The sequence below is a fragment of the Centruroides vittatus genome, unplaced genomic scaffold (genome assembly GCF_030686945.1).
Source record: "Centruroides vittatus isolate TY-2023 unplaced genomic scaffold, ASM3068694v2 contig_2672, whole genome shotgun sequence".
Classification (NCBI taxonomy): Eukaryota; Metazoa; Arthropoda; class Arachnida; order Scorpiones; family Buthidae; genus Centruroides; species Centruroides vittatus.
This window is the reverse complement of record NW_027121702.1, coordinates 91-72,179: the sequence shown is the minus strand read 5'-3', so window position 1 is coordinate 72,179 and position 72,089 is coordinate 91. Positions and strand designations below refer to the sequence as shown.

Here is a 72,089-nt window from a genome sequence, read left to right as displayed (position 1 = left end):
TGCCGGGAAACGATAGATAAATCTTAGCGAATTCTGTCAGGCTTGGATACTGTTTTGCGTTTGCTAACCACCACTTGTAAAGGTCTGCCATCCGATCTAGACGAACAGTTTTTATATAAAAATAAATCTCATTTGCCATAGCACTTTTCTTCTCCACATCCTCATCATTTTGCATATTTTCTGTAGCGACTTCCTCAAAGCAGTTCCAGAAACTGTCATGTATTTCAATGGTTTTATCATTTTCATTGATATTTCTTTTCTTACAAAGTGGAGAAGAATCGTCATTGGTACTAGTAGACTCATCACAACTAATTTTCAGAGCTTCTAAAAGAATTTTTTGTTTTGCTCTTTGCATTTGAACTAAACCAGGAAACTGGTTTTGAAATGCAGGTCAAGAAAAGTGGCAACCAGATATTTGTCATTCTCATCAAAGTTGAACTGTGTTTCAAGCTCAATTTGTAGTGAAGATCTCATTCTCAATAAATTTGGTGTTCTATCTGCAGTCTCTTCCTTCCCCAGGTATTTCAACAATGTGACAACATGTGGAATCACTTCAGAGATGCAGGAAATACCTGAGCTGGTTATTTTCGTAGTTTCTTTGAATGGTTTGAGCAGTTTGATACATTGTTCCATTAGCTCCCACTGAGAAGGTGTTAAATTGTTTAAAGATTCATGATCAGTTATGTACAAAGAAACAGCTCACTTTTGTTTTAATAATCGCTCCATTAAATAATATGTAGAATTCCAACGTGTGCTTACATCTTGTACTAGTTGGTGGTTTGGCAAGTTAAGTTCTTGGTGACTGCATTTCAGCTTTTTTTGTGCTATACCAGAGTGGTTAAAATGGGTAACAATTCATCTTGCAGCAACTACCATCTGTGTTATTTCCGTTTGAGACTTTAGTGATTCCTCGACAGCTCGTTGCATTGAATGAATAAAACAATTGGCAGAATCATATTCTGCCTCTCGTATACCTTTTATCATATTATCTCCACTGTCATGGACAAGTAAACGGATCTTGCTATGAAGAATATTCCATCTTTCTGCAATAGCATTGAGTTCTTTTGTGATATTGGTACCTGTATGTGAGCCAGCAAACAGCTTCATCGCTAAAACGCCATGTTCAAGGATAAACTCTGGCGATATCCAATGCACAGTGAAACTCAAGAAACTCTGGTTATTGTGCTGACATGTCCACATATCAGATGTCACTGATACTGCTGTTGCTCGCGAAATACTAGCTTCACTTTTAGAGCAAATTTTATTATATATTTCAGGAATAATTTTCTTGGTCATGTAAGTGCGACCAGGTATTTTGTAATGAGGTACTGCCTTTTCTATAAGCTTTTTAAAGCCGACTCGTTCAACAAGTGATGATGGTTCATTGTCTAAGGCAATCATTTCACCGATTAAATAATGATATTTTATTGATTTCAGATCATTAATATCCCATAACAATTTCCTTTCAGTTGTTTCCTTCAGAGTTAACTGTTTCTTTTCTGACGTACCTGGTACTGCCAGTATCTTGGAATCGGTAGAAGTAAGAGTACCATCGTTTTTGCTGCCACTTGCCGAGGGAGTAACAGTTAATGTAGCATACTGCTCAGTATGTTTGCTTTTAAGGTGGTTTTTTAAAGAAGTTGTGGCTGTAAACAAAAAAGCAAACAATAATTAAACAATGAAAAATCTGACATCAAAGAAGGGAATTTCCAAACAGTACTAGCTTAAACTTGTATTATTCTGGCTTCACTTAAGCCTCTGAATTTCAAAGATAATAAATAAAATCTATATTTAAAAATAGGACTTATTTATATCAAGTTTATCAACGAAATACTGTGTGTGAAATAAAGTACTGGCAAAAAAATAAAAAATTACAAGCACTAAATACTAAATATTACTAAAATTGTTTCACTTAATTAATACGTAATAAGATTTTACTTACTTGCTTTTTTTCCTTTTTCACCACACGAGGTCTTGTTACACAGCAAAAACACACCAGTTTATTATCTTCACTACAAATCTCATAATATTCCCAAATAAGTGATTTTTTATTAAATGGTGAAATTTTGTAAAGCTTTTGATGAAGAAACAGTGATATATTTTAGTAATAAAGACTGTTAGTAACACAATTTGATGTAACAATGAACAAATAATGCGTGTTGTGATACAATCTACTTGCAAATGAAACAAATGTGCCTGTGGCATCGCTACCACACCCACTGCAATGAGACAGGTCGTAACCTGTCACCTGCAAAATGTACACATATTTTGCCGAACATTCGTACACTGAATATTTGGTATTCGGCAAAATCACTGTTCATGGCATCACTAATATAAATCCAGTTTTCATCTTATAAAGAATAAATCTTTGGAATTCATTTCCATATTGGAAAATTAACTTTTTACTAGATCACCACAAATAACTGAAAACAAATCTAGTGATATATTTAATATAACAATGAAAACGTTTGACATTATATATAATGTTGACAAAAAGTTTTTGAAATCAACTGGATCTTCATCAGGTCAAATAACATTCTAAAATTAGAATGCTTAGAAGAACAAGATATAAAAGTTTAAAATATTACAGAACTTTTACAGTAAAGTGTAATATTAAACAAAAGATGATAAGTATGTTAAGAAATTTTTTAATCAACATTTGCAAAAAATTAAAAATTATTGACATTTTCAATATGTCAAAAAATGATAATTGCATCATTAGAGCAAATTAAACTATAATGTATTATCCCAGTTTATTGTAAAAGCATTGCCAGATGTATGACAAACTTTTTTCCTCTTGAAGTTTATGCACATACCTTTAATTTCAGATTTGTGAATCTCCAACACTGCCAGAGTTCTGAGGTGGTTTGTATGCTGGGATTGCCTGATTATATTTAAATTTTCAAGATATATGAGTACATCATTTTCTGAGGCATAAACAGAAAAGAGGAGATTGCATTTGTCAGTCTTATCTTTCCCACTATAGAGTTGAGTTAAACACAAGACTGATAAGCACAGGGCACCAGATGAAGGACAATAGATTAAAAAAGACCTAGAATATATTGGCTCCACCAAACACTATCAATAAGAGACTACAAGAATATATCACAGAAAACACACTGCTGTCTTGTCTGTTTACACCTCAGAAAATGATGCACATATAGATTTAAAAAATGCAAATCAAACATAATCAGGCGATCCCAGCATACTAACCACCTCAGAACTCTGGCAGTGTTGGAGATTCACAAATCTGAAATTAAAGGCACATAAACTTCAAAGAGGAAAAAAATTTAAACAAATACATCTGGCAATGCTTTTACAATAACTGGGATAATACATTATCATTTAATTTGCTATAATGAGGCAATTATCATTTTTTGACATATTGAAAATTTTAATAATTTAATTTTTTGCAAATGTTGATTGAAAAATTTGTTTACATACTTATCATCTTTTGTTTAATATTACACTTTACTGTAAAAGTTCTGTAATATTTTAAACTTTTATATCTTGTTTTTCTAAGCATTCTAATTTTAGAATGTCATTTGACCTGATGAAGATCCAGCTAGGATCAAAAACTTTTGTCAATGTATATATTTTTCATTGTAAATTCAGTGAGATATTTAATATAACAAAGTTATTTGTGATGCTCTAGTAAATCTGGCACCCAGTTTATAAGTTAATGTAGTTGTTAATTTTTTTGTTGTACACTCAAATTTTGCAAATCTGAAATCCTTAAAATTGTTGAATTTGGCCATATGATATAGTATTTAAGCAATTGAAAAGTGAAATTTATTTTATATTATACAAAACTGTAGAATATATATTTTTAAAAAACTTCTTAAATATAGAATTTTTAAGTTGATGTGTGATAATTAACATAGCTTTGATAACTATCCATTAATTGTAATTAAGTATTATTAATTATTGTAAATCAGAATTATATATTTACAATAATACATAATACAATATTACATAAATGTGTAATAAATAATAACTGAATGAATATCGAATAAATGAACATAATTTTTTTCTACAATTTGCTTACAGAACAGAATTTACATGGATAAACTACGATTCCACCTACGACGTCTGTTATGGAAAAAGTTGGTTTAAAGAAGCAATAGAAACATTTGTATTCCATTTTATGGATAAAATAGTCACTCTTCTAGTTTTATAAGTATAATAAATGTGTGTGAACCAAGTGCATACTTCAGAAATGGTAGCTGTTCAGTGCGTCAGAATATCCGTCAAGTTAGATAAGGAAAGAAAAATTTAATCTCGAAATTTATTATAGGAATGTTGCGAGCATGAAATATTTCGACTAGTATTTAAATTTATTTATCAGTTTTTATTTACTCATTTTACATTTATCTGCAATTCTTTCGTTTTAAGAAATGTGGATAAATATTAAAACTTAGCATTTACTAAATCCTCGTTTAAATGAGCTTTCAGTTTGCGGATTCTAGTTTTAACCGGTTTGTTAATTACGAATTGATTTTAGTACATCATCCCACATTTTTAGAATAATAGTTTTGGAGAAAGTCGGTATCAGACGTTATATGGACAGTTCGCTTAGAGCGTTCTCGTTCAACGTATTTTATTTTCCCGGCTGTTATAGCTTATATAACAGAGGAAAAGTGGCTCATTAGTAGCCAAGCAGTGTTTTGTAAACACTCGGAGTTCGGTTGTGGTTTCGCACCTCACCAGAACGGGCTGGCCACGTGGAGTTTTCCCGATTTTCACCACGTCTGTAACTCCTGATATGAGCCAGGAGTCTGGAACGCATTTCCGCATACTCTTATAAAGCCCAGAACTCATTCCTCTAGGCAGATCGCCCAAGTGTTGCGTTGCTACAACTAAACAAACAGAGGGAAAGTACGAAAAATGTACCCTTATAATCAAAATTATAAGTAGCCAATTTAAAAAATCTTCCGAAAATTTAGCGGAGAAAAAGATACGAAATGTCGACAAGGCGATACGTACAAAAATAGTGAATTTGATTTTTTTATGATTATTTTCAGAGTAAGGCATGTTTTGGAAATTAACGTACATCGAATGGTGCTTGAAATAATCGTACAAATACGATAATTATCGTACAGATGTCAACTCTGCATATAAAGTATTATCAGAGTCGATAGATATAATGGGGTCGTATTCTTGGCCGTGTTCAGTAATACAGAATTCTTGCTAAGTTTAGTTAAGCTGCGATGTTGAACTCGTTTCTAGCTACTGCTTGACTCCTCCCACCGATAGAATTCTTTCTTTCTTTCTTCGTTGGTTTATATGGAGGTTCTAGCCGGATCGCCTTTCCTCTGATGTGCTTGCTCCGTTCCGCGGTTAGGCGAAGCGGTATGTGCGATATATGAAGCGATCGAGGGCCTCTACGTGCTGTCGGGGCGGGAGGTCTGTTCTCGCCCAGTATATGGGTGTTAAATTTTGGACGGCTGTCCTTAGAGTACGGCCGAGGTCTTGGCGGGCTTGCTTATACTGTGGGCACGTCAATCAGATATGGTGAGACGTCTTTTGTGCGCCGCAATGAGGGCAGTCTGGCGAGGCATGAAGGCGTCTGGAATAGAGGAACCCGTTTAAACGGGCCGTGTCTGTTCTAAGGGTCGAGTTATAAACTCCGTAACGTAACCGTATCCGTATTCGTAAATGTTTGCTACACTGGATATCTATAGCAATAGTTATAAACTTAGGCCTTTCCGTATTCGTAAAGGAAGGCCCAAGTAAAGTTATAGTAAGGCCTTTCCGTATTCGTAAAGGAACAAACTTCTTTGCGGTTTACAAAGCAGTTCATCGTGAGCATACGCAAAATCATCGGTAGTTATTGCCAGATCTAACACTATAATTATTTATTCATGTTATTTTTCTATTTTTTTTTATGAACAAAGTAATTCTTATCTTAAAATTTAATATTATTCAGAAGCAGCATTGTCGGGCAAAAGTTACGTTTTAACCAATTTGTCAAAGTTTCGTCGGTTGCTTCCCGCACAACTTCCGATTGTATATCGACTGACGGCGACCTAGCGCATGCGCAGTTGGTCAATTCTCCGTATCCCTACCGTGAAAGTTTGATCGATCCAAACTTTTCTTAAGGAATACGGTACGGCCATACGGATATGATACGGAGTTTATACCCACGCTGTACGGATACGCTTACAGCTACGGATACGGTTACGTTACGGAGTTTATAACTCGACCCTAAGTCGGGCCTGAGGTGGTCTCGCCCTTTTTGTCGTAAGCTGGTTGACCAAGTTTTCCGTAATCGCTGTTTTTTGTAATTCCCTGAAAGCCCGGATTAAGTCGCGGGCCATTAAGGGCCTACGCCAGGAGCCAGACGGCGCGGCTGTCTGCCGCCTCGTTGATGTCTATCCCCACATGGCCCGGGGTCCACTCGATTTCGATGGGATTGGGATGATGGCTGATGATGTCTGCTGTGTCGATTAATACAGCCGGGGAGGGAAAGGAGACGTTGCCAATCGACTGTGGCTGACCTATTATCAGGGCCGATAGATATACTGGGCCGTATTCTGGTCACTTATCTCTCGTCTCTTATGTCAAGGACGGATGACGTGAAAACGAGAGACGAAATTCGTCTCCCAGAGGCATTGGCGATTCTTGTCACTTTTAACGATCTCGTCTTCGTTGTTGATGTCACGATTCTATTAGGTTGATTATACATGTTCGGGTTATCTGCGTGGGCAATACGGTATAGAATTTTGATCAATGAAATTGTAAAATTTACGAAAGTGCAGAGTACATAATTATAGATCACGTGGCAAGGAAAGCATATGTTCAAATAAAGCACGTAATTTAGACGAAGATATGTTTTTTTGTTTATAACGTTTTTACAAATTGTAATGTAAATTTGTCTCTTAACAAATAAAAATTTTAATTTCCTAAGTTAGAAAAGCCTGCGTACTTAGATATTTTTCGAAAAATTACCATCAAATTTCTCCTTAACTAAGTTAGATTCAATCATGTTCAATAGTTCAGTAATTGATGTAGGATAATTTAAAAAATGGAATCGGTGGCGTTTCCAAGTAGGCACTGGAAAAAAATCTGAAGCATTTTCTTTCTCGAAATATTTTTTCCTGAGATAGAGAACGTTCTCTAATACGATTGTACAGCGCGAGTAGCATCCAGTCGTCCATATTGGATATAACGAAATCGAGGCAAAAGACAACTATCCTCTCATCTCTGCGAAACGAGAGAATATTCGAGAGAAAAAGTTGTCCAGAATCGCGTTTGGAGAGAGACGATGATCTCTCGAGACGTAAACAAATGATTAGCCAATCAGCGACCGGCTTGTGAGAGACAAGAGTCCATAGACTGACCAGAATACGGTCCCTGGTCTTTAAGCTGCCAATAGCTCCAATGCTACGATACTAGCGTAATAAACATTTCTGCCACTTCGAGCGCTTCAATCGCATCAAGGCGTAATTTTGAAGTAAAAAATTAATACAAGTACATGGCCGGCGTTATTTACATTTAATAATTATATAAAAATATAAATATGACTATACAAAGTGTATATAACGCCGGACATGTACTTGTATTATTTTTTACTTTAAAATGTGATGATATGATTGTGGCATTAACACTAGATGACGCTTTTACCTGATTTTACATTTTTCTGCGGAGGCAGTAGCCTCAAAAGAAAAGTCGTCTCCGAGATTCTGTGATTCGTCTAAGGACTGTTGATGGTGTGAACGGCGAAAAGGAAGGACAAAAAAGCAGTTTTATCTTTGTATATTCGTATTTATATTTTTATATATTTATTAAGCGTAAGTTTGGCTTGAACATAGGTAGAGTCAGCTGTAAACATTCGAAATTCTTTTAATACATGAAATTTTCTCGTTTTTAAGTCAGGTATTGTTTTTGTCTTTTCTAAAAGAACTGCTTATAAATACTATTCTAATTCAGTTTTGAACATTATTTATTCGTATATGTCGTTAATACAGTTGAGCATCGATTATCCGATCCCCGATCAACCGTCTCATCGGTTAACCGACCGCGTTCTAGTCGGCAAATTCAAATGTCCGCTAGTGATGTGGCTCTACAATATTTGGCTATATCTTGGCTACTTTAATGTTATTTCTGTTAAATTTTTGCGTGTTTTAGATGGCAACACTGATTCGACCATGAAAGGGAGGCCAGTATTTAAACGAGGCTTAATTTTATTTAACGACCCTATCCAATTGCTGTTTTTAAAACGTGTGCGAGATTTAGCGGCAAAAGAAACGAGGGTCAGCTGTGAAGCAGTGTTGCCGTTCCTAGTACATTTGTACTTTTCTGGTACATTTTGCGTTTTCGAGAGCATTGAAAGTACACTTAGATTTTTAGTACATTTTGAGTACATTATAATATTTTAGTACCATTTATGGTACAAAATAATATTTCATGCCTTAATTAACGAAAGAATCCGAAAAAATTAGTTCAATAAAGTCTCACTAGTGTCACTACTTGTTAATTTGAATTATCCAATCACAACATACACATGGCTTATGTCGGTGACGTCAACAACATAGATAGTGTCACGTGATCCAAACAATTCAAATCCGTCAAACAAAAATAATGGACAGGTAAGGAAATCAACGATTTTAAACTTTTGTCGTCAATAATATCAAAATAGCCGTTAAGTCAGAGTCGAATTATTATAGAAAATAGTTTTGAAATTGTACGAGTATAAATAATATAAATACTTTTATATTATTTTCTACCATTATAATTTAATTCTTAAATTATGAACTTCAGTTTTAGTAATTTTGGTAGAAGAAATAACGGTTAAATTTCAGATACGTATACTGTTATGGCTGCCCTTCCGGAATCTCGATAGTATTTGCGATTAGAAATGCAAATTTTTAATTTTCTCGGGCCCGAGGACCCACGTTCTAACCTAACCTAACCTATTCTAATAAATTACTAATAATTTGTTAATTTATTAGAATAGGTTAGGTTAGGTTTGAACGTAGGTCCCCACTGTGCGGCCATGACAGTATACATATCTGAAATTTAACCGAATTAACTTTTGTTAATTTGAATCTGTCCACGCATATTTAGTTTATAATTTTTTTATCCATCACTATTGTATTTTTAAAAAATTAGCTTTAATGCTTGTGTTAAAAAAACCATACAACATATTTTCATTAAAAAATTTTATGAAATATTTTATTTTATATTTAAATATTAGCCTTTTCAAGTCACACCTTGATTATATTTGTATTTCAATAACAGAGCATTTGATTTCGATCTCACGAAGATTTAAAGAATTTCGATCATTAAAAAACTGTTAAAAAAGCACTCATATTAATGCTTTTTAAATTTTTTTTAAAAATATTTGTGAGCAAATATATCGATTTGCTTTTTATTTATGTTTTCACGTACATTAAATAATTTCCGACTAAACATTATTACAATATAGTGCAATGTTTTGTCTAATTTCTAATTTAGATACATCAAGCGCAACCAAAAAATAGGCTACATTGGTGCAGCACAGAAGAACTTACATCCAATAACCGTTAAGACTACTCAAATTCCCGTTAATCCTGCAGTGCTTTCTTCGAACAATGTTTCTGCAACTGCTGTTTCCGCCATTTCCACAAATATGAGGGATATAACTTCAGCTTCTAAAAGTACTAGTTCTCCAGTTAAGAAACGCAGGCACATTGAGAAATCAACATTATCTAAATCGTTAACTCAGGAAATGACTAATTTGTATTCTTCTGAATCGGAAGTTGAAGAAGCTGAATTAGACTCATCTTGTATTGAATCTGGTAGTGAAAACGAAGCAGGATCGAATGGTGGTGTTGTGAAAAGGATGATAAATCTGAGAAGAAAGGAAAAAATTATCCTCAAAATTTTTGTGACAAGTGGCTATAAATGGGAGAATTTAAGACTTGGCTAAGACGATCTACAGTATACCCAAATAAAGCATTTTGTGCAGTATGCCAAAAAACCATATCTGGAAATGTTTGTCACCTTCGACGACATGCCACCAATACAAAACACAAACAAGCAATGAAGAGCCTTGAAACAGTAAAATCAGGAGGCCTACTAGAAGCTTTTCAAAGAAAATCAAACCAACAAGAAAAATTAGAAGCTGAGCTGAAATTAGCTATGTTTTGTGTAGAGCATAATCTTCCAATAAAGATTATGGATCACCTTCCTAAACTTATCCAGTCCGTATGCCATGATTCAAATATTGCCAAAGACCTAAAAGTAGCCCGAACGAAAACAACAGAACTCATTAAAGAAAAATTATCTGCGAAAAGCTGCGAAGAAATGACTTCAGTGTTACAAAATGTGAAATTTTCCTTAATTATTGATGAAACGACTGATATCTCCTCCACCAAATGCTTGGCAGTGATTGCTAGGTATTTTGATAACTCTTCTGGAAAAGCAAGGGATCGCTTTATGGGACTGTTGCAAGTTCAGCAAGCAACTGCTGAAGCTATCTATCATTCAATGATGGAACTTTTGATAAATTTAAATATTCCTGCACAAAATATGATTGGATTTGGTGCGGATAATGCCTCTGTGATGATGGGTGAATCTGGTGGTGTGAAAGCGTTAATTAAAAAGGACAATCCGAATATTTTTGTTCTTGGATGTGTATGCCATTCTTTTAGCTTATGTGTGTCGCAGGCTTGCAACAAACTTCCACGGACAATTGAAGACTTGGTTAGAAATATATATGCTTACTTTGCTCATAGCTCCAAGAGGATCAATGAACTTAGTGAATTTCAAAAATTTGTAGATGGCCAACCACATCGATTGTTACGTTTATCTCAGACAAGATGGCTATCCTGGCAGGCAGTAGTCAATAGAACCTTAGAACAATGGAATGCACTCACTCTTTATTTTACAGCAGCTGCTGTGGAAGATAACATACATACAGCACAGTTGTTACTGAAAGATTTACAGAATCCCTTTAATAAGTTGTATTTACATTTTTTATCTTACATTTTGGAACTCATCAACAAAATGAACCTTAATTTTCAAAGCGAGAGGCCACGTATTACATCACTTCTGCCAAACATATCTTCTCTGTTTAAAACAATTTTGCACAACTATCTGAAAAAAGATTATATGGATTCAATACCGCTGAACAAGATAGACACTCAAAATTCACGACATTTTCAACGAATAGAAACAATATATCTTGGTGCAATGTGCGAAGTTCAGATTGCAAAGAATAAATTCCCTGAAAAAGACATGAAGCTATTTCTCTCAAGCATTCAGTCTTTCTATATTGTTTTAAGTGCAGAAATTAAAAAGAAATTTCCTTTTGATGATTTGATCTTGCAGGAAATAACAAAGTTGGAGCCAAAAATTGCTTTGTCTGGAAATGTTAGGTCAGTTGTAAACCTGGTAACACATTTTCCTAATATTGTGCCTGAACATGAGTATGAAGAGCTGAACACAGAATGGCAACTGCTGCCTGAAATTCGTGATAAGTTAACCAGTTGTGCAGTTGAAAACCTAGAAACTTTCTGGTATGAAGTAAATAAAATTAAAGATGACAATGGCGACGTGATGTTTCCAATACTTGGAAAGCTTTCAACAAGTTTGTTGAGTCTTCCCCACTCTAGTGCTTGTGTGGAAAGAGTCTTCTCACAACTTAATTTAATTAAGACAAAGATTCGCAATAGACTTCAGGTTGACACTTGTAATGCTTTTCTGCTATCAAAACAGTTATTAAAAACCCAAAACCGAAAATGTTACGATTGGATCCCAGAACTTAAAGAAACTCACCCAATAGCTATCCACGATACCGAAACAGAAGAGAATGAAGATGTAGACGACATAATACATCTGTTCAACTTGTAAGATAAGATTTGCAATTTTTTATACTTGTAGAATTGATTTTGCTAATTTTATTAAAGAAAGTTTTGTCTTACTATTCTTTTATTTAATTTAATGAAGTGCCTATGTGGCAGATTGAAAGTATACATATATATATTTTTTCATGAATACTTTGTTTACGTGCCTATATATAACCTATATATATATATATATTCACTTAAAGTATTTATGAATATGAATTTGAAATAAGCACAAAAACTTAGTATGATGGTATATTAATATCAAAAGCAACCAACCATAGAAATAGTACATTTTGAAGGAAAATAGTACATTTTTTGAAGGAGATTCAGTACATTTTGAAATTTCAAAACGGCAACACTGCTGTGAAGCAAAAGACAATTTTGGACTTCTTTTTCTAATGTATAGGCCTACTTTATGTAAAATACGTAACCTGAATATATAATTTTTTGTTTTATACTGTATTTATTTTGTGCAAAATAAAGAAATAATTTTTAAAGATACAATAGCGACGATTATTATTTTAAAACGAACTTTTGTTAGGCTTAACATCGATGAAAATTCAACTCGAAGTAGGTTAATAGCGATATACTAATTACCAGAGCCGTAACTAGGGTATGGCCAACGTGGCCTCCGCATAGGCGCCGATTTAATAAAGGCGCCAACGAGGTTTCGAAATAATATGTATTCGAAATTAATAACACAAAAAAAAGTCTATATTTATATATATTATTTATGATCTGTAATTTCTACAAACATATATTTCAAAAATAAACCACCATTTTTATTTTTATCTAATAACAAAAATTAAAAAGGCGCCATTTTTATTCTTTGCCATAGGCGTCCAAAATCCTAGTTACGGCGCTGCTAATTACATGCGATATACTAATATACTATACTAATAATGTATTTTTTCATACTTTTCGGTTATCCGACCAACCCCAGTCCCCAATTGAGTCGGATAATCGATGCTCTACTGTATTTACATTTCTATTAACTGTCACTTTCACGATTTTAGACTTTCAATTTATTAGACTGTTTGCTATTTGTTTACATTTGTTCATTTTTAAATATTTTTTGGAGTTTTCGTTAAGACGAAGAAAAGGTCTTCAAAAAATTTATAGTTAAGTCTGTATATACATTATTAATACGGGATGTCTGGGATTTCCGAGAACTCTGAATCAGAAAGAAAAGAAGTTGAAAATTATATACATTAAATTATGAAAATGTATAGAAATGTTAAACCATGTGTTAAGATAGGATAGATTTAATAATTCGTGTTTATTAATGATAGAGAGATTAAGGTTGAACCAAAAAAAAAAGTTAGGAACAGGTTAAAAATTCTTAGATTTAGTTCTTCGATTTCAAATACTGTATAGGCTGTTAGAGGAAAAAGAGGAAATTCCAACTATTTAGACAACATATTCAACATATTTACAGGCACATAATAACTTAAAGATGATTAGAGGATGATGAGTTAGAGGTTGACAAATAAAATAGGTACTGTACAGGAGTTTCGGAACCAAAAAGCTAACTCTAAAAATTTCACACACACTAATTATAATTATTTATACAAGAATACATAATAAAAAGTATTGAATGATTGAAATTAGAGTAAGTGTCCAGAGATTGTTGTAAAAAGAATTATTGTATAAATCTCAACAAAATTTGGCATACATACTGTCCTGAGTACACGTATTAGATTTTCAGATTTAAACCGGATGTCACGTTATTTCAATTGAAAAATTTTCTCCAGAACAGAGATAGATGACCGGCATGACTCTATTGTTAACAGGAAAAGTATGATATACAGGGGCAAGATACTACTAAGGTACTGCATTTGTAGTACTATCTTTATATATTTCGTACGGTAGAAAAATAATCTGTACATTTACTCAGAACTAGGCTAATTGAAAGGCTTTAGAAAAACTTAGAAATAACTTTGCCTAAACAAAATGTTTAGGCAAAGTTATTTCTCTATTCCAATAGGACTAAGCGCTTCGGTAAAATGTCCTATAGAGGCTTTTCAAAATCGCAATGTCATGTGATTAAACGCACGTTTGTTCGGCCCCTTCGCCATGTTTGTGGTCTAGCTTCCGCTTGCTTAGCTTGCACGTGGTTTATTTGACAGGTTGCCAGCACTTTTTTTCAATTTAAAGTTAATAAAACTAGTATTTTTAAATCATGGACAAAGTTAAAAAGGATGCTTTTTCTGGCGGGTTATTCTCGCAGTCTGACAGGACAAGATGCTGCTTCATATGAAGAGAAGATTCATTAGGTCAGGTTGTCAATCCATACGTAGCCAGCATCTTCGTTGTTGATCAAGAGTTGTGGCCTAAAGTAGAATTTGGTGGCATCATGAACTATTTGGTTTTGACAACAAATTACTACACTCTTTCATAAATGAAAGCTTACAAATCTTTAGAGTCCATAGCTATCTTACAAGTGGCGGTGTTTCTCATGATTACATGTACAGTGGTGCCTCATATAACGTACTTAATCCGTTCCAGGTGCACGTCCGTTAAGTGAAACGTCCGTTATACGAAACGCATTTTCCCATAGAAATACATGTTGAAAACATCTAATTCGTTCCGCAACATAAAATAACCGTACTGTATCATAAAAAATGAACATGGGGTGCGTTCTTTTATTCCTCCGCGTAACTCTGCGCGAGCGACATCCATTTAAAAATTCCTGCGGAACGCGTTCCTAAATTCCGGTGAGAGTGCACGCCGTCGAACGGCAAAAACGGTCGCTTGTAGCAGTAGTTTACGGTGGAAAGCGTCCTCCGTGGCTCAGATAGTTTCGTTTCCGGTTCCATTACGTGGTTTTATGAATGAGAATTTAAAAATTGTGAAAGCGCGAGTTAGCGCACGCGGTGATGTAAGTATCTGTATGAATTTTTTTTCGAGGCTATTTTGAATGCTCTTTCAACAAGTAATCCATTTTATGGTTAAATTTTACAATTGGGACCCTTCTTTTGCCTTTTAAAGCTCATATTTTAGAATTATAGATTCCTCCATCACAATACTATCGATAGTGCGGGCGCCGCCATCTTTCTTTCTTTCACCGTCGTTTCTAAATGCCTACAAACAGCAGCGCACTCCCGTAGTAGCAGAGCCGCATTAAAGAACGCACCCATGGAGCAGTCACCAATTATGCCGGAAAGTCCGTTGTTCGCATCCAGTCCGTTGCTCGAGTCACGTAACGGCCAAACAGAAAGTCCGTTGTTTGCGGCGTACGTTATACGAGGCACCACTGTACAGTACATGCTCTTTCGTAACGCTCCTGATACGCAGTTGAGCCGTCACTTATACCTCGTGTATAATGTTGGCACCCAGTCTGGTGATGACATCATAAAATGAGGAATGTTTTCCTTTGTGGTAAAAAAAAATTTCAATATATTAATATTAAAAAGAACTTATCATTACGGTCGGTTATATATAAATCTTATATATAAAATTCTCGTGTCACAATGTTAGTTACCTTACTCCTCCGAAACGGCTTTACCGATTTTTACCAAATTTCATATGCATATTCAGTAGGTCTGAGAATCGGCTACTATCTATTTTTCATACCCCTACACCATTTCCCCCTTTCAAAAATATATTTATATATGGATTAAGGCTTTTATGTCCAACAGATGGCGCTAACTTCCGACGACCTAAGTTTGCTTTTCTGTGCGGCATTATGCTTTTCTGTGAGAATGGACTGAAGCAGATCATTTTCTATCTATCTATATAAATAAAATATAACGTTCGTTTGTTCCTACCGATTCCTTTGAAATTTTGACACAACGTTGCATTCGAATACGCACGTGTTTTTATATAATATACATGTCGAAATTCCCCCCAGTGGGGGGAGATGGACGGGATTAAGGCTTACTGTGAAGAACTCGGCTTCTATTTATACTATTTTAGATGCGGTTTTGATTGCGTTTTAATAGGGTACGTCAAGAGAATGTACACTAAGAAGGGATTTTTTGAAATTCTCTCCACGGGAGAAGTGTTATACACTCATAATAGATACATTTTGAGCCACAGCAACGCGTGGCCGGGTCAGCTAGTAATAAATAAGAATTTGTCAGGAACAACTTGAAGGTCACTATGTGATGATTATTTGTTACTAATGTAAAAAAAAAAACTCATTGTAAAAAGTAACATCTTAAAGAAATGTAATGTTGCTCACCAAAATAACCTAACTTTGCTATTTGTAAATGAACAACGGAAATGATTGGTTTATATCTTAAAAAATACACACGTGCAGTGATAAGAAAGCCGTGCCGGCCCTGGATAGAATCATTGGAAGCGTTATACGAGATTTTGGTGTGTAGCATCCACGAGCGAAACCGCGAGGTTGGTGCTGTCTAAAGCGCATGCGCCAATGCGTGTAATCTGGCTGCTTTGCACAATTGAAATATTTTGGCCGTGGAAGCTATCTTGTATTGGACAATACAGCACTTCCATTGGAATGCGCACATACAAATTTATTATTCGAATATACAATAGCAATTTTATCTTTTTTTTTTCACATGTAGTATAGAAATTTGTAAAAAGAAACATAATGCGGTTATAATAAAATATTAATTTTAATTAATTCAAAGTACGTTAAAATATGAAAATAATCGCCCAATATGTATTTATACAGTGGCGTAGCTAGCATTGGTGACACCCGGGGCGGATATCGAGGTGTCACCCCAAGTCGCACCGTGGGTGTCACCCTTCTTAACTCTTTTATAAAACACTATCGGATTATTGAATCGTAATATGTCCGTACTCGAGCAAACTTGAACGCTATATCGAATAAGCGATGTCAACACAAACGTTTATATTGGCTAGCGTGTATCCGTTAATCTTGCCGATCGAACTTTCCATGACTTCATGTTAAAGCGCGTCATCGAGGTTTATTTCGCGACTTATTTTTTCACAGTCGAGTGTCACAACTGAAGGGGTGACACCCGGGGCGAACCGCCCCCAACGCTCCCCTCGGTACGCCTCTGATTTATATTTTAGAAAATACAAGGGAAGCGGTGCTTCCACAGCTTCCATGGACGGCACGCCCCTGATACATGCGTTTTTATGTAAATTAGACTGGAAGGACAATTGGTTCAAAATTCATTTCTAATTCTTCATCTGCTAAGCGATTAACTTTGCTTAACACTTTAATATTAACTCTACTGTACAGCAGAGGTTAAGAAAACAAACTGAAAGGTGAAAAATAAACTTAAAACACAATCATTACATACTCAAACTGAAATCTGCGGTTGTGAAAATTATTTAAGTTTATTTTGTCGGTATTAACAAAGGGATTTATGCAATCGGTTTGTACACATTTTATGATATTCATGCAAAAGTTTAACTAATCATTTATTGATAACTAGTAATCAAATGTTATTGTTTACCTGAAATGAAATGTTTCTGACAAACTCTTGTATTGATATTCACTTTATCCGTATTGAAATTTTTCTGGTTAATTTTCCAGAGCCATGCAAATTGCCTTGTTCGTGAAAGCTCCGCAGTTTGCGATCCTTGATGACAAATAATGCCGAGAATTTTAAAAAATGGCGTTTCTTTGTTCTTGAGTGAACTAGCATTATACAATAATTTACCATAGTGATATTCGCGACGAATAAACAACATGAGTACTCCAGCTAAAGCGGGCGTAAACAAACCATAAAAACGGCGCCGGACATTGTGCATGTTCATGACGTCACTCTTGATGTCGACTTGAAACCTCTCTATTGGTTATACGGTTTAACGTTCGGCCGAAGTGCGATTATTTATTTTGCCGGAACGGTGTATACCCAACAAATAACCAGTTATTTAGAGTGTCAAAACTGGCACCGGCGGTGCTAATGTGAATTCAGTTTAAAGCGTCAACCTTAATCGCCTGGGTCGAAAAACCCCGAATTTTTCATGAATATTTCCCCGATATGTTGGGCCCGTCTCTCATCATCCGGTTGCCCCTATTGTGGGCTTGGCCAAACCCACGATGGGTTCAGAGGAAAAAAGTGCCTACAGGGCGAAAAGTTTAAAAAGATTTTAAAACAATTAACTCACTCATAGGTAATTTAATGCAAAGCAAATGTTTCTTTTGTAAGAAAACTTGATTCGAATAGTTTACCATTGCTCCAGCCAATTAAAATTTTTTAAGAAATTCAATATTTTTATGGCTGTCTTAGTGGCTTTTGAAATTCATTTCTCAGTCGTTTATCTATCATAGAAGTCCGTACAATTATGATATTCCACCAGTTTAGGATTAGTTGAAAAAATTTAGCAGTATCTTTGTTCCATCTGTGATTAGCTGTATCACTTAATCCATAAATTGATGAAATATTATATCATTAAGTAGGCTATTTTAACCACAAACTTGTACTGTACACCATCAATGATAAAAAAATAAGAATGATTATTATTCACAAGATTAATGTAGCAATTATTATGGTGAATAAAGAGAGATTCATTTCCTGTTAACATTTTCTAAACATATAATTATACTATTTTTAAGAACACTGTGAAGTGCTACAGTTTGTATAGTTTTAAGGTGAAATATAAGTTATAGACATCTTTAAATGCCATACGGTATGTAAACTACGATTCACAAATACAGAAAAACTACCAGCTACTGAAGAACCATCATAAACAATAATACAGTAAATATCTCAATATACCACCACTCTCATAAAGTGATGCATACTGAGTTTTGTACTGATCTTTTTCATAAATATTAGAGAATCTTTCACTAAGTTATTATGAATATATATTACAACAACTTACTAAAGGATTCTCTAAAATTTATGGAAAGATTAGTACAAAGTATGCATTGCTTTATGAGAATAGTGCTATATTACGGATTTTATTACAAAAATAATTGACTTGAAGTGATTTTCGGTTGAACAAAATTACTGAACAAATTATATACTTGAAAAAGTCTTTATTTGTGCTTTATAAGCTTACACAACTGATGTGTCTTAAAATATTTTATTTTAAAAGAAATAATATATTTTTAAGGTGTTAAAATAATATTGCTAACATTTTATAAGGCAAAATATCAATAAATTTACAAATTCTTTTGTCTTACATGCAGAATCTTATATTAAACTGTTTTGTACATAATAAATTGGCACTTAGTTATAAATTTGTAATTTTATATAATTATAAATATTAAAAAAAATAACCAACAGCATCATTCATTTTTAGTGGAATGTTATTTTACTTCATAATATAATTTTATACAAATTTATTATACTAAGCAAAATAGGAATCTATAAAGACTTACAAATTAAACAAACATTCTAAGTTATTTTAAAATCAAATTTTAAATAATTAGTGCTTTTATATGGCACTACAAAACAAAAAATTTATATTTTATAATACTGTAATGGTTAGGTAAAATATATTGTCACATACTAACTGCAAATGAATGTTTTGCATGTTTTAAACAATAAAGATAAAATTATAGGAAAAAATTAAAAATAAACAAATATAAACAATGCTGATAAAAAGTGTAAACATTTCAGAATAAAAAATAAATATGCTTTATAAGCAATACATGAATAAATCAAGAATTTCTCTAGAATAAACATATCATTTGGTTCATTTCTGGAATGGCTATGCGTGTTTAATATACTAAAATAGCTATTACAAGATAACTTTAAATGCAATAAAATTAATTTGATTACAACGTTTTCTACAATAGAACTCTATAACTATTAACATATATAGAATGGTCAAAAGTCAATTAATCATTATAAAGTATAGCGTGCTGTCATCTTCAAATATTTTATTACTTACAAACTTTGCAAAAATTATATAAAATGTGATACTCTTTGTTCAATACACAAATTAAATTTTTGACACACTTTCACAAATTGTTGACATGTAAAATTGTTGAGATGTTTGCACAAACTATAGTTAAATGGTTTTTGGGATATCTTGTTATAGGTAATTATGAATTAAAAATTGAAATAATGTGAAATCATTTACAAACATGACAATACAATCGAATGAAATTTGAAATTAATCCTAACAACAACAAACTGTATCTCAGAATTAAATTTTTTTATGTTATTTAAGATGTAATACACAGAAAATCATTAAAATTCTAATTTTTATTTCTGATGAGAATCTTAACCATAAAAAATATGCATTAAGATGACTTTAATGCTGTTCTCTATGTTATATGAATTGAATATATGTTTATAACATTAAATATGATATAAATGTGCATTATAAAAATGTGGTTAAATGCATAAAAGATTAAAACACATTACAATATATATTATGAATCAGAGTTCTAAAAGTGTCTACAAGAAGAATATTTAATATATTTTTTAAAAATAAAATTAATTTGACATTCAAATAGTCAAATATTAAGTAACAGCAGAACTGTTTTTTCCTTTTTCCTTCTGCATTTGTCTGAATTTTAACAAATAATTATTGATTTACGTCCTGAAATTAGTATAATTTTAAACTTCATTTATTAAACTTTGTTTTCTTATCTGACTTTGCAGCTAATAAGCTAACTAATGAAAATATTCAGTTTTATAATTATAAAAATGAATAATTGATGTTTTGGTTTTATATATAAGACAATTAAAAAATATATCAAATATGAAATCATAAAGCCATTTCCTCACTTAACATTTTATGAATTCTCTGATTTGTTTCTGAAATGTCAATTAATTTAAAAATTTATATTGACTAGGTGATCTTCAGATACACGACAAAAATTTTTTTGTGCATTAAAATATGTATGAGCGTGTCTTCTAAATCTGTACATTTGCACTGTTTTTAAATAATGTGTTACTTCTTAGTCTATTTTGAATTTTTCTTCGTCTTCATCCCGGAGATCAGCATAACGTTTACTCTCTAACTTTCGATTAGTAATGGCTAATTCTTTAGACAGCTTCATAGATAACACTAGACTTGCAATAAAGAAGGGAGAAAGACTAACAAGAATATAAAGTAGGAACTCCCATGGCCTATCAGCAACCCAGTCCATCAACTGATTTTTCCAAGTATCTATGTTTCTCATGATGAAACAATTATCTAAAATGATTTAAATAACAACTTTTATTAATTAATGCAAAATAATAATTATTTTTGAAACAATGATATCTAAGAACATAATCTGTATTTTTAAATTATAATTTTAAAAAGAACTTAAACATTCTGTGACAGTTTATATTATTTAATTAATATATACAAGGGAAAAATACAATACATAAATAAAATTAAGGAAAATAAATAATGTTATTTTAAATTATATAAAATTAAATATACTATTTAAATTACTACTGTATAATATATTTAATAGACTCAAGATCTATAGACATATGGTCGGAACAGCAATGTTTCCAATGCTTCCACCATTTTGGGGCTAAGTTTACTCCTGGAATCAAATGCTCTAGTCATGGCCCTGCTCTTTAATTCAAATTGTGATTCTTCAAAATGAACCTAAAAGTTTTATTTATATTAATTACATTACAAAACTCTGCATTCTTTCCCTAGTGAACAGATGTGACAGTGGTCTTTGCAATGCAGCATATGAATAACATTTTGTTTATTTCTTTTCATGTGGGAGTCATTAAACCCAATTTTTACCCTAACCTACAATCTAATCTTTTAAGTATTGTTTATTATTATTATTATTATTATGTTGGGTTAAGTGAGATATACTCGGTTAACACCGGTGGCGGTGTACTATTCTGGGACCAAAGTCAAGGCATAGTAACCCAAACAGAAATTAAAGAAGTGTATCAGTGTGTGTGTCTGTATTCAGGAATTTTCTCACAATATGACATGTATTCAATATAGTGGCCTTCTGTAGTGTGATGTATGTGTTTCTATTCAATTGTAATGTGCCCAGGCTTTTGTGTAGTGTGTGTAGTATGACACCTGTAGAGGAGAGAACAACAGGTACAATAAGCACCCTATCCATCCTCCACAGATGCCTTATTTCCTGGGCGAGTTCTGTGTACTTGCTAATTTTTTCAGTGCATGCGTTTTGTATATTGTGAGTGTTTAGAATGGATATGTCTATAATGTATGTGATTTTATTGTGTTTGTCAATGAGTGTGATGTCTGGTCTGTTGTAGTAAATTGTTTTATCTGTGATTATGGCTCTGTCGTAGTACATTTTGTGCATGTTGTTTTCCAATACTGTCTGTGGAATGTATTTGTAGTATGGTTCGTGGAAGTCTACTAATTTGTGTTTCTTTGCAAGCTCTTGGTGCATTATATTTGCTAATTGATTATGTTTGTGTAAATAATCTGTCTGTGCCAAGAGCTTGCAACCAGAGGTGATGTATTGTATAGTTTCTGGCATGATGTGACATTTTCTGCATGTGTCATTTGTGTGTGTTGCATCTTTGAGTATGTATTTTCTGTAGTTTTTAGTATTTATGATCTGATTATTATTATTATTATTGAAATTCAGTTGTTAAACAATAAAGAATTGGCCCATTACATCCAGTCCCAAATGAGTGGTGTCACATTTTTTGTCTCTGAAAAATAAACAAATTCCTAAAACTGAATGTTTTATTTACTAATTTCTTTTCATTTTATATTAATCTCACACAGTTTGAATGCATAGTTGGTTGATACTTGTCTCTCCTACAATTTTGCACCCATCTGACCCTTCTTTATCAGTGAGAAAAAGAAGTCTTATCCCTTGTGATGATGTGTTTTTTACAGCTTGCTGCTGCACAATATCCCATTAATAATTAAGATAAAAAATGCAATATATTCTTCAAAAATACTTATAAGTACAGTAAAAAAGCAAGTTAAAAACAGATTTTTGGAAAAAACCAATTTTATTTTTCAACATAATCTCCATTGAGAGCCTTACACTTGGTCCAGCTAGTTTCCAATTTTTTAATCCCATCAGAAAAGCAGGTTTTGTCAAGGTCTGCAAAATACACATTGATGGCAGCAATGACATCTTTATTTGAGGAGAATTAATTTCCACCATGCCAAATTTTTAAGCTTGGGAACAGGAAGAAGTCTGATCAAGTCTGGAGAACAGGGTTGATTAGAAATTAATTTAAAGCATAATCTATGTAATTTTGCTATTGCAACTGTTGATTTGTGGGATGGCACATTTTCTCAGTGAAAGAGCACTTTTGTGTGCACCAATCTTGGCCACTTTTGTTTTTGTTTCTGCTTTTCTTTCAAATGGTCCAATAATGTTTCATAATAGGCTCCTGTTACTGTTTTTGCTTTCTCCAAGTAGTCAACCAGGATGATTCCTTGGGAATCCCAGAAAACATTGGCCATCACCTTCCCAGCTGACAAAACAGTCTTCACATTCTTCAGTGCACTTTCATGCACTTTCACCACTCATTGCCCACTGCTTTGACTGTTGCTTCATCTCAGGTTTATAGTGTGAATCCATGTTTCACCAACAATCACAAATTGATGCAAAAAGTCCTGCGGATTGTGGTTAAACATCTCCAAATACAGTTGAAATGTCCTTTCACGTGTTTTTGGTCAACAGTTAACAATCATGGCACCCATTGTGTAACAGCTTTTTCATCTACAATTTTTCATGCAGAATATTGTGCACTTATTCAGTTGAGATATGTACAGTTTCAGCAATCTCATGCACTTTTACTTGGCAGTCTTCTGTAACAATATCATGGATTTTTTCAATGATTTTCATCATGGTTACTTCAATTGAATCCAGGGTGCACTTCAGTGCATTTTCAGACATGTTTTATCCAGAAATAAACAGTCTTCAATGCTGGTGCAGAGTTCCCATAAACTTCATCCAATTCTGTTTTGATCTGAGTGGCTGTCTACACCATTGAGACCTACCAAGTGCTTTGTTTTGTTCTCAGAGAGTCAAATTTGACACAATTCCATTAATTTTGTTAGTTTAAAAAATTCAGTTTGTAAGGAACCAAGTTCAAGCTGTATTTTTTGTTTCTATTTTTTTTATTTTCTTTAATTATATTTTATTTTTGGGGGCTTATGTTTAGTTAGGGCAAAGATTCCCTACTCACCTCTGCAACAAAAAGAAAAAAAAAACAAAGAAGAACCAACTCACCCGACCAGACGAAGTGCTGTAGGAAAACTAACGCACATTTGCGCTCCCAGACTCGGAAGTTTGAAGGAAGTTCCGCAAAAAAGGGGGGGACCCCACACACACCTAGCATAGAGAACTCGCTAAAGTGCTTAATAAGAAAGACATCTTGAATGTGTAAAAAGCCTGATAAAATTTAATGTAAAAGTATTTAGCAAAATTGTCAGAAACAAGCTGACCAGGGAAAAGATGCAAAGATATTGTTAGATGTTTAAGTATGTAAATGAGGGAGTGGTTCCAGAATATAATTGTAACATCACCTCAGAATATAATACAAGCAAGACCCGAGACAGAGATCGAGGTGAGCTTCTGACAGAATGAAAGCAAGGTGAGCTTCCAATAGAGTGAGAGCAATCAAGGCAAATTTCGAAGCGAGGTGAATTCCAGAGTGATAAATAAGGAAAAAGTCTTGGTGATTTGAAAGAGGTTGGATTCGAAGGAGAATTGGATAGAGAAAAGTTCCTAGTATTGAGGTGATGGATAGGATCATACTTTACAAGTTTTTTCTGGAATTCCATATAAGATCAGCCACAACCAGCAGCTGTTTGCTGCCAACATAAAAGTCCAATTGATCTTTGCATTGACTTTCTTGCCAAAAAGGAAATGAATGTATTGTGGCCTTGTGGCCATGGAAGATGATGTGAAGTAATAAGACACATTTTCACCTCAGTGAAACAGTAAATATCCTGACTGTTGTGAAAAATCCTAATGTTTACCAACAAATTCCACTGCACTCACTCTCACCTAAAGTTACAGTCTGATATAAATTCACAGCCACATTTATCCTTGGACCATTCTTTTTTGAAGATCTAGTCCCAATGAGCCTGTGACACAGATGATCAATGGTTCTATCCTTCTATCCTATCTAACAGCAATAACACTTTGAGTTAACCATTATCGTGCAAGATGGAATGCCTTCATGTATTAGATGCTGTATGCAACAGTTTCTGCAACATTTCATTGATAACCAAATGATTAGTTGTGTTTCCTAGTGCCTGGCCATCTTGTTCTCTGTATTTAATCCATGTGGATTTTAGTTGTGGGGACATTTAAAACGTGTGACTTATTAACAGGCTGTCAAGAGCTTGTAGAACATGCTCCTTTGGCTTCTTAGTGAGATTCTTTTGGTTTTTTTAAACAAATGTAATATGTAGAATGTCTCCTTATTAATAAAGAGCAGTCTGAAATAATTTTATTTTTTGTTAGTAAAAAAACATTAATTTTTTAAGGATAGGAATTACTAAATTTTCTCTGGACCAGAGGAAGAATCTCCAGCTTCCCCTTCTTGACAGTCCTGTTTATTAGGGACATATTACAAATTTGACAGCTTTGAAAGACAGTGTCATACTACATATGAGAAGATTCACAGGAGACTACAGCTTCAGAATAGGGACCACAATGAACAGTATCTCCTGCATTACTAAGACTGTGTATAACATGAATATTGTGTATAAATACAATGTTTATTGTTTGCAACACCAAAAGTACCATAGTGGTGGTTTTGATATTAAATTTTTTATGGAAATATCTTTAGCATGTCTTGAAATGTCACCATATTAAATTTGGTTGCATTTGATTGCTAACCAGCAATACTCAATGGAATGTGACCCATGGAATTGGTTTCCATGGGTCACATTCATATATTTTCAACATAGTACTCCATGAACAAAATATAATAACTAAAAAAATAAAACTCAAAACCTAAATGTAACCAAGCATTTATTTAAAAATTAGTGTAACACTTGATGTTGACACAAACTTTTGACTATTTTAGACAAATCAGGTTTATAAATGCTAAATGCTGCTCTCAATACATCATGAAGTAGGAATTGATAAGAGCTGATTTCTATATATGTTCTTTGCATATTTCATTTTAGAATAAAATAATTCATAAAGATACATTGATGCAAATGTGAGAATCAGGTAGGCACATTTTTGTAAAGTCTTGTGTTTGTCAGGCATTAATTTCCAAAACTCCGCATACTCATTTCTCTTACTCCTTTCTTTAAAAATAAGATATAATTGTATATTTGTATCATTTTTGAACTCATTAGCTTTGAAAAATCATGTCCAAATGCAGTTAATTGAGTAATAATTGCTGTTGTGAGACTTACAGTCCCAGAGATTTTCTACAAGCAACAGAGAATTATTAACATTTCCTAAATCTCAAACTCCACTCTTAAATTTCCTGGCTAAAGCAGCAAAATAATTTAACACGATCTTATAGTTTTCTGGAGAAATGTCAATACAATCTTGTAAAGCTTTCTTTATTAGTTGGAAAATTATGAAGTACTTGTTTTTGTTTTATAATAAATTGTTTGAAAAATGAAGAATTGGAGTTAGAATTTCTTCTAAAAGTGTAGAAAAAATGGCACAATTGAAAATATGAATAACACTGTTGGGATCTTAGCAGATATGTAGAGCATGCTTATAGGAGCAAAAAAGTTAGAGAAACCATATCTCTACATACGTACGACCCTTTGCGAGATATAACCCCCCGAAATCAGCCTTCCAGGATACAATCAGGAGTCATGCTATGCACTCTGCTAGGACTATCACATTTCACTATTCAGCCCAGATGACTATGCTAGTTTTGAATATCCCTAGGGGCAGATCTACATAGGGACTAATAAGGCTTAAGCCCTGGGCCCCCAAGTGTCAAGGGCCCACAAAAATTAAATTATCATCATAAATTTTTAATACTTTTTCATTAACAATGAGCACTTATCGTATAGTAAAAAATAGTTAATATTAATAATATAATAATAATGGCAATTTCTAGTATTATTTGTATTAACAAAAAATGGGGCCCCATTGGACTTCAATTAGCCCTAGGCCCCGAAAAACCTAGATCCACTCGAGTACCCCACTTGATTGTTCGTGGAGCACTTGATATTACACAGTTTTAGGGATTTGTGGAGCTCATTCCAAGCCATCAGGAAGCCCAATATCACTTGCACCAAAGTACACAAATAGATATGGGGCATGGAGAATAGGCAGTAGTACTGGTTCAAGGTAAAAGCTGTTTTCAGTCAGTAGAAGTTAATGCATTTATTATTTACGTTAAAGGCACTGATTGACATGCCTAAAACAACTTGCTTGCAAACATGATGTCCACAAGCAAGATGGCAACACTGGAACCGGCACCATTAGGGTTCCACATTTGGAAGTGAATATTTCGCAAAGGGTTGCATGTTAAACTTTTCTTTATTTTTTACCAATAAATATCATTAGAATGTCTGACCACTGTGCTGGGTATCTGTTAAACACATGATAGGTTTAATGGAGTTTCAGCAAAGTGGCCACTGAGGGGTGCCAAGGGTCCCTAGAATCCTCCAAAGAAAAAAGAACACTAGAAAATTTACCAAAAATCTTTTCCTAATTAAAATTTATTTTTTGTATTTATATTGTGTCATGTCTTCTATTTCTATAGTTCATAAGGTGGGAATTTTATTGAATTCCACATTAAAAATGTTTTTATCCATTCAACTTGGCTCCCCAAGATTAAATCCTGACTGCACTACTGGTGCAGCATGACTCCCTATAGTGCCTGAAAGTAAGCTGATTTCAGGGGTTATATCTCTTGAAGGGTCATATATAGAGATATGGTTTGACTTTTTTGCTCCTGTGGACATGCTCTACAGCAGTGTTTTTCGATCTTTTTTATCTCATAGTACACTTGAACCTACAATTAAATTTCTATGGCACACCAGTTGAAAATCACTGCTCTACAGCTCTGTTAAGGTCCCAATAGTGTCATTCACAGCTGCAATCTTACTGAAAAAATTACTGTTCTTATATCTAAGGTGTTGTGGACTACATATACAACCTTAGATAAATTTCTTGTTAACATTAAAAACCTTTATAATTTTTGTTTTCATCTGTAAACAAAAAATAACAAGAAATTTACTGTTGTTAACAAGAAATATTCACTTCTCTATTATCAATGACAAATGGAAGTAGAAATGAATGTATTTGACAGGTATACATCAGTAATTATATTTAATGAAATTGACGTTTGTTTGTTAAACGGATATTGTGAAATTTCTGCATTAATTTAAAGATTTTATATATTAAAGCCATTAACAATTGTTATTAAAGAGAAATAATCGATTATGAATAACATATGAACGATAGCCAAATTTTAGTTCAAAATCTAGCTAACGAACGTCAAATAATTTCTAATTTGTTATAAATTATTAACTTTTCGAATTCAATACCTAACTCATTGATATAATTCATTTTTCGAAAAACCTCACCTGACAATTAGAAAATAAACAAACTCCCGCGCCCCCTTCTGGATAAAATGTCGGATTTGATGACGTCAACAGTTATTACTTATTTTCGTAATAATATATTCAATATATTATGACTAGAGGCTTGCCCCGTGGGCTTCAACCCCTTATTTCCACCATACATAACAATAACAAAAATTTCGCCACGATTTACGAATTCCTGGTGTCGCCGTTTCTACTTTTTGTTTTTTTCCCCCGTGACGAAAAACGTTTTTTTTTTTTTTTTTTTTTTTTAACTCTTTCCGCCCTGTGGGCACTAAGAGGGCCTCTTTTAGAAGGCCCATTATGGGTTCGGCCAGGCCCACAATGGGGCGACCGGGTGGTGAGGGACGGGGCCCGACATATCCGAACGGACCACCCCCCGAAAAATTCCTGGGGATTATTCGACCCGTTCGGATTCGATCCCGGGTCCCCCAGAGCGGTAGGCTGCCACCTTTACCGCTCGGCCATCCGGCCGTCAATAACGACGAAAAAAAAAAAAAAAAAAAAAAAAAAAAAAAAAAACGTTTGTGATGATTTAACTAATCTTATACCTTATGTAATATCGTGATACCTTCTAACAAATAAACATTTTAAATTTATAAATAAATTTTAGAAATAAAATAAAACCAAAAACTTTTAAAATCCTTAAAGCTTTTTGTTATTGTTAAAGTTTTTAAATTATTATTTGACGCGTACGACATTCAACACAGTAAGGACAATTTATCCGGAACAAATTTTTGCTTTTTACAAGGACAAATTCGTAATAGTTTCGGCGAAAATGTGTGAAAGATAGAAAGCTGAATTACCCGCGATGAATTACCCGAGCCAATTTGAATCTGTCATAAATGGTGCGTTTCAGACGTTTTGACTTGCATAATGTATGATGCCCCTTTTTCTATAGTCTGCGGAGCACCCGCATGACTATAGAAAAACTATGTTTTAAGGTCGAATCAGTGCACCCATAGATGGCTTTGGTTGCAACATGGAACTAACTTGGCCTTGAAAACAAAGATCATTCCTGATTTTCAAGACCAAGTGTTGGTCAACATACGATAAAGTTGCATGGGACAATAGATAAATATCGTTCATTAGTTTCTTTTATATTTGCAGAATAGGCTAGAAATCGTGAACTTTCTATTGTTTGTCAATAATGTTAATAATGAAATTTGAGGCACCTTTGGTGATTAGGAAAAGAGTAACTCAGACGAAAAGGGAGGACATGCGCTCCAAGTGCCGCAATATATGGGCGCTTCTGGTTTCAGAATGGATGAGAACCCAGACTTTCCCTTAGTAACAAATAATATAGTGCGTATACCTAATCAACATTTTTATATTATTATAAACATTTTTCTTATAAAAAAAACCGCAACATTTAATTAAATTTTACACGAAAAATAAATTTTATTAAACGGAAAATCTAAACTATATTAAAATTACTACAAATAAATAAATAAATATAGGCGTATAAAGAGGTATTAAGTTAATTAGAATTCTTTGTAAAAGCTGTTTCTTTTTTTAAATCAAAATATCCTTCCAAATTATGGTTTACTATGGCACTCATCCATTCTGTTTTTGGTTATATAAAATCGACGAATTCCATTATCATCCAATGCCGTATACAATTTCTGTTTTACTTCCTTATCAGTATGTACATGTCTTGACAGCACCCATATATATTCTGTAAAATAAGTAAATATTAGACAAAAAACAAAATCATAATAATGAAGAATTTAACGAATATTCTCATTACCGAAATGGCCAAGTGTGCCCCCAAGTCGTCTAAATTCGTAACAACTCCATGTCAAAGCGTAGTTGTCATAATCTGTATCTAGTATTACGTATTTTAAAGGTTGGGTAACTGCAAGAGGAATTACCAAAAAAAATAAAATTAATGCAAATAGTTTAAAAAACTAGTTTGAATAATAATAAAATTAAAAAATAAATAAACAAACAATTTCATAAATGCTGATAGTTTTGATAATTTTAACCTATAAATTTTAATAAAAATGTTAATAAATTATTTATTTTTCACACGTCTTCAGTTAAATTAATTAAAATTAATATTATCATCATTACAAAATTATTAATAAAACAATCCTATATGATCAAAAGTCATTTAACCATTGAAGGACTAAATTGCTGTCTTATTTAAATAGTTATTTATTACAAATAAACTCTGGGACCCATCAGTGGCCAAGCGGTTCTATTCTTTGAACACTGGAAGTTCAAAGACTACTTCAACATATCTATAGGCCTACTTAATTCTAACGTTTCGTTGATCGCATCTGAAATCTAACTGTAGACTTTTCCCACATATTGTTTTGTTTAAAATGTTATATTGCATTTTTGGGACGTAACTATAAATTTTTCTTACGTAAACACCGATCATAAAACATTGTATTGTACGATCAATAAAATCTTGCCAGAAAGATGTTCTGAGGTGTATTTTGTTATTCACTAATCTTATACAACATTAAGAGCTTACGATAATATTTTACTGATTCGTAAACATCTACAGAATAATTATACGAAATAAAAATAAATTAAAATAATAATATATATAGTATTTATATATTTTAAATTTACAGTGGTACCTAGTACTTCAAACGACTCTAACTTCGAACGCAAAATTCGACAAAAGTTTGCTTCGGAGTTCGAACTGCGCGTGCAATGAAAAAATGCGATCGAAGCATAAACGCAATCTGTAAAATTTCCAGAACGGAACTTTTTAAACTACATTTGACATGTTCGAAGTTTAGAAGCATCTTCCTCATACACATTACAATTATTACAGTACAGCATCGATTATACGACACCCGATCAACCGACACATCGGTTAACCGGCCGCGTTCTAGTCGGCAAATTCAAGTGTCTGCTAGTGATGTGGCGCTACAATATTTGGCTATGTCTTGGCTACTTTAATATTATTTTTGTTAAATTTTTGCGTATTTTAGCTGGCAACACTGGTTCGACCATGAAAGGGAGGCCAGTATTTAAACGATGCTTAATTTTATTTAAAGACGCTATCCAATTGCTGTTTTTAAAACGTGTGCGAGATTTAGCGGCAAAAAAACGAGGGTCAGCTGTGAAGCAAAAGAAAATTTTGGACTTCTTTTTCTAATGTATAGGCCTACTTTATGTAAAATATGTAACCCGAATATATATATTGTTTTATACTGTATTTTTCAATAAACAGTACAGTACTGTATTTACTTTGTGCAAAATAAAGAAATAATTTTTAAAGATACAATAGCGACGATTATTATTTTAAAAAGAACTTTTGTTAGGCTTAACATCGATGAAAATTCAACGCGAAGTAGGTTAATAGCGATATACTAATGTACTAATTACATGGGATATACTAATATAGTATACTAAGAATGTATTTTTTCATACTTTTCGGTTATCCGTTTTTTCAGTTATCCGACCAACCCCAGTCCTTAATTGAATCGGATGCTCTACTGTATTTCTTTTATTACTGTTTGTACGACGTTTTTTTTATTTTTTAGCGGTTTTCAGTTATATGGTCCGTAAACTGAGTCACAGACGAAGTGCGGATCTCGTATAGTATATCTTGTGTCCACTTCTTACCTGTAAAAATTACTTCACATGGATGTCAAATCACTTTGTCTATTCAGTAATCTAATGCAAGAATTACATAGTACTGTACATTAAAATATTCTTTTCGCAGGTAAATAGCATTGAATTGCATTTTATACAAATAACTAGCTGGACCACACTTTGAGAACTACTATTATATTTGACATAATTATCTTGCTGATGTTTCTGAATCAGTAAATTATTATCATGAAGTTCATGATAAAGTTTATGTCATCAGAAAATCATTAAGACATGAACTCTTAAGTGAGTTCATGACGTGAACTCAAATACAATAGTAATTTTGAGAGAAAATTTTGTGGCTATAAATTGATTACGGGAGCAACTACAGGGTTAATGTTGTAAAATTCCATGAAAAGAAGAAGGAAAAAACGATTTAAAGTATGTTTGAAATATTTTCAATTGTTCTATTCAGTCATTTAGATATATTTCAATTGGAAAAGGAATAAAAATGTGTTGGAATCAACAAGCCGATTTAGACCGGGCTCTATACATAAAAAGTTTCAAAAACATTTGTTACAAATTATTCATTCAATCGAATTTCTTGAGTAGTAATGTATTGGATTCTCGAAGAGATAGGTGACTTGGCCTCTCTTGGCCTCTGATTCTGATTGAGTGTACAGAATTCATGTGACGTTTTTAAATTACTTTTTGTGAAAACATAAATTCTTATAGCCTACATTAATTAAAATAAACTTACGTCCAGGAAAATTAAATTCCAATCTTCCAGGTCTTCTAGTATCGGGAGTATTTAATTTAGTATGAACGATTCTATTGTAAAAGTTTCTGTTAAGCCTGTAAATAATGGACACAAATTACTTATCGTACACATATTAGTTATCTATTATATAGACTACAGAAAAGCATTCGACAGCGTTCCACACAGATTGCTACTACCCATTCTACACATGTACAAAATACATCCATCACTCATTGCATTCTTTCAAAACACTATGCAGCACTGAAGAACAACACTACATCCAGGGGCGGACTAAGGGCCCGTAATTTTTGGGGCCCGAAAATTAGGTTTTTAATTTTTTAATTTTTATAATTAATTTTTATTTTTATTTAACAGAAAAACGTGATATTCATAATTATTGCTGAAACGTATCCAAATTATGCCGAATCGTTGATTGATAAAGTCGACAAGTGTGGACGAGCGTTCCCGTGCTTATGCATCCACGCCCGCGAGTGTCGATGTGTGTAAATACGATCGAGCCTCGCGCCTATCGAGCCTTTACTATGCACGTGTTTAAAAAGCCAAACGTAGCTATTTAAAATCAGTGTTTCCTGAACGTATTGCATCTTATGTGAGTTGTGATTGAAAATTGTGCAATTAAGACTTAAGTACCTAGACTTGATTGCAAATAGATTGTTTTAGATTTACAGTTAATACTTTCTGGAATTCCTAAAATAAAAATGTAAGTTTTTATAAAAGTATTACATTATTTAATTAAAATAATATATAATATAAAATACCACAAATTGTGATTTTGTTTGTGATTGTGATATTGAGTAAAAATAAATTTAATTGAAGATCATTTTCTTCTTTCTTTTAGTACGTGGTCTTTAAAATGAGTTCCTATAAACATTTAAGTGGAAGTGAAGAAAGAAAACGAAAAGCAGATAGAGATAAAGTGGCAAAACAAATGAAAAGATCGTTGGTCAAATTTTTAACTGTAGATGGAGAACAATTACAACAATCGTCATCATTTTCACAAATTTCACCTGCTCAAACTCCAGAAACATCATTTGTGTCCGAAACTATTCCGCAAAAAGACCAGCAGGAGAAACCAAGCAATTCCGTTTGTGAAGATGAAACAAAAGGAGAAAATATAAATTTAAAATCATCTCAAAGTAATGATGAAACTAAGAGTTTTGTAAACGATATTGCATTATGGCCAGAATACTTAACAGACGCCATGCGAGAGTATTATATAAAAAATCCACCAAAATCAATAAATGGATCTTTGGAATCATCTTCTATTCGATGCAACGGAGGGTCAAAACAAATCACAAGAAAATTAACTATTGCCTCCTTCTTCAGAACTATTAATAGCGGGGAAAAAGTTAAAAGAGATTGGTTGGCTTTTACTGAAACCAACAACTTATTGTACTGTTACGTCTGTAAATTATTTTCCAAGCAAACAACGCTAATGACAAAAGGGACGAATGATTGGAAAAATGTACATAAAAAATTGTCAGAGCATGAAAATTCCAGTGACCACATTAACTCCATTTTAATTTTTATAACAAGATCTAAAATTACCGGACGCATTGACACTGAACTGGAAAAACAAATTATAAATGAAAAAAATTATTGGAGGGAAGTACTTAAACGTGTGGTAGCGACAATCAAATTTATTTCTTCATACTCTTTAGCGTTTCGTGGTAAAAATGAAGTATTTTTTAGTGAAAATAATGGTAATTATATAGGCGCTTTGGAATATTTATCCGAGTTCGATCCATTTTTGCGGGAACACATGAAAAAATATGCAAACTGCGGCACCGGTACTATAAACTATTTATCATCTACAATATGTGATGAATTTATTTCTATTATATCGAAAAATTTACAACTCACAATAGTGAACGAAATAAAGGAAGCCAAATTTTACTCTCTAATTATTGATTCAACACCTGATATATCTCACGTAGATCAGCTGACCGTCATTATTTGCTATGTTCTTCCAAGTGGTATAAAATAAAGATTTTTGGGATTTCTACCTATATTTTCTCATACGGGTGAAAAGTTAGAGAAAGTTATTTTAGAATTTTTAAATAATATAGATTTAGACATCACTAACTGTCGGGGACAGAGTTATGATAATGCGTTTAATATGTCAGGTAAATATAAGGGACTCCAATCCAGAATAAAACAACATATTTTTTCTGCCCATTTTATACCATGCGCAAATCATTCATTAAATTTAATTGGAAACGCTGCTGCCGAAAGTTGCATGGAAATGACCACTTTTTTCAATATCGTTCAGGAATTGTACGTATTTTTTTTTTTAAATTCAACACATAGGTGGAAGGCATTACAAAAATTTTGTAAGAGCAAACACTTGAGTATTAAACCTATTTGTGACACCAGGTGGTCTGCTCGTTCCGATGCTGTGAAATCCTTAAAGGAAAATTATGAAGAAATTAAACATTGTTTACGTCATTTTTCCTCAAACAAAGATGAAAAACCATTAACAAGGTCCGAAGCTGCCGATTTACATAAAAAACTTGATACATTTGAGTATGTACTGTTACTTACTATATGGGAAAAGATTTTAGAGAGAATAGATGCTTCAAACAAGACTCTTCAACAAAAAGACGAATACCTAAATACAGCAGTTTTAATATATGATTCATTGATAGATTTCATACAAACTGTTAGAGATGATTTTGACAATTTAGAAAAAGAAGCAGAAAAAGTTAAAAATATCGCATATACTAATGATAACAAACGGCAGAAAATACGAAAACTATTTCATGATGAAATTCCAGAACATGAAATAAGATTCAGTGGCAAAGAACATATTAAAGTTAATATTTTTTTTGTTGTATGCTATTCTTTAATTAGCAACATTAAACAAAGATCTGAGGGATATAAAACTATTAACAATAAATTCAAAACAATTTTTCATGATAGTGATGTTAGTGACTTCAATAGAGGAATTAAAATGTTATGAACAAGATTTAAACCTAGCAGAACTGAAAAATGAAGTATTACAATTTAAGACTTTTATAAGTAAAGAAAATATTATTTCGCCTGTATCCATGTGGTCATTTATTCAGGAAAATATTATTATTTCAACATTCCCTAATTTAAACATAATTCTGAGAATTTATTTAACCCTTCCAATAATAAGCAATGCAAGCGGTGAAAGATCATTCTCAGTAATGGCCAGAATAAAAAAATTTTTAAGATCCACATTAGGCCAACAAAAATTAAATAGTTTATCATTACTTTATATAGAAAAAGAGTTATTAATTAACTCTATTAATTATGACAAACTAATTGACGAGTTTGCAGAATTAAAAGTGAGAAAAAAGGCAATATAACTAATCAATCTGGGTATATTTGTTTCAGTATTATTGTTTGTTTTAATAAATTATGTTTATTTAATTTTTGTACATGTATATTATTTTTTTCTTGGAATCCGACAATTAAATAGAACTACATATTATATGCTTTAAAACCAAACTACCAAACGCAAAGTATGTGTCATGACTGAAAAATAGGCCCGGAATTACAATGTTGCCTAGGGCCCGCTTTAGCCTTAGTCTGCCGCTGATTGTATATATAACAGTAAAAATTAAACTATTGAGTTCTAAGTTGAGTTCTTAAAAATAAATAACACTCAATAACATTAGTATTTTTCTTTTCCGAAGTAAATCTCATCTGAAATCTATTTTATATTAAAAATGAATAAAATTATTTCAAAATAAATTTTTTCTATATTAAATAAGTTTAATTAATTATATGTTAGCTTACAGTGAAATATATCCTCCTCTTTCGATTTCCGTTCCTTCCCCAGTAATTGATATTGTGGTAGTTGGGCAATTCCAGAATGTTTCGAATATAGACCGAGTACTTTCTACTTCATACCATTTTCCTGTAAACTAAAAATAAAATATCACGTTTATAAAATTAAAACTTCGTTAACTATAAATAAACTAGTCATAAATTAATATAGAAATGTAAAATAATTATATGTATAATTAACAAATATTTGAAGTTCATAAAAATAGGTGTGGTAATGGAAAGATAACCGCTCCTTACTTTCAGGACCATTCATCAGGATGTGTCAATGCTGAACCAGTCATTGACCTGACCTGACATTGAAACTTTGCGGAAGTTTCGAGTTCAAGGTCTAACGAAGGATCTGATCAGACATTGAACTTGAGTCAGATCATTATCATCATCTCTCTCCCTCATCAGATATCTGATGAAATGAGGAGATAAAAATAATATATTTACTTTATCTTAAAAAGCATACAAGAATAACAGTAAATCAGCATTTAAACGTTAAAATCAGATTTCCTGATGTTAAATGACAATCAAATTTATCCGAATCATACTATTTTAAACTAGTAGTTTTTTATTTTATTGTAAATTAAAGAAAACATTTCAAATACGAAAACAATTATAAATTTTTCTTCATTTTGTTTACTTCATTACAAATATATAAAGCAATGAGAATGATGTATTTTAATTATTATTATCGATACGATATTAATACTATTTATAAACGTACAAATATAATACATATAATATAACAAGTTAAAAGAGATGAAATAAATAATTTTTCTGCAATAAAGTCATGATAACAAGACAAAGAAAACAACTTGGTGGTTAGTCATTCATTAAAGTTCCAGAATGTTTCGAATATATATGGAGTATATATATGATTAACAAATAATTAAACTAAAAAGTATAAACTTTTTGATTTGTTACTGTTTTAGTTCAATTTACTTCACGAGTAACAGTATTAATATTAGTATACAGTATATATTTATAAGAGAAAGTAGTACTTAATAAATAAATATAAATAGTATAAGTAGTAACTAATATTTATCTATTTATATAGTCATTTACTATGTTTACTATATCAACATTTTACTGATATTAACAATATATTACTTTTATACTTGTATAATTAGAAGATTTAAGACCACATTAACACATGAGTATACCAAAGCATAGCCATGAACCTGACCTCTTTAGGGGTCTTGTCTCACTGATCATCGCTAATATTTCGTTCTTTATATACATCTGAATAATGTCACTAAAGATTGAGCAGGAATTAGTGATTAATAAAATCTATTTCTACATATTGATATTTTTTATTACTTAGGTAATAACTGAGTTAAAGAAATAACAAACTATAAAATAATAACTTGAAGAAAGAGAAAAATTTATTTTATAATAATTGATAAATTTAGAAATTATATTATAAAATTTACTAAGTTAGTTTTTATAAAATGGTTTAAATATTTTATTGTATTAAAAATGAATTTCGAATACTTACTGCAGTGATATTAAAATCGTTCATTGGAGCTGGAGAAGGGCAACTGCTGGAAAAATATGATTGACATTTTACAAAACTGGTAAGACAAAGAATCAGAATGAAACCAGACACAATTTTCTCCATGGTGATGCTTTTGAAATAAACTTTTTTGGAATCTCTCATCTTTTATAGATGAACCCGAACAAGGAACTGGATCTATTTAATTACGTCACAGGTAAGTCGGGTCAGTTATCTGATTGATAATATTTTAAATCCAACCATGTTAAGACGGATTTCCTTATTTATAACTAAGAAAGATTTTATATAAGTAACCTGAGTAAGGTATGCAGTGTGCATGTAAGAAGTATGCAAAACAATAAATATAGAATAATGAATCATAAGTTGTCATTTAAATAAAAAAAAATATAATTGTAAACTCTTATAAAGTTATAATTATTTATATAAAGCATATATCATATAATAATTAATTTATATATTACTTGTTTTTATTTTATATAAAATTAAATGTACATATTTTTCAATTTTTATTGAAAAATTTTGAATTATAAAATATAGATTTATTCTATAAAAATATCTGAAAAGTTTATTTATATTTTATTTATAAAAAATACATTTATTTCTAATTGATTTTATTAATTTATACTATAAATCAGCGCTGTCCAACTTATCATAGCCCGCGGGCCATATTTTCTTCACCAAACATTTCGGGGGCCAAGAAGGTTGATAAATGAAAAGTCAGTTTATGTTAATTAAAGAAATATTTTATTTATACTAAAAAGAAAACTTTAAAATATTCGTAATATATTAATGAGAACATTGTGGCCGTAATTTTCACATAGTAAAATAATTTTAATATTAATAATAATAATTTAGTAACAAATTTATTCATAGTAAAATGTACTCGCGGGCCGTAAAAATAATTTGGTGGGCCGTATACGTCCCGCGGGCCGCCAGTTGGACAGCCCTGCTATAAATATATACAGTATACTTTATTTACAATATAATATCACAATAAAAATATTATATAAATTAATAATTAAAGTTTTCTTGTATTTTTTATAAAAAGTATTAAATTATTTTTATGTTTATATTTATTGTAAATTTAAATTTTTTATTTATTAGTTTAATTATATTATATTAAATTATATTATATTATATGTGTATATGCTAATTTAATTTTAAAATAGTTAATTTAAATAAATTTGAAATTGTTATTGTTTTTTAAATGTTTAAAATAAAATTTTAATTATAATTACTTTAGTAATTTAACAATTTTAATTTATTTTAAATATATAAATATTATATTAACAATTATATACAGTAGGCCTATTATAATTTTAATAATTTTTTAATAGGATTGCTGAACATAGTAGATCCTGTTTTAATGAGTCTCATTCATTTCTCAAAAGTTCAGTGTCATAAATTGAGATTACGTTCCTGGAACCGTATGAAAACTTTTCTTGTATCAAACTTATTAATTTAATACAAGAACTAGTTCAACAAGATGAGTTAAACTTCATATTTTTATTTCTATAAATTATTTGTGAGTTAAATATAAATATGCATCACGTTATTAAGAATCAGAGTACGTAGTAGTAAAAACGAGGAAATGATAGATATGTATTGTTTTAATAAAATTATTATAATAGTTAATTATATTTTTATGCTTTTTAAAAATAAATGTTATTGAACAAAACACGAATCTGTAATAGAAATTAAATTAGTTATACTAGAAAAACTCAGTGTTAAAACTGATCGAACCTCTGCATTCTCTGTGGTCAGTCCGTTGGTTGCAGGTTCGCGCCTAACCAACGGGCTGACCACGTGGAGTTTTCTGGGTTTTCTTCACGTGTTTAATTCCTAAATAGGGGCCGTTTTTCATATGAAGATCACCAAAAGGAAAGTCCTCCCGAGAGGCATTCCCCTTGACAGATCTCTCACATATTGCGTTGCCATATCCACCAAACCAATCGAATCTTTGTTTTCTCCGCATGAATGCTATGTTAATTATATAAAACTGTAGTAATGACGAAAATGATAATGGTAATGATGATTAAATGAATCTCAAAATATATAAATTAATAATAAATATAATAAATTTTATAAATGAAAATTTTATGGAATTTACAGATGTTAAACAAGATGATCATTCAAGATAACTAAATTCTTTCTAATGTTAACTCTAACGCCTACCATTCACAATCAAATATAAAATGTTAGTCACCAATCAATCAAATTTCTTGAAAAATGGACCAAATATTTAAACTCGGCATCCTCGAAAACGTCTTAAAACATATTGTTCTGATCGCTAGTAACTCTGTTATTAAGTAACTTTCTTATTATTGTAATTTATTAAGTAAGTTTTCCTATTTGGATGCTACCGTCTCGCCAGAAAGGGGCCTGCTGTGGGCGGAGGTTGCAGTTATTTCGAGCAAAAGAAGTCGTTGACCTCCTCTTGGACATCCAAGAGGAGGTCAACGAGGATGGTCCCTGAAAAGTTTCATTGCATTTGATCAAACGTGTCGAAGGAACAAACTAACAAACTTTCTTCTTTATATATTACCACATAGAATAGATTTCTAACTTTTTAGTTTTGATTACTGTCTAAAAACGTTTCTACTTTTAATTTTTAATATTTTTCTAAAAAAATAGATGATTTAACTGTATTTTCATTGCATATTTGTGTCTAAAGACAAGAAGATAGACAGAAGCTTAAATTTTCAAGATTTATTTTAATTATATGTAAAATAAATAAATAACTATGAAGAATTTTGCTTCGTTCATTATTTTGCGCTGATATAGACTTTCCTATTTTTATGAAGCAATATATGATTAATTCAAATACGTTTAATATATTTATGATGTGAATTATGTATTATATTTTCTACTGTAAATCATTTCATATTGTCAAATATGTAATTGAGAAACAAAATGGTAAAAATTAAAATAATTGACATTTAATTATTTCCTAAATTTTAAACAGACTTTGAATAAAATTTAAACTTGATATAAACTTATATTTTATCAACATATACTATACGTTTTATCAAGTAGGGTTATCGCAAAGTCATTTGAATAGGATTCGAGTACAGAAGCCTAAAATTTTGTTACAACATGAAAGCAATATAAAAACCTATTTTGATAAATGATAAAATATATTGGTTTTTTTTTCATTGATTTTATTCATATTTTTATGGCTTTAAGAAAAGAAGGTGGAACTCAGGTCTTACCTCAGCTTTCTTACATCCTGTTTAGTCAACGACCGCAACAAAAAACATTAAATATAATGAATTACTTAGAAATATTGTTCTGAGTAATGTTCTATTTTTAAAATGTCAATAATTTATAATCGAATTAAAACTATATGACATATTTTTAAAATCGCTATATTTTATACAGCTATGATTAATTAATTTCATTTTAAACACAACAGTTACCAGCCCATGTAGTAAACACACACTGATAATTGCTGGACCAGGTTACTGGATGATTACATAACCTATGTAACAGTTACAATTGCTACATGCTACATACTAAAAGCCTGTTAGGGCTTTTAGTAACAGCCCACGAAACTGATCGAGTAAAATCATTTGGTTCAAGTCTCAGACATAAAGAGGCTCTCAAAATTTAGTATTTTATACAGGCCTAACAATCACAATATGAAACTGAGATAAAGTTTTTGATAATACAAATGGTTGTAGTGAAACTCAGTCTCCCCTCCTTACTCTCTCTCTGCCCTATGTTTTATGGTAATAAAACAAAAATTTTTCTATAAATTTATAAATCTGTAACTTACTTATATTGAATACTTTAGATATTAATAAAATTATGTTACTTATAAATATTTTATTGAATTAATAACTTACTTTTATGGAATTTGTTCGTTTTACTTACTCGTTAGTAAAAATACAGTATATATTTATATGTAAAATATAATTATGAATTTAATATTTATATTATAGCCTAATTGTATTTTAACTGTTGTTTTTAATAAAAATATAATTTATTAATATAAATTAACGTTATAAAAATTATTTGGTTTAGTTATAAGCCTATAATATTTATAATATATTGAAATGTAGAAAATGAAACATTTACGTTGCAATATTTTCTCGGAAACTTAAATTTTTAAGTTGACGTAAATACGATTTATCGTACTGGAAATGTTACGAAATTTTATTTTTATTGTTTTTGATTTATTAATAAACTGAATAAAAGAGTTTAATAACGTATTTTTAAACAAAATGAATCAATATTGAGCTGTTCTTCATTTAACGCGGGAAATGCATTCCATGGAGAAGCGCATTAACTCGTTCTGACTCTTCCTGCTCTCACTCCTTCATCCGCCACTTCCAGGAGAGCACACAAAGTTGACAAATAGAACAGATGTTCAGGAAATCCAGCACTAAGCCCATAGAGCTGTCCGAATTATTTTCCTGCACATTTATTATAGAACAAAAACGCTTCTAAAGCTTTTATAAGTACGTTAAGATTCTTTGTGGTTTATAGTTTTTAAGAAAATCATTGAAATCCTTATCTTGTAGGTCTTCGTTAGTGAGTGGTTTAAAGTGGATTTTAATAACTCTGTCACGTCAATTGTAGCTGCACTTTCAATCCATGCTTATCATGTCATTTAAACTTTCTACAATTTGTGGTAATACTGTTTTTAATTAAATAAAATTCATTTCTTTAAATTAAACAATATAGTTTATCAAATAATTTTAATTATTTATGCTTTTGTTTTGAGTTTTTATTAATTGCTTTTTCCGGTAAAATTATATTAGTCACTTATGAGAAAACGTTTGATTGAAAAGATGAAATGAACGTTTTATTGTCATACTCACCGTGACTAGCAACTATGAAACGAAAAATGATTGATCTTTACGTTGGAGAAACAAATACCTAGCGGGGTATGTTGTACCTATTTCCGTTTTCCTGTTACCTATTCCTATTTCAAGATAAAAGCTATTTTTCATACTGTTTCTTTTATTATAATTACTTTTGTTTTGTAAAACTACAGCGTACTAAAGTTATTAAAATCACAACATCGCTCATTATGATGAAAATTAACGTTCCTCAAGTATCACGAGTAGCACTTGCGGAACAGATCGAGATGTAATGTATTGGTGCATTCGCATTGACAAATCTAACAATTAATCAACGCCGTCTTTCATTCGTGCTGGCCCTTGCAGATCAGACAAACAGTGAGATGGGGCAGCATAAACTGTAATATCCAGTGGCGTAGCTACATATTCAGAGCCCTGGAGCAAGTATAATCGGTGCGCCCCCTTGTTTCTCGGAAGAGGTCTGGCAAAATTTATTTTGAACATTTAATTTATAAACATATATCTAATTATTGACGAAACTATGTCTTGTCTATAAAATCGCGCTGTTGTCAACGGCTGGACACCTTAGAGGTATGAAGGAGTACATATCAGGAGTTGCAATTTGGCACAGAGTATTTGGTGCTCAAATTATGCGCACATAAAATAAATAGACTCGTAGATAGTCAGGGGACCGAGAACCGAATCTAGATAAAATACAAAATGGCGACACTTTTTCTATAAACAGGCGCTAGTGCGAGATTTGCGCATGCGTTGCTCGTTGGGAATTTCGAAATGCGAACGTAGCGAAATCGAATTTTGACAAATGTGTGACACACGTTATGCGTGTATTCTCTTGCTCACGTCGTTTCGCAGGATGACGAGAGCAACGTCGGAACAATTCGGGTACAAATATCTTCCCGGTTACCGTAGCCAAAAATAAGCCCGTGACAACCCAACCCGTCGTAACCACGGCGGCAACGAAGCCCACCGTAATCAATGCCAGGACCCCGAGTATAGGTGTCGGCTTTTCCTCATTGGTTAGTGCTCATTTTTCTCTTTTCCTTAGAAAACAGTGCGCGGTCGAGCCCTGAGTCTCCGAGACACAGTCTCGTCTCAAAAATAGTCTTGCCGTTTTACTTGTTTCGACTTACAACCTTATTTAATTAAAAACAATTTATTCGAGAATCAAGGGAATTTAACAATAAAATATTCAATTTAATAAATACAAAAATCATAATAAAACGAAATCGCTGTCGTCGCCGGTAAAGTTAAAAAAATGAGGCATGCTGCAATAATGTCAAACAAGCTACTCGAGGCTGCGGTGTGAATTAAAAGTAGTTCGGTAACTTCGCGTATAGAAGTAATTTCTTTTACCTGAGTATAAAAACACATTTTAAATCGAAGCAGTTGAGGTCCAAAAGTAGGCGAAATGTCGGAGGGATATGTCCGTTGTAACAATCCCGATCCTTCCAGAATATTTTTATCAGATGACGCTACGAGATATGCGGATGGAAAGCACCTAAAAAGTGTACATAATTGTCGAATGGATTCAAATATAATAGTTAATTGATTAATTATTAAATCCAAGATTGATTTAATAATTGGTTTTAACAAGTTTTTATTTCGTCCTTTCTAACTTGGCGCCTCTGGTGATTCGTGCGCCTGGAGCAGTTTGCTCCAACTGCTCCACGGTAGCTACGCCTCTGGTAATACCGTTAAAACATTTGTGATCAAATCGATAACATCCTTAATATAAATCAATAAATCTCTGTTCAATTTTCAATAAAATTTTCTGTATTTAATCTAGAGCATTATTATAAAATTGTACCGAAAGTATCTATATGACCGTATAAAAAATTTACGTAAATTCGAAGTTACGTACTAAGTTCAAAGTAAGTAGGGCTTAGGTAAATCGGAAACTAACTATATAAATAAAATTTAAATTTACCAATTTTCTCTGTATAATGTTTGATTTAGTCAGTGAATAATATTTAAATAATGTTAAATAGCTCGAGGCATCATAGCGCTGTGGATTATACTATGTCACAATTATACTCATTAGCCTATGGGCGGAAGGCCAGATGATCGAGACAGTTAAGGCGTCAGTTTACTTCTCTGGAGACTCGGATCAATTTTGGACGGACGAAGAATGTGGTCCGTTCCGTATATGTCGGACCTCGTCGTCCCTATTTTGAGCCTGATCAATTTACAATTATAAAGAGAATAGCGAGGTTGAGGCCGAAGTTTTAAACGCGAAAACCTGTACGTCGGACGTTCAGCGCCGCTTTCTTGTAAGCCTAGAAGTTTGACAATGGCGTTTGGAACGCCGAGCATGATTCCACTGACTTTCCAAACGCCATTGTCAAACTTCTAGGCTTACGGGAAAGACTGCGCTGAACGTCCGACGTACACGTTTTCGCGTTTAAAACTTCGGCCTCAACCTCACTAATAAGGCCGTGTTACTATTCACTTGGCGAAAAGAGTAAAATAAAGTATAATACTTTATCACGCGGATTAGCCGATAGTAATTATCAATTAATAACAGCATCTATATTAATAATTTCTATTCTTATAAAATAATTTTTTAATTAAAATAAAAAAATTCAGCCTTTAATATCGGTAGCTTATTTTAAGAGATTTTGTTTATTTTATAACGAAGCTTGTGTTAATTGAGAATGCTGCCTATCAGAGTTTGGTTTTAAAAATTATGTTTTATTAAAACTTTATTATTTATATACAAATATTTAAAAAGAAAAATATCTATTGTATATAATTTTAATTTTTTTTTAATTAGAAAAAAGTTTCATTTGTAAATATTTTTCAGCTGGCAACATTGTCCAATCGAGCGTATTCCATAATATCGCGACCATGTGGAAGTTTAGTCGACGTTTACTTCAGACATTTAACAGGACTCGATTTTATTCTAGATGTCTTCTTGAAGTCAATACGACACTAGCACAGAAAAATAATGTGAAATGCTGGAAATTACCTACTCATACTTTAAATGTGAAACATTATTCTACAAATAATATTACTGTTGGAAAAACAGATAAGAAACTGTTGTCATTCAAATGTAAAGTTTGTGAAACGAGAGTGACCAAATTCATATCGAAGATTAGTTACGAAAAAGGCGTTGTGATTGTTCGTTGTCACGGATGTAATAATAATCATCTCATCGCAGACAATTTGAATTGGTTCAGTGATTTAAATGGACTCAGGTTAGTATATAATAAAAAAATAAATAAAACCAAAACTTTTGTCTTAAAAAAGCTTAATTGTAGTATTTGTTATAGATTCCCAGTACAGTAAAACCTTAAGAAAACTGCTAAATTAAGCGGTAGTCTTGTTAAAAGAGGTGACGAAAATCTAATGGATAGAATAGTGTATATGGTTAATAATCTAGTATAACACTACTATAGTAGTGGTATACTAGATAATAAACTGTATACAGTATACTAGTATTATATTGTGTAGGCAGTAGAGGAAAGATTATTGACAAAATGCTACGTATTTATTAAAACTACTGCAAGAAAATGTATTTATTAATACATCACATGTAATTGTTTACTGTACATGAAAGTGTAATGCAGCTTAAATGTTTGATTTAAAGAAATTTGAGACACTTCTAATTTTTGATAAGATGATGTTTACAATATATTTTTACTATTTGGTCAGATTCCAAAATCTGCATAAATCCCACTTAAATTTGTCATCCTTAATTACAATTTTTCCTTTTTAAATATAAAGATTAAATTCATTAACTTTGTCATATTATTTAGTTTCATAAGAATAAAGAATAGACTAAGAGGATATTAACAGCAAATTATGTGCATTTTCCATGATAGGTCCAAATAAGAGAAAATGGAGACATTGGAGTTGGAGAAAGAAAGATTAAGATGTACTTATATACCTAATGCAACATGCTCAATTGTATATTGTACAGTACATGCTTATGATTTTGATTTAATTATCCTGGAAATTGGTTGCCTCAAAGAGTTATTTTACACAAAGTGATTGAGTCTAGGTGGCCATTGGTCATGTAAAGGAGTGATTGACTTACGAACAATGAGTGCTGTCATAAAAATAATCTTTAAGAAAGAAAATCTGGTCATCCAAAAAAAGTGGTTGGCTTAAAGGGGGCAATCATTTAGAGAGATGTACAGTAAAACCTGTCTATGGTGACCACCCGTGGTTCTGTTCCAAATATGAGAATTATAAAAATTTAATTTCATTAAAAGTTGTCAGAACGTGAGATGACATTGGCTGCATTCATCAGACTCAACAGTTGTAACTGAGCAAATTGGTAGCTGTCCAACATAGCAACCTGGATCTGCTGAACGTTGCATTGGAACAAAAAGCCTCATTGGTCAGGTTTAGGTAGAGTAAATGAAAGATGCTACCAAATGTGATGTCAAAATACCAAACATGTTCCAAAAGACCACTACTGTAGTGTTCAACAGAAAAATACTCAACAGCTCGGGAACTGTTGAGTCTGCCGAATGCAGCCATTTTATATTGATATGATTACCCTAGAAAATATAAAGGATTCTCATTTACTTATCATCTAGACCAGTGTTTTCCAACTGCCAAATATTTGACTGCTGATGCTGGTGCAGTTGATTAGATTGATATTTTGCTACATACAGTATCCATAGATAAGTATGATTTATAGTTCTATTTAATTACTGATCCAAGTAAAATTATCCATAATTTTACTGGTTTGTGATGAGAGACACTGATCTAGACAATACAGAGCATATAGTTATTTGGAGCCTAATGATGATCAAGGTTTATTATTTTCTTTGGGATCATCCTAGATATTAATTTCAAATGGATTAGTCTTAGAAGAAAAATCCAGCTGCTACTGAAATTGAAACCTGCATCATATGCTACATCATCAGTCAAGTTACAGATTTACAAATCCATTCGCTAATTAACAATTATTGGTATTGAAATAAAACTAAATTATATTGTGGTTACTTATCTTTTTATTCTCACATAAAGCTTTTTCAAGCTAGTACATAAATACAAAATCAGAAATAAACCAAACATTTAACATCATTCTTGTGAGTATTGTTTTCAGTAGTAATTATAATTTATCTGATAGAGTAAATAGCTACAAATAGTTTTAGTGCACAGAATGCAAATTCATCAATATTGTATATTTTAACTATGTAGAAATGAATGTAACTACTACTTCTTAACATAGTATTATTGTTGATCTTAAATAGAGATTCAAAAAAGTTTTGTTTATATAAGATTTGTCTGTTACACTGCAAAACATTTTACAGGCAGATTTATTTTAACAAAGTACTTTCATCTTTTTGTGTGACTAAATTGAACAAAGATATTTTTAAGATTAAATGTTTAGAGCAAGATTTTGTCAAAATTTGTTTTAAAAATATTGACTTTTCCATAATTAAATGTATAAATTTGAGCATTTACAACTAAAAATTTTTTGAAAGGTTTGATATGACATTTTTCAATAAAATTAAATTTTCAAGTTTGTCCAGAGTTAAAAACAACCTCCAATAGTTGTAGATAGGAACATATCCAGTATTAAATCAGGAAATGGAAAATATTCATGCAATAACAATTTTAAAAAAATAACTTGATGCAATTTAACGATTATTCCCGTTGAAAGGGAATTTGTTGTCATAAATTTCATATAATTCGTTATATGAGATTTGTTTGTTGCATAGTAACTTGATTACTGACATGACAGTACTGCTTAATATAAAGATTTGACATCAAATTCAACATATTTCCCTTTATGGTCACATAACCCTCGTTGCAAGTACTGTAAAGTTAAATATTTCGGTTAATCCAATAACAGTAAGTTGTTTGAATGAAGTACAAACTTAAAGAATTGAATGTGGTTTCAAACTTCCTAAGACTATTTAATATTTCTTTATAAAAAAAATATGCTTAATATATGAATTTTCTTAATTTCAGAAATATCGAAGAGATATTAGCTGCCAAAGGAGAATCAGTAAATCGGCTTCCTTCGGAAGATTTAGAATTTATTGAGAAAACTATAAGCGAGGAATCCAATTGAATATAATAATTGCTTTAAGTGTTTCCAACATTTGTAAAATTTGTATATAAAAAATTTATTTACATTTGTTTTTAATAAAATAATCATTACGTTTGAAGGAATGATTTTTATTACACACAATTTCATTAAAAAAAATTCAAATATCAAATTTTAGTAAATTCTTGGAAATTAAATATAAACAACACAACCAACATTACAGATAATTTAGAATTGTATATTAGTAACTGTAAATAAGAATGGAGCTAATATATGTTAATCACTCTTATTAAATGGTTTGAAATCTCATTAAGATTTATGATTTTAGGCTAGCAAGTTCTAAAATCAGTCTGCAGGATTTGTCAGCTTTTTAAGTTGTCTAGTTTACTGAAAATGTTAATCATCATCTCAAGGACTAAAATGTTTACATCTCGAAAGACTATATTCTTTTTATGTAAATTAAGGCAGCAATCAATTAGAAATACTATTTACAGCCATCCTTAAAGCTTTACATTCAAAATATCTAATCTTTGTTATTGATATAGTCAAGATGTTAATTTTTTATATAATAAATTACAATCACTATCACTATTACTGCACTCGCATCTCAATTTTATAGATTTCAATCTGTAATTTAACCTTAAATTTTTTGTTTCCTTATTTGTTAATATTTTAGACATTAAACTAGCAGACTGAATTTAAAAGTTGTTAACTGTTATTGAGGTTTAATATTGATAAAATATATTAGTTTTTAATCATATAAAAATTGATAGTTACAGATTACGGATATGTTTGATGAGTTATTTTTTTCATCTTGGTTAAAATAATGATTTACTGAAATATTGTATAACTTAAAAACATATTTTTTAAAATCATTATGGAAAGATGTTGAGCTGATGAAAAAGAAAGACATACTTTATGGATTAAACATCTGAAAATAAAAGTATCATAATTATTAATATGCAAGCATAAAAATAATTTTAAATGATACTTAGTAATTATTTCAAATGAATCTTTATTTAAAATCTCATCCAAATTATATTCTTTAAGCTCTGTTGAAAAAAATGCCATTATTGATATTTAATTTTAAATAAATTTTCTAGATAATGTTAGAACTATATTTTGAATTTATATAAAATTTAAATAAATCAGAATTCTAAAATTATTGCTCTTGAGCAACAAAGAGATCATCATGAATATTTTGCTTAAAATTATGTAATTAAATAATGACTTCACAGTTGTAATTTACTATAAATTATGGTATCCATGCCATTTTAATATTTACAGTGTTGTGTGCTAAATATGAGAATCATGCAATCAATTTTTGATAAGCCATTAAATTTTATTTGGTTTGTAAATTTTTGCATAACAACCAATAGTTAAACAATATCAGCTTATCCTTGACTATCCGAAAATTTAGACGTAAAACAGAATATATACACATTAATAGAGAGCACAGAATAATAAATTGTTAAGATGATATCTGTGCCTTTATTTTAAATTTTTTCTACATATTTTTTTCCAATCTAATAATTTGATTGTTAAGCATTTACATACCAATCTACATCACTAATGAAGTTGTTAATACAGTGAATGGGGATAAATATCACCATTTAAATATGTTGTCATTTTAGGTATTTTGCTATTATATCAATATTAAATACACTAGACAACAATATATAAATGTCAAAGATTTTTGTGAATATCTATCAGAAGGAATTACCTGTTATCTGAATTAGTGGGCTTCACAATACTAAATTAATTCAATGACAAACACCAATACCACATTACAATGCATGAAATTTAGAAAGAATTAAAAAAGTACGGTAAATTAAATTTTTTTGTGAAATTATTCTGATGATATATTACACACAAGAGCAGATAAGATTAGTAAAGGAATATTCAAATTGAGGGGGAAATAAAGCAGATATAGTACACAGGAAAACTTTTCATATATCTCAACTTTGGCCAACTGAAATTTTAAAAAAATAAAAACTATTTAATGCCACCCTCTGCAATATTTTAAGTATTGTGCACAAAACAGATGTTAAATAATTTTTATAAAATGCCCAAAATTTGTACATTTTCCAAACACAAAGTGTATCTGTAACATTTTTACTGAAGAAAGAGGCACAAGAATAAGTCAAGTCTCTCAAACAAAAAGCAATGAGGAAATAAGTGTAGATGGCCTCGTGTCATTTCTTTTTAGGCTTTTGATCCTGTGACAGAGCTTGGCCTTTTTCTCTTCCACGAAGCTTGACACCTGCAATTTAATAAAAAAAATATTATATCCAATAAAGATTACAAAATTTTATTCCTTAAATTTCGTGTGCATATGTTAGGTAAGCATTATGAGTTTTCATTACTAAATTTGGAAAAAGTTTTTCTTCTTCCTAGAATTATACTTAATACATTTTTAAAGTAAAACTACTGTAATTAAAATAAACATCATTGCACAAATTTTAATGTAAGAACAGAAAAAAATTAATGCTGCTCACTTATTATTTTTTTTTGTTCTCAGCTATCATCAGCAATGAAAATTGATGCTAATTGATAAGATATTTATAATATAGGTACACAAGTTGTTGATATTTATTTGCCAAATGATGTAAATATATGTTAACTCATCTTTAATTTTTCACAAAAATGTAGTATTGCATTTTATTACATATCATTTATTTTGCAATTTATGTTATTGTTCATAATATTTTGCTCATTACTGTATTACAAATTTATGTAAAGAGAATTAATGGTCCATTTGTTGTCTGTCAGCATCATGGCCATAATATCAATTTCTTCTGATTCAATAGCATGCAATAGAATATAAGAATATATTTGTAGGCCAATTAAAATCACATACTGTAAATCAGCTGATCATGTTATGGCAAAAGAATAGAAGTATATCTTACAGTAAAGTTGCTTTTGTTTATTTTTCAGAAACTATAGATATAAAAGATGTTAATCTTCTACAATTAATATAAGCTAAAAATAGAGTTACAGACCAAAGATACTTTAATAAATATGTAATTCTGATTTATAATAATTAATAATACTTAATTACAATTAATGGATAGTTATCAAAGCTATGTTAATTATCACACATCAACTTAAAAATTCTATATTTAAGAAGTTTTTAAAAAATATATATTCTACAGTTTTGTATAATATAAAATAAATTTCACTTTTCAATTACTTAAATACTATATGGCCAAATTCAACAATTTTAAAGATTTCAGATTTGCAAAATTTGAGTGTACAACAAAAAAAATTAACAACTACATTAACTTATAACTGGATGCCAGATTCACTAGAACATCACAAATAACTTTGTTATATTAAATATCTCACTGAATTTACAATGAAAAATATATACATTGACAAAAGTTTTTGATCCTAGCTGGATCTTCATCAGGTCAAATAACATTCTAAAATTAGAATGCTTAGAAAAACAAGATATAAAAGTTTAAAATATTACAGAACTTTTACAGTAAAGTGTAATATTAAACAAAAGATGATAAGTATGTAAACAAATTTTTCAATCAACATTTGCAAAAAATTAAATTATTAAAATTTTCAATATGTCAAAAAATGATAATTGCATCATTATAGCAAATTAAATGATAATGTATTATCCCAGTTATTGTAAAAGCATTGCCAGATGTATTTGTTTAAACTTTTTTCCTCTTTGAAGTTTATGCTGCCTTTAATTTCAGATTTGTGAATCTCCAACACTGCCAGAGTTCTGAGGTAATTAGTATGCTGGGATCGCCTGATTATGTTTGATTTGCATTTTTGAGATCTATATGTGCATCATTTTCTGAGGTGTAAACAGACAAGACAGCAGTGTGTTTTCTGTGATATATTCTTGTAGTCTCTTATTGATAGTATTTGGTGGAGCCAATATATTCTAGGTCTTTTTTAAGCTATTGTCCTTCATCTGGTGCCCTGTGCTTATCAGTCTTGTGTTTAACTCAACTCTATAGTGGGAAAGATAAGACTGACAAATGCAATCTCCTCTTTTCTGTTTATGCCTCAGAAAATGATGTACTCATATATCTTGAAAATTTAAATATAATCAGGCAATCCCAGCATACAAACCACCTCAGAACTCTGGCAGTGTTGGAGATTCACAAATCTGAAATTAAAGGTATGTGCATAAACTTCAAGAGGAAAAAAGTTTGTCATACATCTGGCAATGCTTTTACAATAAACTGGGATAATACATTATAGTTTAATTTGCTCTAATGATGCAATTATCATTTTTTGACATATTGAAAATTTCAATAATTTTTAATTTTTTGCAAATGTTGATTAAAAAATTTGTTAACATACTTATCATCTTTTGTTTAATATTACACTTCACTGTAAAAGTTCTGTAATATTTTAAACTTTTATATCTTGTTCTTCTAAGCATTCTAATTTTAGAATGTTATTTGACCTGATGAAGATCCAGTTAATTTCAAAAACTTTTTGTCAACATTATATATAATGTCAAATGTTTTCATTGTTATATTAAATATATCACTAGATTTGTGTTAAGTTATTTGTGGTGATCTAGTAAAAAGTTAATTTTCCAATATGAAAATGAATTCCAAAGATTTATTCTTTATAAGATGAAAACTGGATTTATATTAGTGATGCCATGAATAGTGATTTTGCCAAATACTGAATATTCAGTGGACGAATGTTCGGCAAAATATGTGTACATTTTGCAGGTGACAGGCTACGACCTGTCTCATTGTAGTGGGTGTGGTAGCGACGCCACAGGCACATTTGTTTCATTTGCAAGTAGATTGTATCACAACACGCATTATTTGTTCATTGTTACATCAAATTGTGTTACTAATAGTCTTTATTACTAAAATATATCACTGTTTCTTCACCAAAAGCTTTACAAAATGGCACCATTTAATAAAAAATCACTTATTTGGGAATATTATGAGATTTGTAGTGAAGATAATAAACTGGCTGTGTGTTTGCTGTGTAACAGGATCTCACGTGGTGGAGAAGGAAAGAAAGCAAGTAAGTAAAATCTTATTACGTATTAATTAAGTGAAACAATTTTAGTCATATTTAGTATTTAGTGCTTGTAATTTTTTCTTTTTTGCCGGTACTTTATTTCACACGTAGTATTTCGTTGATAAACTTGATATAAATAAGGCCTATTTAGTATTTAGTGCTTGTAATTTTTTCTTTTTTGTTTTTTGCCGGTACTTTATTTCACACGTAGTATTTCGTTGATAAACTTGATATAAATAAGTCCTATTTTTAAATATAGATTTTATTTATTATCTTTGAAATTCAGAGGCTTAAGTGAAGCCAGAATAATACAAGTTTAAGCTAGTACTGTTCGGGAATTCCCTTCTTTGATGTCAGATTTTTCATTGTTTAATTATTGTTTGCTTTTTTGTTTACAGCCACAACATCTTTGAAAAATCACCTTAAAAGCAAACATACTGAGCAGTATGCTATGTTAACTGTTGCTCCCTCAGCAAGTGGCAGCAAAAACGACGGTACTCTTACTTCTACTGATTCCAAGATACTGGCAGTACCAGGTATGTCAGAAAAGAAACAGTTAACTCTGAAGGAAACAACTGGAAGGAAATTGTTATGGGATATTAATGATTAGAAATCAATAAAATATCATTATTTAATCGGTGAAATGACTGCCTTAGACAATGAACCATTATCACTTGTTGAACAAGTCGGCTTTAAAAAGCTTATAGAAAAGACAGTACCTCATTACAAAATACCTGGTCGCACTTACATGACCAAGAAAATTATTCCTGAAATATATAATAAAATTTGCTCTAAAAGTGAAGCTAGTATTTCGCGAGCAACAGCAGTATCAGTGACATCTGATATGTGGACATGTCAGCACAATAACCAGTTTCTTGAGTTTCACTGTGCATTGGATATCGCCAGAGTTTATTCTTGAACATGGCGTTTTAGCGATGAAGCTGTTTGCTGGCTCACATACAGGTACCAATATCACAAAAGAACTCAATGCTATTGCAGAAAGATGGAATATTCTTCATAGCAAGATCCGTTTACTTGTCCATGACAGTGGAGATAATATGATAAAAGGTATACGAGAGGCAGAATATGATTCTGCCAATTGTTTTATTCATTCAATGCAACGAGCTGTCGAGGAATCACTAAAGTCTCAAACGGAAATAACACAGATGGTAGTTGCTGCAAGATGAATTGTTACCCATTTTAACCACTCTGGTATAGCACAAAAAAAGCTGAAATGCAGTCACCAAGAACTTAACTTGCCAAACCACCAACTAGTACAAGATGTAAGCACACGTTGGAATTCTACATATTATTTAATGGAGCGATTATTAAAACAAAAGTGAGCTGTTTCTTTGTACATAACTGATCATGAATCTTTAAACAATTTAACACCTTCTCAGTGGGAGCTAATGAAACAATGTATCAAACTGCTCAAACCATTCAAAGAGATTACGAAAATAATCAGCTCAGGTATTTCCTGCATCTCTGAAGTGATTCCACTTGTTGTCACATTGTTGAAATACCTGGGGAAGGAAGAGACTGCAGATAGAACACCAAATTTATTGAGAATGAGATCTTCACTACAAGTTGAGCTTGAAACACAGTTCAACTTTGATGAAAATGACAAATATCTGGTTGCCACTTTTCTTGACCTGCATTTCAAAACCAGTTTCCGGGTTTAGTTCAAACGCAAAGAGCAAAACAAAAAATTCTTTTAGAAGCTCTGAAAATTAGTTGTGATGAGTCTACTAGTACCAATGACAATTCTTCTCCACTTTGTAAGAAAAGAAATATCAATGAAAATGATAAAACCATTGAAATACATGACAGTTTCTGGAACTGTTTTGAGGAAGTCGCTACAGAAAATATGCAAAAGGAGGAGGATGTGGAGAAGAAAAGTGCTATGGCAAATGAGATTTATTTTTATATGAAAACTCTTCGTCTAGATTGGATGGCAGACCTTTACAAGTGGTGGTTAGCAAACGTAAAACAGTATCCAAGCCTGACAGAATTCGCTAAGATTTATCTATTGTTTCCCGGCAGTAGTGTGTATAGTGAGAGGCTATTTTCAGAAGCAGGTATAGTTTATGAGGAAAAGCACAATTGTTTGCTATCAACAAATGCTGAAAAAATTGTTTTCATTCATCACAACTTACCACTGATAGATTTTAAGTATTAAATGTAATAATTTGTGATTAAAATAAATACATTTTTGAGTAATATGGGCGTATTTTTTTCATGATTTGGTATTCAGTCGAATAGTACGCAACATTCGACCAAATACTGAATATTAAAAAAGTAGCCAAATAGTCCGAATACTGAATAGTAGCCAAATATTTGTGGCATCATTAATTTATACCACTACATACTGTAAGCAAATAAAAACAGAAAATTAGCAGAATGTTTAAGAAAAAGTTTTCTTACCAATGATTCTTTCAATTTTGGTCAGTATTTGTTGATTTGGTACTGCTCTTCCAGCTTCATAATCATTAATCACTTGAGGCTTTTCGTTAATCTTCTAAAAAATAAAATCAATATGTGTGTTGGTAACTTGTTAGGTTAGATTTCCTGAACAGCAAAATATGTAATATAAATACAGTTGAATTTGCTTAATTTGAACCTATTATTCTAAGTTCTTAAATTCAAATTTAAATACTAAAATAACTATTTATTTATTTAATAAATACAGTTAATTCAAACTTTTAATATAAAAATAAAAAAATTATTAAAAGCAATGGAGTCAGAATTTTTCAATCTTGCATAATTGTACTATCAAAGAATACACAAAAATTTAAATTTTCTTTCTTTTCTGACTTATAGAGGGTTAAAAAATAATTTAACTCTAAACCATTTGTTAAAAGAAAAGAAAGAAAATTTAAATTTTTGTGTACTCTTTGATAGTACAATTACGTAAGCTTTTAATATAAATAGTGGATAATTCAAGGCTAGCATTAATATTTCAATATAAATATAATTTATATTGAAAGGAGAAAGTAGCATGTGGTCTGTGTGTCTGCGCACATGCGCATGCATGCACGCTTGTGTGCTCATGTGCTTATAAACTATATGCATTTTAAGGACTCTGAAATGAATGGATCCAGTCAACTCCTTGGACATTGTGAAACATATGACACTTTTAACTATTTTAATGAAATTTGAGTCTAAGTTATTGATTATTATTATGTCTAAATAAAGTACAAGCGTATACTATAGCTTATTCTTTCTGTGATTATGTGGCAATATATCATCAATTCAGTTTCAGCTGAAACATACGAAATGACAATATTTCGTTATTTTGAAAAATGTATATTTGAATTTGGTGATATTTTATTGCTATTCATTGCCTGTAAGTTATATACATATATATATATGTATTTATTTATTAATTTATTATTTTTTTAATTTTTCAATTTATTTTTTATTTATTTATTTTTAAAACAAAGAGAACACGTGCACCAGTCAATTTTTTCTGTAGTCATTTTATTGTTTTACAATTTCAGTATTTACCACTTATTACCTGCAGGTTAAAATAAATAAATAATAAATAAATATATATATATATATATATATATATATTCTAGTTATTTATTATTTTTCTTATTTTTGTTCTAGTTTTGTTTTACTTAATTATTTTCTCAAACAAATAAAACATATTTCACTAATTGATTTTCTTTGTGTAGTGTGTTGTATTGTTCTATAGTTTCAGCATTTTTCACTTACTGCCTAAAGAGTTTATTGAAGAGAGAGAGAAAACTATTGCTAGTATATATGGACTGTTTCATGTAAGTAATATTGTTCATGAAAAAATTGATAAATATGCATAAATCTTATATTATCATGTACAAAACATTATTTTTCTTTGTGTTGGCTTGGTGCCAAAAACAAATAAAATCAAACAATTTTATTTGTTGTCAAAGTAAAGTAATTTATATCATCAAAAATTTAGGTCATAATTTAACATTTTTTTTTTGTAAGTAATTTTTACTCCAAATGATTATTCACTATTGTGCCAAAAACTACATAAAGTAATAAATATATGTGATTATTTTTGTATCTCTATGATAAAAATTTGATTTTTGGTGAATTTTTAAAATAAAATATGTAGAGTGACCTTGAATGATTGCAGTTTGGATCAGTGTATTGAAGGGTAAAGTACAACTGACAACTGACCATGTCGAGTAAAAGGGTTAAAAATCAAAGTGATTAAATCAGTGAAAAAAGTAGAGAAAAATAGAATAGTTGCAAAGAATATAGAATATGAACTTAGGGAACACTAGTTTAATTTTTGAAATGGACAAATTGAATATTTGATAATTTGAAATTTTTTTCATTCCCCTGGTTCAAATTAAAAGTCCATATATCAAAATATATACATGAATAACAAAATTCATTTATAGAACCAGATAAAAATAAAACATTTTATAAAAATAGCTAAATATTAAAAAAAAAATACAGTAAAACCTTCCAAAGTGAAAACTTGTCTAAACAAATAAATTCTTTGAAACAGAGCAATTTCTATGTTAAATTCTACTATAAGCTGAAAACTTATCCAATGCAGAAACAGGAGAAGGTGCTGGATACAAAGAATGTAACTTAATCTGGATGAAGTAGAAAATTAAAATTCCACTTGTACATAAACATAAAATTGTATCCAGGTATGTCTGTCATTGCAGTGCGTGACAAACTGTATTGTGAGAATGATTTTGAGCTTTGTCAAAGAAATGCAAGTCATATGACAACGAAACATACCAACATAGGATCTTTATTATATTAGTCCATTGAATTAATGAGACAAAAACCAAAAATTTTCAAGAATTGAATGAGTTTCCAAAAATTGAGTTTGAGAACAAGCAACATATATAATTCATGAAAACAATAAGAATAAGGTAACATAGTACTATCAATTTGCCTTATATGGAATACTTAGTTACTAACTAATACTGAGTATTCAAAAATAACTTGATTAACATGTGGATAATTACAGAATTGAATTCAACAGTTAGAGTATTAAAATTCATCAAGAAGTTAGGTCACAAAATAACATGATCTCGGAGGAGAATCGAAAACGTTTGTTGGACGTTAATTTTTCATCTTGGGTACAGGAAACTTAAAGGCTTAAGAAGATATATTTGATTTTACATGTACTGGTATGAGGATTGTTTCTAAATAACATGGTCTATATATATATTACTGTAATGCAATTAGAATTTTTGACAGCAGAGCAAGACACTAGTTTTTGAACTGAAATAGGCTTGTTTGCTGTTAAGCAAGCTAAGTTCCACATCCAAGAAGTATTCAAATACTAGCACAAGTTCTTGGAGAAATTTTTGAAATTGGATATTTCTAAATTCTTGCATTTGAATGTGCACATCTTTAGTTGAAATCACTTTGGATTAAGACTAATAATAAAAATTTTATGTATGTGATAGTGATTTTACTATAAAAAAGAAACATAGCTGTGTGACATTTATCTGGCGTAGTCATAGATAAAAAAAAACCACTAAAAACCTGTTCAAAAACAGAAACCCACTAAACTGAATGCTCAGTACCGTGCAATTCCAATTTACACAGGTTTTAGTATATAAGTAAATTAATTAAGAGTAAATTTATTAAAACTAACCGTAGCCAACTCTTTCTGTGTTAGATTTTTTTTTTGCCGTCCTTGCTGAATCAATCTCCCAATTTCCAATCCAACAGTATCATGATGGAGCTGTTCTGTTTCTCTGTCTAGCTTTGCAGTATTCATACTTGTTTGATGTTGTTTATTTGTAGCTGCATTATCTATGAATTAAAGATAGTTTCTTATATATAATTGTAATAATTGTTTAATTATAAAAGACAAAACCATACATTTTTTAGTAGTTTCAATGGCCAACCCTTGTCTTTGTGCTGCATTAATAGCCTGAAAAAGTAAATAATCATTTCATTAAGAAAATTTAAATAAAAGTGATATAGGAATAATAATTTTTATATAATCTTTTAAATAGTTTAGAGAAATAAAATTAAAGGCAATTATAATAAACACAGTCTTCTTAAAAAGTTGGAAATATCTTGTGATATATTCTCTAATTCAAGTAGAAAAATCTTTTAAAATACATAGAATGGTCTCAAAATTCAAAGCTGCTAAATATATTACTGCATATATACAGGGGATGCAAAATAAATAATGAGACACATTTATAAAGCAAAAACAAAGACCTTGACAATTATGACTATTATGCTGTACAGGTAACCCCCGTATAACACGGCACTTCTATAGCATGGATTCACTCTAACACGGTTCGGGAATTAGGTAAAACACTCATAGAGTACAACATGAAATATGATAAAAACTGTTACCAGCTGATGATGCTCATGCTGAGATGCCTGCCTGCATCCGGCATTTCAACTTGTGAATAATAAATCCGATTTAAAGAAGGATTTAACGGCATATTTTTAATTTTTGGAACCTAACCCCCCTTTTCGCACTAGTTCTTTGTTTCGTATAACACGGATTCGCATAACAAGGCAATTTTTTGGAATGTAACTCCCGTGTTATACGGGGTTACCTGTATTTAAGATTGGTTCCCTACCTACCCATTGACAGGATGGTTTCATTTATTGTTGGACTGGACATGTGCAGTATCAAACAGGAAGAGACATGTGCAAGGCAGACCAGTCTAAAATGATGTTTTCTAACTTGTAGTGGTGATTTTGGCTGGAAATTGAGATTGCAAGGGAATTCCTAGCAAAACAGTGTTCAGTCGCTTGTAAAAGTTTTTGGAGCATCTACTTTACGGTACAGTACCATCAAGTAGGTAAAAGCATTCAGAGACAGTCATCAAAAAGCAGATGATGAACATTAGCCTAGGAATCCCCACAATATTACAACAAAACAAACTGCCAAATATAGAAAATACCCTGAAAGCCATGACCACATTGTTAGAGAATGATCACAGGTGGCCAATTCATGACCTAGGTTGTGAGAACAATTTGTATCACACCACCATCCTGTACATTCTGAGGGATAAATTGTGAATGCAAAAAATTACATTTTGTTGGCTTCCATTACTTTGAAATACTTTGAATGAAATCTAGAAATTGCAGCATTATGAGGTGGCATGTCTCCATTTAAAGAGTTATCAGTGTAAAGAGCTGATGTAGTTATACTGTAATTATGGTATGTGAAACATGAGCTCAATCCTATAAACTGCAATTGAAATGCCAGTCCACTGAATGATGACATTACAACTTCCCATTACGAAAGAAATTCTAGCAGAACCTACTAATACCAAGGCTATGAACACTGCCATGTATGATTGTGAAAGTATTATCCTAATGCATAAAGTGCCACCAGGGCAATCTGAATGCACATTGCTACACCCATTTTTTTGAAACACCATCTATGACCAGTACTGCATAAGAAACTACACCACTTCCTGAAGAATCCCCCCCATCATTTTCCATGACAATGTCCATTGCCATGTGTCAACCATAGTGAAGGATCTGCTCGATAAATGTGGTTGGGAAGTGTTGGATCACCCTGCATTCTTTCCAGACATGAGTGCATGCAATTTTGATTTATTCCCTATGATGTAGAATTAATTTAAAGACCATCCAGGACATTATACAGGACATTATAGACTGTTCCATAGCAACTATCGACAAGAAGTGGATTGCTAATGGCAATGACCAACTTCCCATCCATGAAAATGGGTGGTTTAAAGTGCAGGTGATTCACCAAAGAATTATAAACTATGAACAGCTGTATTTCTGTTCTGTTTCATGTAATTAATCAGTGATTATAATATATTTTCCAACCCTTGTATAATTTTGTTTTTTTGAAAAGTTTACTACAAACAATTAAAGAATGAGTTTGAAGAGTCTATATCACTGAGAATCTAATATATACACTGTTCTAACAATATATAATTTCAGTAAAATTGTATGTATAAAATTAATTTTCATTATGTATTTTAAAGACAATAAGTTTCACAACTAAATAATTTATAATTATTAAGATACAACAACTTTCAATAAACTTTATCTGTAGTGATGACAAACTAATTTATAAATGCATAGTGAAAAATAAAGTTCATTTCAATTTAAAACAGAAAAATCTTTTTACAAAGAATTCTTACTGAGTTTCATAAAGTTTTTACCAATCTTTAGTGGCCATCTCAGATTCTAGTTCAAAAAAACCCTCAAAATACAAATGTAATGAAATGTAGTAATACTACAGATTATAAATAAATATTTAACTATTAGCATAATTAACAGTAAATGATACAAAAATAAAATTAAAAGTCTAAAAAATTATTTGAAAGTATGTTAGAAAGCACTTTATATTTCTGCAATTAAAACAGAAATATACATGCTTCTAATGCTTGGACTTTTAATTTTGTATTTATATATTACTTCTTGTTGATTTACCTTTATTTATATCAATGATTAAATATTTAAATTTGATTTCTACTACCAAATGCTTATATCCCATTGCAATTGTTTTAAATTCATTTTGTTTCAGAATCTGAAAGTGACCATTAAAAATGAATGAAAACATCAGTGTTTTTTTTAAATACGAAAAAAATTCTTATTGAATTTCAAAATAAAATTTCATGTGGTTTGGATTGTTTAAACAACAGATGACAATCAATTAAACTAAGTTTATTTCTTTAAAATTTAAACTACAGTACAGTATATCACATATTTACTATTAAAAATTTATTAAAAGAAATATTTTCAATCTACAGCTATCTTCACTTTTATACTTAAAGATATCTTCTTAAATTATGCATTTAATATCAACAAACAAAGTATCATATACAGTTTGATTTTAAAAGTTCTGTACATGTCATAATAAGTAACTAAAATAATAGATATTTTAAATATACTGAAATGATTTAGACTTAAATAAAGCAACTACAGTATTATAATTAAGTTTGATTACTTCTTTGCAAATAGTATTTTATTTTAGTAATATTGAAAAGTTGGGAAACAAAAATCATTAACTTTACCCAATGTTTTAGATTATTAGTTTATTTTAGGATGTAACAAGCATCTCAATTTCAGAATACAGAAATAAGCAACTTTCGCATTTTTGAAAGTATCCTTCCATTTATAACTCTATTTATTTAACTATTTAAATTAATATAGGAGCTAGAAAAAATTCACAAATTTGTTGATTTTTTTTCTATTCATTCACATCAAAATATTGCTCTTTTGAATGGTTTAGTTATCGAATTTTTTAAATAAAAAAGGAATCAAATGATACAGTTTCAGATTTTTTGAAGTTTAACAACCATATTTACTGGATTGCATGCCAACTTTTTCTTTAATTTTTCATGGTTCAAAAAATGTCCCTTGGCTTAGAATCAGTATCAAGTGAAGATGAATCTGAGTCATCCAATGTCAGCAACTGAACAATTAAATGGTGTAAAATTTATTCCTCAGGCCTGATTAATAAATTCTCATTTTCTATTTATTTTTGTTTCCAATTTTCTGGAGTCAGCTTATAATCAAATAAATATGGTAATATCATCTGTTCTTGAACTGTATATTTTTAATAACCTGTTCTCTATTTCTCTTGACAATTATAATTTACTTTATATTATATAAATATGCATTAGTATGTACATATTTTTTTCTTTTTTTTGTTAAAGATAAAATTTTCATTGCACAAAATCTTAAAATTTGAAAAACAATAAATTTTTAAAATATTGCATTAACAGCTGTTCTTATGCAGTAAATTTTTATAGTTGTCATTTATGTTAACAATTATCAGTACATTAAAGATTTATAAAGATTTTTGTTGCTTTAAAACACCAAGTAATATATTGCAGAGAATAATTTTTATTGTTAATGTAAGACTTTTTGGTTAATGGGACACCAGTTGATATGTACAGCAATGGGTAAGAATTAAACTCTGAATGAGGAGTTTCATACCACCCCAGAATTGTTGACCCTTCACATGATATTTGTCTTCGAAGGTCAGTTTTTAACATGTATCAGTCTACCGCATATTCTACATGCAAAGCATGCAGATATGTGCCTCAGTGCCTGTGTGGGGGCAAACCCCCACACCGTCTAAAATTATATAACATCAAATACTCCACAGTCATGTGGGCTACTCAAAGCTGGCACAGTGGCGCGGGCTAAATTGTTAAATGCAATAGTCTTTCGCGATGGACTTCTGGCATCTCGTTAACCAAAAAGTACTGTTAATGTTTTTATTACACAGTTTTTATACACTCTTTAATAAGTAATTTTTCATAACATCAATCACTATTTTATATGAATAACTATTAGGTAACATTACATTACTTTAAATAGACAATCCTTTTCATTCCAAGAAATTTTTTGGATCCAAAAATTGCATATAAGTATGAGTATCTGGCAACTATTTAGTATAGCGTGAGAATACGACTTTCAAAGGGGCAGTACCTTCTAGTCATCGAATCTTTGGGATTCGCTCATGGTCTAGGATAAATATTATATTAAAATTAAGAAAGACAACAAGATTGTAGAATCTTGGCCTTGTCAGGATTCTTGACACCAGCCTACATATAGTGTAAGGCATGCCAATGAGTATTTAGATAATTCTTTCGAGTGAGAGGGACCATAGGTAACTAATAAGATTTTAGCATGGCACTGAATTCAGAAACGAGACCATTATTAACAAACAAGATTTAATAAAAACAAACCAATAAAACACAAATATATACTGAGAGAATATTAAACCTTAACTTATTCGTGAGAGAGAGAAAGAGAGTTTACCGATATCAAAACATACTACCTCAACTTGTATGACTTGCATAGACTCTTTGCTGGTGACAAAGTGTTGATGCGGTGGGACAAACTGTGGTGGAGGTTCAGTGAGGAGGATGAAGATCTTGGCAGGAACTTATAGCACACAAGTTAAATATGTGGACGAGAGATTCTTATGGCAGACGACCGTCTTCTATGGACATATCAATGCTGTTGAACTGCGTGTCGTCTATATACTTTTTGTGAACTGCTCCAAATGGCGGGAAATTCGCTCTTTTTATCCCGAATTCTGACCAATAGCAAATCTCGATTTCAGAGTGCTAATGGGATGTACAGTGACATGCAGAGGGAGTAAATATGCAGATGGTGGTCAGAATTGTAGATAAAGTCTTGTCGGAAAGGAAGTTGATTTCCCTTTTCTTGAAAAACGATGAATGTAACTTCCCTTTTCGTAAACAATATTTAAGAAATAATGTAATTTCTCATAAAAATTAATTTAATAAATCCCAATTCTCACAATAGCATATCTTTATTTTCTGTAATATCATGCCAATCATCATCATTTGCAGATGTATTTCAGTTTCACTCTCAGTAACTTCTGTTTATTTGTTATTATTTATTATATAATTACAACTTACTTGTGCCTGTGACCGGTGTGAAAATAATCAGTTCAAATAAACAAACGTTTTCTAAACGCCTTCCGTGTCCTTCTTCAGGTTAAGACCGCTGGATTCTGTTTTTTTTTTTTTAAAACGCCGTTTCGAAATTTTTAAGAACAAATTCGAATGATGACAGTTGGAATGTGTGATGACCATCGCGCATGCGCTATATCTGTCGTGTTCCGTGTTGTTCAGTAGCGTATTATTTTTAATCTTGGTATTCTTTTAAAAAGACAAGCCTATCGCGTGTTTAACAGACAGTCCGGCAAGTCGGCCATATATACCTTAAACAGAAGCAGATGTTGATCCACGAGCACACTGATCACTTCACTTTTTAAAACTCTTTATTGATCAATGCCTTGGCACCGCTAGGCATAGCCAAGGAAATAGTACATAAAGGTTACATATTCAAGATAAACATTTGATGTTACAGATTTACAAATGGAAATATGTGATGTACAGGTAACCCCCGTATAACACGGGAGTTACGTTCCAAAAAATTGCCGTGTTTTGCGAATCCATGTTATACGAAACAAAGAACTAGTACAAAAAGGGGGGTTAGGTTCCAAAAATTAAAAAACATGCTATTATATTTTCATAATTAAGATAAATATCTTTATTAAAATTTTCTTAAGTGATACGTATTAATATAAATTAAACAATGTTTTCTTTGTCCTCACTAAGCACTTTTAACCGAGGGCATTTTCTTTTTGGCAAGTTATCCTTATCCTCTGAGCATTTTTCTGCATTATCTTCAGATCCATGCTTTACCTTTTGCAAAAAGTATGTAATTTTAGATTGCTTGCTTTTAGACTGTTTTACATAATTTGGCAGAGGCGTAGCCTCTAAAGAAAGGTCGTCTCTGCTGTGGAGAATAGTTAGTCCCTGGTGATTGGACATGGCAAGTAAAGAAGATATTTTTATTATCTGTTTACGTGTTTTTACGTTTTAATACTGTATTTCCGCCAGCCCTATTTTACAAAGATTGCTTGCTTTTAGTTAAAAGATCTTTATAAATTTCCTTATATGGTGCTAAGCACTTATGAAGAATAAAGCAAGTATGGAATAAGGAAAAAACATCTGGCAACATCAAAAGCAGAAGCGTCGAGATCTGGCAACACGGAAACAAGTTTTGAGAAAGACCATGTGTATCAACAGAAGGCAAGAAAAAAAAATTTACATTAGTTAAGTACTAATAGTTCACGAAAATCATTATTTTTGTGAACTATTAGTACTTAAATATGTAAAAATTTATTACATTTCATGTTGTACAAGGGTTTTACCCAATTCTCGAATCGTGTTAGAGTGAATCCGTGCTATAGAAGTGCCATGTTATACAGGGGTTACCTGTACTTATATACATATTAACAAACCAACAAAAGAAACAAAGAACAATAAAATAATAACAATAAAAAATTTAAAAATGAGCACACTGATCATCTGCAATTGGAGTTAAGTCCTTTTCGCACATCCTAGTGCTCCTCAATCTCGGGGTCTACGGCCCCTCAGCCACCAACGCGCTCGCTATCGGCTAGTACTATGTGCCGCTTTCACTACTTGTCCAACAAAACTAACCTATCCCTCCAGGAGATGACCGTAGTCCGATGTCATGGTTTGCAGACTTTACCACAAGATGACAGTACTAGCAACTACAGTGCCGTCTGCATGATAGCATTAAAAAAGTATGATAACTTAAAAACTATGATGACTTTCTTATTTTTCGTCTCCAGTCCAGAAGTAGGGTACCGTCTCGGTCCCGAGTTCAAATATATATTCAAAGTCCTGAAATTCCGTAGGTGATAATCTATAGTACAGCCCTTTTTTCAAATCTCTAAATGAATACAAATGATCAAATTATTTATAAAAAATTTCCAAAATTAAATTTGGAAGTTTCCATTACACTTTTTCATTCAATAAAAAGGGAGTTATTCAATTTTTGAAATCAATTAAGCAAGTTCAATTAACATACAAGTTAAGTGATCACATGACATTCATCTTTGCATCATGGGGCATGTGTAACATTTGTGCTATACATGTTTACTTTGTTACCCATTAGTGACATAAGTGCCAAAAGTTCTTTAGAAGAAAATATTTTTATAATCATGTTTTAATAAAAATGAAATCCAATGGAAGTAATAAACTGAAGGGTTTTATTCATGATTTGAATAACTTATTACTATGTAATGTTGTTTATAGTCTTATCATTTGCTTCATAATATATTATATTAGTCAAGATTAAAATATTTGCAATTATTTTTATTATATAATAATTGTGATTAGTATTTGTTAAAATGAACCTAAACTTGCTTTTATCTTCTTACTTGATGCAAATTAACAAATTACACAATGTATTTTCAAACATCTAATTAAAAAATTATATTAAATTAAATTATATGTGAAGAAAATTTCTTATTATGATAACATATTAACATTAAAAAAGATGTATTCTGAATCATTTTACAGAGCAGATGAGCTATAAACAGACATACTGAATATCTAAGTTTGTGGTGAAGAATGTAATCTGTTTATGCAGAATATTTTTGAAAGTCTACAAACTTTAACAGAATGTTCTATAAGTCATAAAAATGAAAAAATCCATATAAACATAGGTTTGAAAATGCTTAATTTCAAAATTGTAGAAATTTTAAAAGTAACCATAATTAAAAAGTTTTTACATAATACAAATTAATAATAAGCTATGGTTTCACATTTATGTTTCATGTGACATTTTAAGTGTTCTTTACCTATGATGAACCATTACTCTAACTCAGAAATGGCAAATGCAAAATTACTAATTTAAACGCAATTATAATAAACATTATTATTGCTTTCCTCAAAATTCCAATCCACTTCAGTAAAAAATGTTTATTAGAAATTAGAGTAAACAGAGTGAAAAATACAAAAGTTTCAATATTTTAGAAAAATTCAATTAATTTTAAATATGTAAAGTCTAAAGTTAAGTGCAAAAAGGATTTATACAGAAAAATATTTCTAACTACGTTTTTATTTTTGTTTTAAAAATTTTTGTAAAAAAAATAAAACCCTGCCAAACTCATTTCACAAAATATAAAAAGTTTCATTTTAATATATTTTGTTGATCTTCAGAAGATTTAGAGGTAAATCTTCAATTTTATACTATCAAATGAATTCTGAAAACTTTGGAATAGTAGTTTTAAAAATACTCTAATATATTGTTCTGCACTTTAATTTTAGAAAATATTTTCTTTTTATAACATTAAAATCAAGGTCGTTTGCATAAAACTTTCTGTTAAACAATATATATAATCTATATAAAAAAATAAATTCAATAAAAAAATGACAACAATCAAGAATAAATTCTAAATAAGAAATAGTCTATTTTTTTGAATCATTATTTTAATATTACATAAATAAATTATGTTCCAATGAGCATTACATTGTATGAAACAATTTATGCCAATGACTATCACAATATACATAAAAAACTTTGGAACTAAATTATTTAGAATTTTGCTAGAAAAATTTTCCATTTAAAAAGTAACTAAACTAAATACAGAAATAAATACTAAAAAGAATTATAGGAGACAAACATATGTATGTACAAGGGAAAATCAATAAATAATCTGAACTCATCTGGAAATCTCATGGTATCCCATCTCATTACACACAATGTGGTAGGCTGATCTGTGACTCATGTTAAACTCTTTAGAAGTATTGTCAGTTGTGATTCTATACTAAAGATTCTGGAATCATTTGTTTCTTACATTATTAGTTGTCATAATGGTTGGACATTCAGAATATGTCATTGATCACATTCTACCTCCCATTCTTGAATCTTTGTACCCACTGATACACTGCTAAGTTACTTACATTAAAATAGTTCTTACCATACTGTGATAAATTTATGCTGGTTTCACTTTCTCAGCATTCAAAAAAAAAAAAAAAAAAAAAAAAAAAAAAAATGAATGCCACTAAGCTTCTCCTTAGTAGTGTAATTTGAAAGTGCTATGGTCATTTTGAAATCATGTTGCCAAGTACAGATGTAGCCCTGTTGTCATAATTACTACTCAAGACATGCAGAAAAATCATTTTGGTTCACAGATTAGCAAACTTCCTTACATCCTAATTATAATGGCAATTACTACAATATTATATTTACTGAGTTTTCCTTATATAATCCTTAAAACACTTGTTTTTGGGCAAGACTAATTAATGGAGTCAATTACAGAACAGATTTTAGAATAAAAACTAACCAATTGCATAATGTAATTATATCTCAAAAATAAAAATTTTAACTTTTATAACAAATTTTTATATATTATTTGAAATATTTAAAAAATATACAGTCAATCCTCATGCAGACTTACAACCAGTTCTCCTCCAACAAGGGAAATCCCCTTTCTTTGTCTGAGTCTAGGGTATTCCCTTGTAATCTTAAGTCTCGTTCCCATAGTCGGTCAGTATTTATTACACAAAGTGTTCACAATCTCCAAGACCACATATTTTATTTATATATTTGTACTTTATTGTGCATTCCATAGTACAAGATGTTGGCAAAAAGAAAAAGCATGACTTCATCTGGAGGAAGCATCAAGAATCAAAGGAAGGACAACAGAGTTGGAAGTGTAGCAGTGCTTGGAAGAGGAAGAAGAGGAAAGAATGTTAGCTGGTGTGTTCTCAGAATCAAATGTGTCTTTATTAGAACTACAGGGAACTATATGGATCTGAATGTTGAATAGTTCACAAAAGTGGAATGGCAATGAATAAACTTTTATGATACTGTCATAAAATTTATGAAGAACAAAAGAAAACTTACAAAACAGACCACACTAATGAGATTCTCCTCAAAAGCTACATCCAGGACTCCTACCCCTACAAGTACTTCTATTTCTTTGTAGTTATCTCCCTTGCCATAGTCCTCTACAGCTCCCGATAACTCCAACGACGATACTGATGACCTGGAACCAGTTTGGCTTCAACCCTTTAACAACTAAAATATTAATCTAAGTGATTTTTTTTTGGCACAGTACAACATTTTAATAATTTTTGCTGATTGTATTTTTATGTTCTGTAATATGTAAAAGATGCACACTAAAGCAAAATTATCAAGATAGAGTTTTCTTTCGATCATTTCTTTATCAAGAATAATTAAAACAATTAAGCTTCTTATTTATCAACTAATTTGCTCAATGACCTAGTCATAGCAACAGAACTCAGTCATTACGTAAGGAATGCCTGTATTCTCAGAACTCCGATATTTGAAAAACAAAACATACAGATAATGTATTAAAGATAATATATGATATATTTACATACCATTTTCATATTAAGTAAAAGCTCCAAATCTGTCATCACTATAATGAAAAGAAAATCACTATCGAAACCAAAATGTAAGAATGTAAAAGAATAATCATGTTAAATGATATGAAGTGTAATTTCAGCTGCAGACAGTGTCAAGTGTACAGAAGGTTACAAAAAATGATAAAATTATGCAGATGTAATCCTTCAATAGTGTGGTTCTTCAAATCTGCTGTCATAATTTATATTAATTCCATATTACATAAATTTAAATAGTATAAACAAATTAACTTTTTTAAATGTAAATATCTCACTTAAACAAGATGAAATTACAGAAACAAGTTTAATTATTTATTTGAACAGAATAGAACATATTGCAAAAATAATTAAATTACTTAAACATGAAAGATATTGTACGCCATTAATTATATAATTGTACAATGTCTTAAATATTACCGTTTCAGCTGAAAATCAATGTATAAAATACATTTATGATGAAATATCATGGACTTAAGCCTAATACTCACCTGCTGTGTACGTAACTGGCTGGCTTTTGGTGGCTTTTTTCGTAAATAAGTCACCGTATCCCAATCAGACTCCGACATTTTAAGTAATTAAGTTTGTCTTTAATATTTTAATTTATGTATTGGTCGATTTCAAAGACAAAATTTTTCAGATTAGAAAATTTTAACGAAGTAAACAACGAAAATGGCGACTATTGGAAATGCTTTTAAACGCCCTCTGTCGGAAAAATCATTTTCTTATTCTTGTGCTGCCCTCTAGCTACAACTGACAATAATTCATTAAAAAAAAAAAAAAAAAAACATGGATATTGTATAAATCAAATAAGTGGAAAATAAGTAATGTCGTTTAAGATAATCCGTAAAAATAATTTATCATTCTTTTTCTGGCAGAAATTTAAATTAAAAAAATCTACTTGATGAAAATTATTCGTTAAGGTCGCGTTTCTTTATGCAGAGCTACAGCAAAGCGTTTCTAAATGAAGTGCTTTAATGTAGCGAACCTTTCCTTTCCTTTCCTTTCCTTTCGCTTGTTTGTTTGATATGGAGATTATAGCCTTTGCGGCTCTTTCTCCGACCGTCGTTGCCAGTTGCTAAGCGAAACGACCAGTGAGGCTAATGTAGCGCTCCAGCGCCGCCACGTGGTGACTAGGAGTGATGGAGGCCGGCGGCCAGTAGATAGGCGTCAGCGTGCGCACCAGAGACATGTTTAGGGTCATCGTGTTGCCTAGGTCCTTGCGGGCTAAGGCATATTTAGGGCAGTGTAGCCAGTAATGAAGAGTAGTTTCCGCTGCGCCACAATGGGGGCACCCCGGAGAGTCGTGAAGGTGTCGTGAGTGAAGGAAGGCATTTAGCGCGGCCGTCTCGGTCCGGAGCCGGGCCAAGAGCGTCTCCGCGTGGCGAGACGACGCGCAACTGTAAGCTCCAGGGGGCGAACGGGCGAAGGTGGTCCCGGCCTTTGCTGCGGAGCGCCGCTGACCAGGCATCCGTCAGGGTGGCGATGGTGGTGTCCCGTATGGCCCGGGTGAGGTCCCGTGGCGTGAGGGGTTTCCAGATGGATCCACTGAACGGGTCGCGGCGGGCCGCTTTGTCGGCCGCCTCGTTAATTGGAATGTTGGCATGGCCCGGTGTCCAAGCGATGATGATGGGCGCCGTGTGGGCACAGAC

General features: G+C 31.2%; 5 protein-coding genes and 1 long non-coding RNA gene across 8 annotated transcripts in view; 3 read left to right on the top strand and 3 right to left on the bottom strand.

The window, feature by feature from the left end:
* The window catches only part of LOC136971658 (endothelial differentiation-related factor 1-like), a 13,167-nt gene extending 8,947 nt beyond the window's left edge, over positions 1-4,220 (top strand). For both annotated transcript variants that reach the window (XM_067266127.1, XM_067266126.1), the window contains exon 5: positions 4,051-4,220. In XM_067266127.1, the coding sequence (XP_067122228.1) occupies positions 4,051-4,070 (20 nt within the window). In that variant the 3' untranslated portion in view covers positions 4,071-4,220. The remainder of the gene's footprint in view (positions 1-4,050) is intronic.
* Positions 4,221-10,026: 5,806 nt separating this feature from the next.
* LOC136971660 (zinc finger protein 862-like) lies at positions 10,027-11,838 on the top strand. The gene has a single exon (XM_067266129.1). It carries the CDS (start codon positions 10,027-10,029, stop codon positions 11,836-11,838), a length of 1,812 nt encoding a protein of 603 aa, XP_067122230.1.
* A 6,907-nt stretch (positions 11,839-18,745) lies between these two features.
* LOC136971661 (uncharacterized) lies at positions 18,746-28,267 on the bottom strand. Its single transcript, XR_010880199.1, has 2 exons — positions 28,179-28,267; positions 18,746-20,882 (listed from the first exon to the last, which is right to left on the bottom strand). It is a non-coding gene; the product is annotated as an uncharacterized lncRNA (long non-coding RNA).
* A 1,324-nt stretch (positions 28,268-29,591) lies between these two features.
* On the bottom strand, positions 29,592-38,003 carry LOC136971656 (apolipoprotein D-like). The gene is made up of 5 exons (XM_067266123.1): positions 37,841-38,003; positions 36,304-36,431; positions 32,515-32,609; positions 29,947-30,054; positions 29,592-29,874 (listed from the first exon to the last, which is right to left on the bottom strand). The coding sequence occupies exons 1-5, from the start codon at positions 38,000-38,002 to the stop codon at positions 29,735-29,737; spliced, it is 633 nt and encodes a 210-aa protein (XP_067122224.1). The 5' UTR covers position 38,003; the 3' UTR covers positions 29,592-29,734.
* A 7,531-nt stretch (positions 38,004-45,534) lies between these two features.
* LOC136971659 (DNL-type zinc finger protein-like) lies at positions 45,535-48,724 on the top strand. Its single transcript, XM_067266128.1, has 2 exons — positions 45,535-45,884; positions 48,622-48,724. The coding sequence occupies exons 1-2, from the start codon at positions 45,535-45,537 to the stop codon at positions 48,722-48,724; spliced, it is 453 nt and encodes a 150-aa protein (XP_067122229.1).
* Positions 48,725-50,741: 2,017 nt separating this feature from the next.
* On the bottom strand, positions 50,742-71,142 carry LOC136971657 (endothelial differentiation-related factor 1-like). Of its 2 annotated transcripts, XM_067266125.1 has the most exons (6): positions 70,929-70,996; positions 70,420-70,457; positions 59,570-59,621; positions 59,340-59,500; positions 56,144-56,237; positions 50,742-50,963 (listed from the first exon to the last, which is right to left on the bottom strand). In XM_067266125.1, exons 2-6 carry the CDS (start codon positions 70,453-70,455, stop codon positions 50,896-50,898), a joined length of 411 nt encoding a protein of 136 aa, XP_067122226.1. In that variant the 5' UTR covers positions 70,456-70,457; positions 70,929-70,996; the 3' UTR covers positions 50,742-50,895. The 2 variants fall into 2 exon arrangements, with proteins under 2 accessions (XP_067122226.1, XP_067122225.1); XM_067266124.1 differs by lacking the exon at positions 70,420-70,457 and having other exon boundaries at positions 70,929-71,142.
* Positions 71,143-72,089: the final 947 nt, after the last annotated feature.

Excerpts from the sequence above, each read along its gene's own strand:
- LOC136971660 (XM_067266129.1), top strand. The coding sequence starts at position 10,027 with ATGAAGAGCCTTGAAACAGTAAAATCAGGAGGCCTACTAGAAGCTTTT.
- LOC136971656 (XM_067266123.1), bottom strand. The coding sequence starts at position 38,002 with ATGAGAGATTCCAAAAAAGTTTATTTCAAAAGCATCACCATGGAGAAA. Across the intron at positions 32,610-36,303 it reads AGAGGAGGATATATTTCACT|GCTTAACAGAAACTTTTACA; the intron begins GTAAGCTAACAT and ends CATTATTTACAG. Across the intron at positions 29,875-29,946 it reads GGGCACACTTGGCCATTTCG|AATATATATGGGTGCTGTCA; the intron begins GTAATGAGAATA and ends CTTATTTTACAG.
- LOC136971659 (XM_067266128.1), top strand. The coding sequence starts at position 45,535 with ATGTGGAAGTTTAGTCGACGTTTACTTCAGACATTTAACAGGACTCGA. Across the intron at positions 45,885-48,621 it reads AGTGATTTAAATGGACTCAG|AAATATCGAAGAGATATTAG; the intron begins GTTAGTATATAA and ends TCTTAATTTCAG.
- LOC136971657 (XM_067266124.1), bottom strand. The coding sequence starts at position 71,006 with ATGTCGGAGTCTGATTGGGATACGGTGACTTATTTACGAAAAAAGCCA. Across the intron at positions 59,622-70,928 it reads GCCAGTTACGTACACAGCAG|GCTATTAATGCAGCACAAAG; the intron begins GTGAGTATTAGG and ends TTACTTTTTCAG. Across the intron at positions 59,501-59,569 it reads CATTGAAACTACTAAAAAAT|ATAATGCAGCTACAAATAAA; the intron begins GTATGGTTTTGT and ends TTTAATTCATAG.